Source organism: Panthera tigris, chromosome D3 (assembly GCF_018350195.1).
Source record: "Panthera tigris isolate Pti1 chromosome D3, P.tigris_Pti1_mat1.1, whole genome shotgun sequence".
Taxonomy (NCBI): domain Eukaryota; kingdom Metazoa; phylum Chordata; class Mammalia; order Carnivora; family Felidae; genus Panthera; species Panthera tigris.
In genome coordinates, this window is record NC_056671.1 from 63,964,054 (window position 1) to 64,036,142 (window position 72,089).

General features: G+C 37.1%; 1 long non-coding RNA gene across 1 annotated transcript; it reads left to right on the plus strand.

The window, feature by feature from the left end:
* The first annotated feature begins 4,656 nt into the window (after window positions 1–4,656).
* LOC122232772 lies at window positions 4,657–59,394 on the plus strand. The gene is made up of 4 exons (XR_006210165.1): window positions 4,657–4,954; window positions 39,575–39,625; window positions 52,438–52,527; window positions 59,342–59,394. It is a non-coding gene; the product is annotated as an uncharacterized LOC122232772 (long non-coding RNA).
* Window positions 59,395–72,089: the final 12,695 nt, after the last annotated feature.

Below are 72,089 nucleotides of genomic sequence, written 5' to 3' on the forward strand. Positions count from 1 at the left end.
TCATCTGGGAGGCCTAGTTCCTGGCAGAACTGGAACTACAGAATAGTGACAACAAGGAGAAGAGGATAGACATTCACAGAAAAAACACCATTTGAATTTCACAGATCACTAAGTCTCTCTTATTTTCAGCTTCTCTTTTACTTTCATCTTCTTCTTTTTTTTTTTTAATGCTTATTTATTTATTCTTGAAAGTGAGAGAGAACAAACAGGGATGGGGCAGACTGAAAGAGGTAAACAGAATCTGAAGCAGGCTCCAAACTCTGGGCTGTCAATATAGAGCCGGACACAGGTCTCCAACCCATGAACTATGAGATCATGACCTGAGCTGAAGTCAGACATTTAGCCAACTGAGCCACCCAGGCACCCCATCTTTTACCTTCTTTAAACTATATTGAAATTATTCTAAATAGGGAATTAGGCTACATGGGATTTATGATGAATAATACTTACACTAAGGAAAACCATACTTGATTTGGTACAAAACTAAATATTTGGAAATGGAGAATATGCCAAAGGTAGGACAACTTATAATAGCTACAATAAATATTTAGGAGGAGTTTAAAGGAGGATGGCAGGGAAGATTGGGCTTGGGTAAGAGTGCAAGGTTTACTGGTAGTTAGAAGTCTGGTAGTAGGCTTCATTAATCTATTCATTCATTTCAAAAATATTGAATTACCACATATTATGTGCCAGGACTTGTACTAGCTGCAGAAATTTTAAAATTGAGTAGGTCACCATTCCTGGCAAATTCAGATGTACCCAAAAAAGAAAAAACAAAGGCACAAAGAATTATTTACACTACCTTCAAAGAACATCAAATAACTCTGAAATAGTTGCAAGATTTCTCCAAAAAAAATCTAGAAATCACTATCGAAAAATATTAAGGGGCGCCTGCGTGGCACAGTTGGTTAAGCGTCCTACTTCAGCTCAGGTCCGTGAGCTCAAGCCCTGTGTTGGGCTCTGTGCTGACAGCTCAGAGCCTAGAGCTTGTTTAGGATTCTCCTTCTCTCTCTGCCCCTCCCCCACTCACACTCTCTCTCCCTCTCTCTCTCAAAAATAAATAAACATTTAAAAAAAATTTAAAAATTATTGAAAAATATTAAGGTCTAAACAAATGAAAAGATATACATTGCAAAGACTCTGAAATGGAAGACTCAGAAATATAAAGACATTTTTTTACAAAGTAATCTATATATTGCAATTCTAATCAAACTTGTAGCCATTTTTTTTTTTTTAGTTTTTATTTAAATTCCAGTTAGTTAACATACGTGTAATATCAATTTTGGGTGTACAATATAGTGATTCAACACTTACCATACAATACCCAGTGCTCATCACAAGTGCACTCCTTAATCCACATCACCTATTTAACAAAATTGACAAGCTGACCCAAAATACTCATATGGAGGTGTAAAGGACAAAGAAGTCTATGCAATCTTAAGAAGGAAAAAAGTGAAAGATTTGTGCTATGAGAGACTTATTGCCCTATAGTAATTAAGACACTGTGGACTTGGTGCAAGCAGAGTCAGATACACAAATAGAACAGAATACAGAATCCAGACTCATACATATACAATGACCTGATGCATGATAACAAACAAACACCTTTATTTAGTGAGGGAAATGGCCTTTTCAATAAATAGTACCCTGTCAATTCGGTATCCACAAGAAAAAAATGAATACTGAATTTATGTTTTATATTACCACCTAATTCTATTCTAGATGAGTGGTAAATATAAAAATAAAAGGTAGGGGCGCCTGGGTGGCTCAGTCGGTTAAGCGGCCGACTTCGGCTCAGGTCATGATCTCGCGGTCCGTGAGTTCAAGCCCCGCGTCGGGCTCTGTGCTGACAGCTCAGAGCCTGGAGCCTGTCTCAGTTCCGTGTCTCCCTCTCTCTGACCCTCCCCCGTTCATGCTCTCTCTCTCTCTCTGTCTCAAAAATAAATAAATGTTAAAAAAAAAATTAAAAAAAAATAAAAGGTAAAATGAAAAAGTAAAAACTTCTAAATGTCCACCAAATGACTGAATGGATAAACAAAAAATATATAATCAAACATTATTCTGTCATAAAAAGTATGATAATGAGGGGCGCCTGGGTGGCTCAGTCGGTTAAACGTCCGACTTCAGCTCAGGTCACGATCTCGCGGTCCGTGAGTTCGAGCCCGGCGTCAGGCTCTGGGCTGATGGCTCAGAGCCTGGAGCCTGCTTCCGATTCTGTGTCTCCCTCTCTCTCTGCCCCTCCCCCATTCATGCTCTGTCTCTCTCTGTCTCAAAAATAAATAAACGTTAAAAAAAAAAAAGTATGATAATGAACCTTAAAGACTTTATGCTAAACAAGCCAGTAACAAATTACGTATATTATTTCATTCCATTTTTATTAAATGTCCATAAAGGGCATATCTATAAAGTCAGAAAGTAAATTAGTAGTTACTTAGGGCTTGGGGATATTAGGAGTTAGAAGAGCAATAGCTCAAGTGAAGGGGATTCCTTTTTGAAGTGGTAAAAATGTTCTAAAATGGACCATGGTGATGGTTGCCTATATCTCTTAATATACTAAAAAACAGTAAATGTAAATGAACCTTTAAATTAAAAAACAAAAACAAAAACAAAAACTTAATCATACCATTACACCATTAAATGGGTGGATTGCATGGTATGTGAATTTTATTTGAGTAAAGCTGCTATTAAAAAAGAAAAGTAAAAACTTCTAAAGAGCAGTAAACAAAGAAAAAATTCATGGCCTAGGGCTGTAGCAGATTATTAAACCATACAAAAAACACAGTAGACATAAAGGAAAAAAATTCATAAATTTAACAACTTAAAAATTAAACTTAAAAATTTTTTTTTTAATTTTTTAATTTATTTTTGAGAGAGAGAGAGAGACAGAGCATGAATGGGGAAGGAGTAGAGAAAGAAGGAGACACAGAATCTGAAGCAGGCTCCAGGCTCTGAGCAAGCTGTCAGCACAGAGCCTGATGCAGGGCTCAAACTCACAAACTGTGAGATCATGACCTGAGACAAAGTCGGACGCTTGACCAACTGAGCCACCCAGGCGCCCCTAAAATTAAACTTTTTTTTAAATTAACATATGCCATTTATAGTGTATAAATTCAATGTGCAAAGTAAGAGAAGGCATTTGGAATGCATATATACATAAAGGAATCATATTCATAATATATAAAGAACTCTCAAAACCAGTAACAGACAACCTATTGGTAAAATGAGCAAAAGTGTTGAATTTTACAAGAGGATATCCAAATAGTAAATAAACCCATGAAAGGACCCTTATCATCCTTACTGATAAAAGAAATTCAAATCAAGGTACCCTGCCAATACCACTCAATACTTACCAGAATGGATAAAATTTTAAAAATTAACAAAATGCCAAGTGTTTGGGGGGCCTGGGTGGCTCGGTTCACTAAATGTCTGACGCTCAATTTCAGGTCAGATCATGCATGATCTCATGGTGCCTGAGATCAAGCCCTGCCTCAAGCTCCATGCTGGCAGTGTGGGGCCTGTGTGGGATTTTCTCTCTCCCTCTCTCTCTGCCCCTCCAGTGCACACACGGCGTGCTCTCTCTCTCAAAATAAATAAACATTAAAAAATAGAAAAGAAAATATCAAGTATTTGTAAGTATATGGAACATTCAGAACTCATGTACTGCATCTACCTGTCAATATTTACTGAACTTGTTTAGACTCATAATTCAACAATTCCTCACTCCTGAGTATATACCTAACAAATACATACATATTTATCAAATGACAAATGCAATAATTTTCATAACAGCACCATGTATACTATTTCAATACAGGAAACTACCTAATACCTATTAAGCGTCAGACCTGAGAAACAGTCGTGGTACCCTTACAAAACAGACGGTATGAAGCCATGAGAATGGGTGGTCTACAACTACACCCATTAACATGGATTATCATAAACATAATAAAATATAATACTGAGAGAAAAACCGAAGCACAAAAGCACATGGATTGTATGCTTATATTTATATACATTTCAAAACCAGCTGAAATGAAACAATGACGATGAAAGGCTAGTGATTATCCTTGGGAGGAGGCAGGGAAAGGGGTTGCTAGCAATTGGAAGAGCAGGAAGGGGGTCAGAATGTGCCATTTTGACAGAAGCCTTATTTTGAGCTAAAGGCAACTGAGAAACAGCAGACACCGGAAGAACGCTCTGCCCTCCTTTATGCTTAAAAACCTTTGTACAGGTTACAGAAATTTGCATTTATAAAGGTATTTCTTCTCCCCTATCAGGGAAAGGAAAACAACTCTTATCTGCATTACCTTAGCAATCAACCCTTATTTACCACACAGTTCCCACCCACCTTCTCACAAGTAACCACCCCTAGTGGACCGACCCTCTTACTACTGGTTCTGGCCCGATACCTTGAGGGCAAGGAGGGCTTGGAGAGAGGATGAGCCCGCAGACCAGGAGCGGGTGGCGGGTTTCCGGAGCCCGGTCCTCACCCAGGAGACTCGCTCCTCCAGGCACCGCAGGACACGCACCTCCTCACCGCAGCGTCTGGGCGCTCACACGAGGCAGGACTGGGTAACTGCGCGCATGCGTCCAGAGGATCTGAGCACCACGCGCTCGCTCCCTTGGCGCTGGAAATGGCTCCGCGGAGGGCCGGCGGGCAGAACGTACATTCCGACCTCCGGGAGGGGGTGAGGAGGTGAGGAGCCTCTGCTTGCAAGGGTCCAGATCCCGGGTCAGCCAGTCGCGTCCCCTCCGGGACCTCCTCCGGCTCTCCAGCCCCCGTGACCCTCTCGTAGTCCATTCACGCCCTGCTCCTCATGCCCTGGGCTGAGCAAGGTTCCCCCCGGATGGAGGTGGTTCCTTCGGCTGCTACACAGCTGCACCTGAGGCGTCCGCCAGGGCAGCAATCGAGGCTCACGCAGGAGAAAACGGGATCCGGAGAATGATTCCCAAAGTAAGTAACAGTTTTCTTCACCAAGAGCCTCATGATTAAAACCACTGATTCATTAAGCCCCCTGGGCTGGGGTAGGATTACTCAGGGTGGTCACCTGAATCCTCATGGGATTTTATGAGGTACGTTAGCCGACTGCTGGAGTGTGAACACAGTTTCCTGCCGCCAGTGGCACAGGTGCCTCCTTGTGAGGCAGTGATAGAGTCCAAGGCCATCCCATTTCGGACGACAGCTTTCTCTGTTAGAGACATCCCAGGATTTGATGAGGACAGGCTTTGTCAGCTGTCATTGAAGGCTTGTGGGGGTTACCTTAGTAAGGGCTTTGAAGTGTACTGTGACAGCCTCCGGGCTGATAGAACAAAGATGGCGGCCAAATGATCACAGTGGAAAACAGAGCTACCGGCTAGCTTTGAGGAGAGGGAGGTTGGCAACTTTCCTTACTGTGGGCCAATTCTCTCCTGTGCCCAGAAAAAATCAGGGTGCAGTGGTCAAGCCACCCAGGTGGAAGCCACAGTCAAATGTTTGTGACACACAACCACCTGGTCCTATTTGGGGGCTACCCAGTAAATGCCTAGGTGGTGTGACCAGTCAGTGTCAAACCGGTCTGCCCCCCTTAACGTGGACAGAAAGACCGTACAGTTACAGTGATATCCATCCCATATCCCAGGTACAATGGGTTTGTTTAGAGTGGTTTTTCTGTTGCAAACATAGGAGTGCGTGAGTGCTAACCAGGGGTAAGCTGCATGAATGTATTACCTGAAACTGGATTTGCCTCTTGCTGGGTGTGGAGCCAAAAGATATAACCAAGCCAAAAATAGGAAAAGGAAGGGTTTTGTTTGCAACAAGAGAACGCTGTATTTCCCAAAGCAGTGTCTCCTTGAACAACAAAACGGGAAGTTTTAAGCTAAGGGTGCATACATATTCATGATCATTCAAATGTGTTAAATCCTGAGACGGTACCTTAGTCCACCTGGCCAAAATGGTTTTGCCTGTAGTAATTTAATACACTGCTGTAATATTCCTTCCTTCCCTTCAACCAACCCTGTTGCCTATAGGTTAAAGGGGGGGATGGAACCTTCATTTAAGGCTATGTTCTTTTGCCCCGCCTTACACATCATGACCCTTAAAATGTGACCCTGATGACTATTCAACTAAGGTATGTCTACATGGTACTAAGTTTCTCTAATCCTCTAAATGGTGGTGGCCTGGTTTATGTGGCAACAAGGAAAAGCTTGTGTTAAGCCAGATGCAGTGTCCTCACAAACCAAGGCATGTTTAGAACCCTCACGTGGAGGGAGGGGGATATATAATCAATTAGCCAGTTTCTCACCATTTGGAAACTCCAGTGGATGGCCCCAGATTCATTTGGCAATAGCCTTGGGTGTTGTTTAGAACACACAGGAGGGAAAATGGTCAATCTTTCTTTTGTAAATTTAATTTGCAGTCTCCAATAATATAAACTAAGAGGGTAAAGGAAAAGTTCTTTTTGTATTCCATATAAGAACACCAGAGAAGTTTCTAGAGTACTTTAATGATCTACTTTTTTAATCTTGGAAGTGGTTACATAGGTGTGATCCTTTAGTGAAAATTTATGGAGCCGTATACTTACGAAATTATGGGTAGTTTACTTTAATAAAAGCATAGTTGAAACATGAAAGAAAGAAATATCGAGGGCCGTCCAGGTAGGAAATAGCATTAGTAAAGACAAAGAGGCAAAAAAGTACCAGCCTTATTCAGAACCAGTGAGGACAATCTGACTGAAGCCAAATATTTACAACTTCCATTATTACCAGAGATGAAAAAATGAAAAGGACTATTTAACCAAACATTTCATGTACCTGCTAAGAAATTGCCTCTTCTATTGAAGAGGCTCTTAAACTATTTGGGGGTTGTTCTCTGAATACCAGATACAGTATGAAAACAAGGAAGTAGATATATACTTACAATTTGAATTTCTGTATTCTTTATCCATCAGTTTCAAGTACTTTAGCTCTTCCTTTGATACTTGAGATGTAAATACAGGGCAAGATTTCTGTGTTCTCTTAAGAGAAACCTTTGTATAACAAAGGTAAAAATGTCCTATTGAGTTTAAGCTAAAACAATATCTTTCTAATGGTGAAATTTCAGGCTTCCCCAAACCAAAAAGGATAGATATGAAGGACAGGATTGAGGGATTGGGCGAGAATTCTGTAGTAAACAGATGTTCCTAGATTTCAGCAAAAATTCTAATCATAGAATCAAATCAGACCAAGGATGAGAGCAGGTCATCTTTGGGGAAAAGGCACCAGAGGGATGCTGCACTGTGTTTGACTTATAAGGGCCAGGTGGGTGTATGCATTCCAAGGATTCAATAACTATTATTGAATCCCTGATTGTATTTGAATTTGTAAATCTTTCTGGGTGAATGGTATGTATACCTGATAAACAGTATGACCTAGATAGTCTCTCTATTGCCCTCTTCCATATTAGATATGTGAGGCAATTGCTAAGACATCTTCATCATTCCCAAACTTTTTTTCTTTTCCAAAATTATGTAGAGACACTTGAAAAGTAGTTTCAACATAGAACCAAGAACATTCAGGACACAGAAGTCAATATATTTGAGGATTCTGTTTAGGTATTCTATTGAGACACTATTCAAGGTAAGTGCCTTCCATGAAAACCTGTCTCCCCAAGGGAGCTCCTTTAGAAACACTTGTTCCACCTCTTCAAATCTAAATATTCACCTGCAGTGATTCTTTTTGCACTTAATCTCATTTCTTTCTATGCCCGAGATTTAGGTACATCTTACATGCCCCATAAATGTTTCTGAAAATTGCCTGTGAATTTAGCATCTTTAAACTGGGTTCTTTCTATGTGCACTAGGGAAGTTCACTATTTATAGAAACCCTGAGGTAAACCTTTTTATGGGGCACCTGGGTGGCTCAGTTGGTTGAGCATCCCGACTGCAGCTCAGGTCATGATCTGGCAGTTCGTTGAGTTCCAGCCCCACATCAAGCTCCCTGCTGTAATCCTGTCAGCACAGAGCCCACTTCAGATCCTCTGTCCCCCTCTCTCTGCCTCTCCCCCACTTGCATTCTCTCAAAAAATAAATATTAAAACTTTTTATGATTTGAATAAACATTTGATAAGGAAATGATCACCTTTTCATTATGCCTGGCTTATGAGTAGTCTGTCCTTAAAATGAGAGTTAAACTGAATTGATGTTTTAACTTATACCTAGTTCTAATTCCTCTCCAGATTTCTCCATACTTCTCTTCAGAAGAATTGTTTGCATGATGTGCACCAAATTCTTATCAGGAATATTAATAGTCTAGTGTGTTCTACTACTATTATGCCTCGATACCCATCCAATCAATGGATTCATGATGATAATGATGGTAGATCTCAGACCTATCCTAGTCAGCATGCTTCTTGGACTCGTTTTCTCCAGCTTCCATTTAATGCTGAGCTACCCCAGAAATACAACTGATACCTTCAGTTAGGTTTTCTGAACTTTGCATTTTGTTGTAGTTGATCCCTGTAGTAGAGACTGTCAGTTTTATTTCAGTATCTATCCTCTAATACTTACTCACCATTGGAAACTCCAATTTTTATGTGGGCAATAGCTTCTCAAGAAAAAAAAATGTGTATATATATATGTATGTATATATATATGTATGTGTGTATACATATATATACATGATGCATTTCTCTGCTTTCCATGCACCTAGGCATGTCATGTGACTGAAGTACTGCCAATGGGTTGGAAGCAGAAGTGTTGTGTCCAACTTGTGGAGAGTGTCTTTAAAGCAGGGTGGCATACATTAGTTCCTTCTTTCATCTTTTCTGCTGGTTAGAATACAGACATGATGGATTTGATAAGGGAGCCAAATGCTAAGTATTACAGGGAAATAAATTAGAAGGAAACTCAGTCCCTCTATATTTATTTGAAAGGAAAAGGAAATACATTCTCTTTATTTAACCCAGTAGTATGTTGAGGAATCTGTCACAAGAATCTAATAGTAATTGATGCATTTCTATTCCCCACTTGTTAGGTGTGTGACTTTGGCAAGTTACTTGTACTTTTAAAGACACGTCCCTTATGTGTTGTTGAATGGAAAACATACAGCACTTGTCTTGGCTTGTGTATGAAATGTAGGATTATCCATGCAAAGAGATTACTTTATGTCCTAGCTTATAATAAGTACTCAGTAAATTCTAGTTTTATTATTTCATATTTTCTATAGCTTAACTATACTTGAGCTCAGGATTACTAATTCTGTTGAATAGATATTCAACCCCTGACATCTGTTTATAGCTGTCCACCTTGATAGCCCATAAGTACCTCAGGCCCATCATGTCTGAAAACCAACTAATCATATTGTTTTCAAGTTGGTCTTTTCCTGAATTTTCTTTTTTGATGAATGTCATTACCATCCACATAGTTCTGCAAACAAAAGAATACCACTTATTTTAGGCTATTTATTATGCAAACTATAGTCCCTAGATGATCTAGGTCGTCTTTATAATCTTTTATATCTATTCACACTCCTCTTTCCCTTTCCTTGTCTCTAGTTTAAGTATTCATCTGACTTGCATTACTGCAGGGCTCTCATAATTGGTCTTTCTACCTATTTATCCCCATCAAGAAACCTTTCTATAGATGGGTATTTAATCAGGCCATCATCCTACTTAAAAGCATTTCCAAGGCATGCTTTTGGATACAAATAAAATCCAAACTTCATACCACAGTCTGAAAAGTTTATGTTCTATTTCTTCCTAACTTTCAGTTTCATTCCCTGTCTCTTTACCAATCAGACCCTTAATTTCAGCCATAAAAATAGCTAGCATTTATGGAGTCATGCACTTTTCTGAGCACTTGACATGAACTATCTTTTTTAATCTGCTAAACAACCTTATGAGGGAGATATCATTATTATTGCCAGATGTTATTGCCAGATGAGGAAAGTGATACATAGAGACATCAGAGGCTTATTTAAGTTTGCACAGCAAGCAAGTTGTAGACCAGGGATCAGCCTAAATGGAGCTTGAACTCCACCTTGGGGCTTTGCCCCTTGCCATACTAAACCCCGTATGCACTGTGCAATTTATTTTTCCATTTCTTTTTCTAGAATGCACCCCGTTTGGGGAACATGTCTCTCAACCTGGGAAATTCCTTAAATTTTTTTTTCAGTGGATTCTCCTAGAAACGAGGACTCTTGCAGGAAGAGTTAGGTACACCTCCTTTATGTTCCCATAACATTGGGCATTGTGCTTCCGTCACCCTTACCCTCTATTGTTACTATTTCTTTGTCTCCGATCAGTGTATAAGTATAGATGAAATTTGTGTTATTCAATTGAGTGTCCTAAAGTATAAAAGAGTGCATAGGACATATTAGATATTTTATAATCATTTTCTGAGCAAATTACAAGAATAAGTAAATTGGTGAATGAAAGAAACACGCAGATGCAACAAAATAAAACTATATTATGCCATAGGAAAAGCAATTTACTGAGAATATAATTTTTTAAATGTTTATTTAGAGAGAGAGGGGGGGGGCAGAGAGAGAGGAGGACAGAGGATATAAAGTGGTCTTTGTACTGACAGCAGTGAGCCCGATGTAGGGTTCAAACTCACAAACTGTGAGATTATAACCTGAGCCAAAATTGGATGCTCAACTGACTGAGCCTCCCAGGCACCCAGGCAATCTAATTTTTAGATTTAGCTTTGGAGTTAAAGATCTGTATGGATTTTATGAGATGTCTTTTAATGTCCTAATTTGGTTTTTGAAGCAACTTATTATGAAGAAAAGCAGGTCACATGAAGAGGTTAAAAAATCAAATATGAAAAGTTATGTCAAGACAGAAATACACCCTCCAAACCCTCTCAGCTGCGTGGAGCAGATGCTCTTCTTGGTGGAAACAGACACTGAATGATGTTGTATATGAGAAGACTTGGATCCTTTCCTCAAAAATCAGCTTTTAATAAAAAGGACAGTCTCTTTCAGGGCCATTGAGCATAGGTTCACATCTTCACCACAGCAGAGAGGCAGTAGGGATTTATTGATTACACAGCTGTTAAGTTCCACCTACCCAACCCCAGTCCACTGTCTCCCCGCGCCTGCCTTGTCTACTAGGAAATTACCAGCCAGTTCCCTGCCTGACTTCCTGAACTGTATTCATTCTAGGCTTGGTCTATCACAGTAGCCACACCTCCATGTCTTTTGACTGTCACAGTCCATCTCTGCTTTGAATCACCATGCCTAAATAAAGCTCTTCTCAGGGCTCTCTATCCCCTGGACCACTCAACCATGTACTTTTTAAAACAGAGTATACTCAAGTAGATTTTTTTTTTAAGTTTATTTATTTTGAGAGAGAGGGAGGGAGAGAGAGAGAAAGAGAGATTGAGAGTGTGAGCAGGCAAGGGGCAGAGAGAGAGGAGGAGAGACAGAATCCCAAGCAGGCTCCATATGGTCAGCACAGAGCCCAAAGCAGGGCTCAATTTCATGAACTGACCTGAAATCAAGAGTCTGACACTTAACAAACTGTGCCACTCAGGTGCCCCTCAAGGAGATCATTTTTAAAGTGTCTTACATATCTAAGTGATGTGATTTACTTAGCCACCTTAGGATATGATATCTAGGGACACTTTGAATTCCATTAATAGATGACTTCCAGAAAGGATTTATTATCTCTCCCTATAGGTCACATTTTTATATTTTAATAAGAAAAGCAATCTTAGAATTACAGTGAGATCTTGCCCAAAATAATATCTAGAAATGGCAGTTTAAGAAGCTGGGGAAAATATCCTGTGCTTTTGGCCTTAGCTTATTGTAGCACTAATGTGTTTGTGCTACTAACCGAATTACCACTGGCATTTAATCAAAGAAGGAAAAGATCAAATACATACAAATTGAACTAAACAAGTGAAATTATCAGACATGCTTAGAAGGCGGCTGAGAAATGAGAACACAGATAGCAAGCTGTGAGCAGCCACATCAAAACCATAGAAGAATAGGTAGGGAGTGGAAGAAGCATAACTTCATGTATAATAACCAATGGCCTAAATACAATAGTACTTAGCCCTGCATTTCAGAAACTCCTAGTTTGAATTTTCATGGCACACCTGCAGAAGACTTGAAAGGAATTTGGAAGATAAAGGTGCAAATAGAGAAACTCACAGATAATTTACTGGCTCAGGAGTTATTATTTTGGTCAATGCTATGTTTATTTTTATCTTCTTCATGAAAAATGAAATGAAGCATAAAATATGGAAAATGGAATTCTTGGCCTCTTGGTTGAGTTTCAAATGCTCTTCAGGCCATTACTCCCCATCTCCTGATAGGCCTTCATTGCTACTGTGGTGGGTTCAAGGAGGAAGTGCTTCTCCCAGGAGTTACGGTGGAACCTAGAGACTGAAGATACGCAGCATGAATCTGTGACACATGGATTTAGAAGAACAAAACCAAAAATTTCATAAAGAAGATAATTTCTTCCTATGCTAAGTGAGAAAGTGGTCTTCATTGGAGTGAAGGCATAGCGTCTCAATCAAGGGAGAAGTATGACTAGTGCAGGCTCCATAAATGCCATATGCTGATGTATCAATACCCGAGAATAGTCTCTGCTTAGTTCTTAGATAGTAAGAACTCTTTGAGTAGCATTGGTATGTCCCCTTCAGTTGCATTATTGTTTTGGTTTATTTCTATGCAACAAGCCACCTCAAAATTTAGCAGCTTAGAATAACTGTTTATTATCTCTTTGGTTCTGTGGGTTGTCTGAGCTCAGTTGTACAGTTCTTGCTCAGGGCCTTATATGTGGTTGCAGTCACACAATAGCTGGGGCTGGAGTTATTAGAAGGATGGACTAGTCTAGAATATCAAGATCTATCACTTACATGGCTGGACTTGCTGCTGACTTTTAGCTGGGAGCCAGGGATGTCTACAGGAGTACCTATACATGCACATTGGGCTCCTCAACATGATCACTAGGTTCTCACTGTTACTACCACAATATTCTATTGGACAACGGTCACTGGCCCCACCTCACCCAGATTCAAGGGGATGAAGAAGTAAACTCTGTCTCTTCATGGAGGAGCAACAGTATCATACTGCAGAATAAAGTGAGTAATGGGAGATATTATTGTGGTCATCTTTGGAAAATATAACCATCAGCAATTATTGACATACAATCGTGGGGTTGTTAAGCTTTCAGATAGCATGTACCCAGACTCCCCAGTTCCTCCATATGTTAGAGCCTCTCCATTTGTCTTCGGAGCCCTTTCTGCATTAAGTGCCCTATTCCATAAATATTCTGGGCTGTCATGTTCTTTTGGACATCAGTCTTTCAGCCTCTTCCCCTGTCAAAGCTCTCCTATCTTGCATTCTATTTCCTCAGGGTAAACATGAGTGATGTGGGACACTTGATTTTCTTCTATATTAGAGCCTCTGTCCAGATATCTACTGAAAAAAAACTATGCTTCCAGAAGATTTAGTACAATGTGACTGTTAAAAGGTAAACTGAGGTACATTAAAATTTTGGAGAGTTTTTAAGCAAACATCTATTCCAGTCAGGCAGTGCCAAACCAAATATGATTAGGAGTGCTCCACCTGCAGGAGCTAAAGAAAAGGCTTTTATCGAACAGGTGTAGAAGCCAAACAAAGAAGTTATTTGATTGGCTATAGCTTAAGCTGTTGCTTTATTTGGGAAAGTCTAGTTGTCTGTTTATCATTAATTTAGATTTCTTAACTTTAAGGCATTTATAGGAATTGAGTCTGGCTTCTATTTTGGTTTATTTATGTAAGCTACCAGGGTATTGGAGACACCTCAGTCTAATGGTCTCCTTGTTTAATTACTTTCACAGGGAGCATGTTTTTCATTGCTGGCAAAGATTTAGGCTATAGAGGGCTGCAGAGAGCTCAGATGTATAGTGTAAAAACTTCAAGAAAATACCCTTTGCCGTTTAGTTTTTAAAGTTTGGAACAATGCCATGCATAAGAAGCCAACTTCTTTAATTTCCCATGATGAGACTATAGCCTTGACAGCCTTACAAAGCCCTTCAGAGGCGAAGCTGCCAGGGCATAGCAGCTCCCATCCCGAAAGTGGGAGGAGGTGGAGGTGCCATACATGTACACAACCAAAACCTTTTACTATAGATGCAAAAAAATTCTGTCATCAGACCTACTTGTATTTCCCTCATGTCCCCCTAAAAAGTCCCATTATTAACCATGGAATAGGAAATAACAACCATTATACAAAGCAAGACAGTGTAGTACAATGGTTAAGCATCACCCTTGGAGCTGAAAGGCCTGAGTTCAAATCCCAGCCCTGTGACCTACTCTTTGGAAGTTAAGCATCTCTCTCTCCTCCTTGGTTTCTTCAACTGTAAAGTGAGGGTAATGATAGTAACTGTTTCCAAAAACTAGCTTGAGAATTTCATTTACCTGACATATAGAAAGTACTACAGATATTTGCTATTATGCTTATTTTGATCCTTGCCACTTTTGAAGTATCTCCATGATATTAAAGGAGAATAGTAGATAGTGTGACCAATATGAGATTAGATGATATGCATGCACCCTTTTGGTGTGCTGGCTGGTTAATGCGTTACCCCTCCCAGGGAATATAATGCAGTGGAAGCCATCATTGTATCAATATGTTCCTGCTGGGTCCATGGCTCTTTAAGGAAAAGAGCATATGGTAGAATTTCAGGCACCATAGGAGGTCAATGAGAGGAATATTTCTGTTGAAGGGGAAGAAACTCTTTTAAAGTTGCTGATTTTATCTACTCATCAAATTCTCTGTTCTCTTTAAGTATAAAAATAAAATTATTTGTGTTTCTTTCCTTTATTCATTATAAAGTTTTATTCTATGGCTTTTAGTTTCTAAAAACACCACAAAGGCAGTGACAGAGGTACCTCCCAAAATGTGAAGAAGATCTGACTAGAGATAAATGGAAATTCAAAGCCTGTGATTCCATAATCAGGAAGAATATGTTGGCTCCAAAAACTAATAGAGCAATGAGAATAGGTAGAAAAAGATATATTGTTTTAAGGAGTATTCTGACTTGGATAATTACTAAGAGCTAAGAAGAAAAGTAATTATGCATCAACATGACTGCTATTTGAAAACAAACAAAAATAAAACCAATACTAAAAACCCAACAGCCAAAAAAAATAAATAAACAAATAAAAGTTGTTTTCAGCCACCTATTCTGTTATAGGAACTATTTAACTTGCATAATAGACTTAGGAGATTTTATTAATTCAGTTTTACTTTGGAGGAAATCAAGACACAGAGAAATCAAGTAACTTGCCCAGGTCCTGCAGGTGGTGGCTTTATATGCCAAAAGTCAGACTCAAATGTTTCTGACTCTGTGTTCCATCTCTGAAACCCTATCCCTTGCTCACACATCAGTGCTAACAACACAAGTCCTGGTTTCTCATCTTGGCAGGAATGGTGGTCCATAGTCTATCGTAAAATATTCTTCTGCCTTATCTTTCGTTACCTCCCAAGACCAACTCTCTATTCCAGCCAGAACAGTCTTCTTACAGATCTTGTTAATCTGATTTGCCTAGCTCTGTCCTCTGTCCCCTTGTGTTTCCCACCAATGATATTGTCCTCTCCTCCACTCTGCTGATTTAAACCTTGACATTCCTCAGAACATCTTCAACATTATCAGCTCTGTGCACCTTCTGAACTCCCAAATTCAGTCCATTATCCCTCCACTGAACTCAGTGTGTCATTACTGGGGTTCAGCTTGCCCCAGGTCCTAGCATTTTCTGAAGTATAGACCTTGCCTCCATGAATAGGGCAGAGTCTTAAGTTTCCTCTTGGATCTTTATGTAACACATAGTAAGTCCTTAATAAATGCTGAGTAATTGACTATTGGTCAGTTCTTGAGCAGTTCTGTGACAAAAAAAAAAACAAAAAAACAAAAAAAACCAAACAAACACAAAAAACAAAAAACCCACCACAACAAGAAAACCCAAGGCTTGGGATTAGTCTGTCACTGATAAAGAATTTCATGAGAGTAAGTTTTTGGGAACAAAGATGATTGGAGGAGTTTGTAGGAAAAGCTCCATCTTTAGAGGAGAGCACATTTTCTTACAGAAAATGCCACAGTAGTACCTAGGTGGGAGAAAGCAAAAAAACTTTATAAAAAACTTTATAAGTGCAAAGTGCAACATAAATGGATGTGACCTAGATGTGCTGTTGGTGTTATTTAGTGTTCAGATTAGGCAAAAGTGTTGAATCAGCATTGGAAACCAAGAGGTAAATTGACAGGTCTTTGCCAGATGGCCTTCAAATTTTCTATGACAAGAATAAAAACTATGGCTAAAGTAACCAATACAGAAGAAAAAAAAAAAAGATAAGGCCCAATGACTTGAAAATCTTCACATGCTTCAGCCACAGATATATGAGTGTTACTGTCTTTTATGCACTGAAACAGGCTTGTACTTAATCTTTCTGCTACTTAATCTTATTGTCTAGAAAACAAAGAGCCTCAACTGTACAATTATAAAGTTTGGTTCAGTCATTTTGAATAATCTGTATCTTCCAACAGGCTTAATCTCAGACAAAGATCTGAAGTAGAGAATCTTTGTAACTGAAAACCCCTGCCTACTTTTCTAGAATCTACATCCCCCAACCTACCTCCCATCTTCCCAAGGTAGCAAATGCTGTCATGCTGCCCATGGTGTATTGCTAACAAATCCGTATCTGTATTTTGAAGTTTGCAACAACTTTCTTGGGTATTGTCTTTTGTGGCCTTCACAGATATGTGTGAGACAGAAACAAACCCCATTTCCAGATGTGAAAATTGAGGGCTTTTTAAAAAATTTTTTTTAGATGTTTATTTATTTTTGAGAGAGAGAGGCAGAGCATGAACAGGGGAGAGGCAGAGAGGGAAGGAGAGACAGAATCCGAAGCAGGCTCCAGATCTGCACTGTCAGCATAGAGCCCAATGTGGGTCTCAAACTCCCAAGCCATGAGATCATGACCTGAGCTGAATTCAGGTGCTTAACAGACTGAGCCACCCAGGTGCCCCTGAAAATCGAGTTTTAAGGAGGTTAAGAAACTTAGTCATTGGGATTTGAAGTCTTGGAGCAGGTAGTTGAACCCCCAAATCCTTCTTTCTTTCTCGAGACCATGTTCTCTCATAGGATCCAGCACTGTGGGTGATGTTGCAAACTGATCTAATTGTGCAGGTCTATGCCCTCTGTCCCACAGCTGTGCTGTCTTGCTCTTCCTCTCCAGTTCTTCACTCTACTTTCCTAAAATCTCAAGCATAGCACAATAGGGTCTGTGTTCATTCAATAATGAAACAAAATTATCCCAGTAAATATTCAAAAGGGTAATTTCAGAGTCAACACATGAGGCCTAAGAAGTGTAATGGTAAATTTGGAGGTTTTAGGGCCTGATTCAGAAAGGAAGTAAGGCAGGCAGAGGGCTTCTAAGTTTTATTTTGAATCTCCAACATAATTGTTTTGCCTTCAACCAACGTACAGTGGCAAGAGTTGAAGATGGGTAAGAGTGGAGATTCAATGGATGTAAAAGGAAAAGTGCTGTCTTTAGGATTAGATAGGTATAAACATATAAATATGTAGATTTTTTTAATTGGGCAAGATTGTATATTCCAAGTACAACATACAGTACAGCAGCATGTGGTGAAGTTCTAAACTCTGAGATGTCCAGCTAAAGTGTTCAGTGAGAAGTTGAGAGAAGGGATCAGGGTGACTATCAGAATGAGTTTCAGGAGGTGGATTTGCACTGAGTTCGAAAAGATATGTACACTCTGGAGGTGGTGGTAATGCTGGCACTGGGACTGACAGAGTGCTGGAAGACGAATTCACAGTTTCTGTTGAAGAAGGTACATATGATCTTCACCTCATCTGCCTCCTCCTACACTAGTATGGAAGAGAGAGTCGAGGTACAGAGAAAGGAAGGGGAAGGTATGCCCCTGACATCTTGACACAGGGATTCTGAAAGCAATATGGAAGAAATCTGAGGAGACAGGGAGGGAGTGCCTGTCACATGTGTTAAACTACAATTTCCCAATAACACTGCTTTTCCATTTGTACTTTATCTCCTCCCTTGTGTCCCAGGCCCTGTGCCAGGCCCTGGGATGCTCCAGTCTTGAAACACTTCAGAACAACCCTTTACTGCTCCCCAGGGAGACAGCTGAATTCTCGCACATCTGTGCATTTTATAGAAACTGAAGCATAGGCAAATTGGTTTGTTTTGAGTGGGGAGGGAGATGTAGGAGTGTCCAATCTTCTTTACCTTTACAAGATTCCTTGAATACAGTTCACTTCATAGCCCAAATGGCTGGTTTATATGGGTGGACATAACAATCCAAACACTCTTAGAAATAGGCAGAAGAATAACTAAGGGGACTTGGAGGGGCCCAACCCCCTTACCTTCAACTGCTGACACGTCCATTTTCCACTTCATTTGGGGTAACACCTTCTCTCTCTCTCAATCTCTCTCTCTCTCTCTCTCTCTCTCTCTCTCTCTTTCTCTCTCCCACCTCTCCTTTTTAGTTTTAATTAATAGACTTTATTTTTATAGAAGTTTTAGATATACAGAAAGTTGATCAGAAAGTACAGTTCTGTATGTCCCCCTTATCCCCAGTCTTCCCAATTACTAACATCTTACCTTAGTGTGGTGCATTTGTTATAACTGTTGAACAAAGATTTATATATCAATATCATATATCCAATATTATAGTATGACACAGAATAGTTTCACTGCTTAGAAACAAAGTATTTTTGCTAAAGAACCTCTTCCTGTTATAATTAAAATATAAACTCTGTAGCCAAACAGACATGAGTTCAAATTGGGGCTCCTGGATCTGTGTGCCCTTTCTACACCCAGCTTCTCCTTCAGACACCTGAGGAGTGGAACCATTCTTTTAGTTGGTAATCATGAAGAAAAAAAAGAGATGACATTTGCCAAAATTCTCATTTAGCTACTCACCAGTATGATAATGAGAAACCATAATTGTGAGTGGCTGAATGAGATGTTATAGTAAAAGAAAGAAGAACCTCTGTCAAGAGTTAGGGCATGGCAGAACTGGAGAAAAGGCCAGTGTGTCTGTTTATGTGTGTGTGTGTGTCAAAACAGTATTTGAGCAATTACAGAGAAATAGGAGGACCCTGGGGACTGGTGGTTAATAAGGTAAATGTGATGGGTGAAGTTCTCAGAAATAGAACTAGTACATCAATAGACACAAACATATGCTGTAAGACTAAAAAGATACAAAATCTGAGAGTAGGCAATAGTATAAAAAAATCTCAGTTGTATTTCTTATTCAGTGTTTACCTTTGACATATTTAGATCTTATTAAAGAGAAAATTCTGTTTTATGTTGTAAAGGTATGCTATTTTTTTAAGTTTATTTATTTACTTTTGAGAGAGAGAGAGAAAGAGAGTATGCATGTGGGGGAGAGGCAGAGCAAGAGACAGAGGGAGACAGAGAATCCCAAGCAGGTTCTGCGCTGTCAGCATGGACCCCGATGCAGGGCTCAAACTCATGAACTCTAAGTCCATGACCTGAGATGAAATGAAAAATTGGATGCTTAACCAACTGAGCCACCCAGGTGCCCCTAAAAGTAGGCTATGTTTTATTTATTATTATTACTACTGTTTAATTTTAGGATTCTTATAGTAACATACTTTTTTTTTTTTTGGTTTTAGTAATTTACATAGACAAATCATAACAAATACCCCATACCAACCAGTAGTGTGTTGATTAATGTTCTTAAAAGAGAAATCACTTTAATGTTGGTCTATTCTGTTCACCCTACCATCCCCGGACCCTTCTTTGGAGGACATGAATTGATAAGCTACATCAAACCCTATGGCACTATATTCTTAGTGTTGGCCTATCAGACAAATATCTAAATAAAAGGTTAAAACAGAAGAAAATATTAACAGGAAGTTTAAGTGTGTTTGAGGGATTGAAAACTGGCTTCCTATATTATTGTGTTAAAGTCCCCCTTTCAATAGAGCTAGGCACTTGAGGATCAGGGAATCTGAGGGAGGTCAGCAAAGTTCTTTCACTAGTGTTGAAAATAATGAGCAAGAACATCAGGATTCTACTAGTTCTCAGGAACCATTACTAAGTTCAAAAAAGTAGTTCTTGGTATTTCAGGCTTTGATGACCCTTCTGCTCTCTCCTGAAAGATTTACCATGTGCAGCTCGGTAATCTACTTTATTTGTCTATTATTTTGTACCAAGAAAGAATCTCTAATTTGTGCACACCAGTGGCCATAAATAACTGATAATATCTTCAAGCTTTTAGAATTTTGTTTATTGTGTGACCCATCGGAATATTTTTTTAAAGTAGTAGAGTGAGAGGAAAGGTGTTGGTATTGTAATTGTAGACTTCAGTTGTTGGATCGCAGAGAGGACATTTGAAGAGATAGGTGGAAGAGACAGGAAATGAGAAATGAGGAATATCTGGGGTCCCTGAAATCAGACCACCCATCAGCATGTCCTCCACAGTTCAGAGAAGTGAATCCTACATAGATTCTACCTATCTACATTACACCTGTTCTCCTTCCAATGATGGTTTACTTTCACAGAACCCCACATTTAAGAAATGGGGTTTAAGGTGTCTGACTTCAACGTTTACAAAAGAATGTTTTGAAGGAATTCTCTTTCCAACATATAAAATGGCAGGCTGCCTTAGAGAGGATTTGGGAAGAAAAAAACAATTTTCCTTATTCTGTTAATGCATTGCTAGTGTGCTATTGCTGCCAAGTGTCCCCAGGGGTGTGAGGCTTTCTCTCACTCTCAGGGCCATTTTTTTGATGCTGTTGCACAGAGACCTTCTAGCATAGAAGGCCCTGTCTTATGAATGTGTACCTACCTACCAAGACATTCCCACATACATAAGAAAGGATTATTTAGGACTGGTTCCCATTTTTCCGTTTCAAATCTGGGCTGTGGGGTTTTTTAGTTGCTGTTCTTTGATTTTATGCAAGGACAGCAGCATAAGGGAAGCTGGGAAGCTGCTCCACCAGGCTTCAAGCATATGCCTGAATTTGTTTACCACAAACAAAATCCTCTCAGCTACTTGTTACTGTCACCATGGCAACAAGATTGGGGTTACTTCTATCAACAAAGCACCACATAAGGCAAAGGCGGGCAGTTAATAAAGAAGAGCAATGATAATTATATAGCAGCCAGTTGCCGGCTCAAACACAGAGTCCTTTTTCCAAATTGTAGTTCCATTTTCTATGTAGAAATGGAAATTATAACTTAATACGCTTTGGAAAGCCATTCCTGTATTTGTCTAGGAGATGGAAAAATAAACAGCTGGAAATTCTCCACAGATCTTAACTCAGCTCCACAGCATAACCCTATTAGTAGGTTTATTTGCCTCAGTAGCATAAAACTGCCTCATTAATGAGTAAGAATATAAACCAGGAATAGCTATGGAAAAATTGATTTCTGATTTTAAATACAAAATATTGAAATGAGGACCCAGAGAACAGGAATGTACTTACTGAGGAAAGTGAGATTAAGTAGACAATTTCCTGTCCTTTTCATTGAGATAAGTAAGTTTAGGCAGACTGAATTCATAGCTGATAAATTTTATCTACTATTAATCAACCATCACACACTCTATCCATTTCATAGTTCCATACTTTAATTGCAATTGGGTAGAACTCTACTGGAGAAATATAATGAAGGATACACAGATGTAAATATACAGATTGATTAATTCACTAAACTTTAATTGGCTACTGACAATGTATACAGCAGGCTAGGCATTATATTAGTCCCAGAAGACATTAAAATGAATAAAATAGAGGTCCCATTCTCAAAGACCTTGATAATATCACTGGATATGCAAACAGCAATAATTTAGGCAGGATGATATGGGTAAACCAAAGTACTAGGAGTGATATTGAGAAAATGCAGAAAAGCGAATGCTAAATATTATTAGGAAATTTTGATGTAATTTTTGATGTATATTCATCTTGGCCTTAAAAGATCAGAATAATACCTACAAGTGGAGAATGTGATCTCAAAGGTAAAATTGACAAAATATACTCATAAGTCTCAGCTCTAACTTTTATATCTTCACTTCCCCCTCACCATAAATATCGTTGTTAACTACCTGACCTTTCCTCTTGGACTGAGGCATTTATCCAGGCATAGCAAGATGTATTAGCAATTGTGCAGACTCTACCTTGGTCCATGTATTAGTTTCCCAGGGCTGCTGTAAAAAATTGCCATAAAGTGGGTGGCTTAAAACAACAGAAATTTATTCTCACAGTTCTAGAAGTTAAAATCTAAAATCAAGGTATCCACGAATATATGCTTTCTCTGCAAATTCTGGGGAGGAACCTTTCCCTACCTCTTGTGTCTTCTGGTGGTTATTGCTAGTTCTTGGTATTATACCACTGTAATCTCCATCTCCATCATCATTCAGCCTTCTTCACCTGTCTCTCTTTTTGCCTCTGTATCTCCTTATAAGTACACCAGTCATTGGGTTTGAGACCCATTCTAATCCATCTGCAAAGACTGTTTCCAAATAAGGTTACATTTATAGGTACTGGGGATTAGGATTTCAGTGTATCTTTTTTGGAAACACAATTCAACCATAGCATCCATGAGAAAGCATAGGGAAACTCTATCTATAACAGCCTTGGCCAGTGAGACCTGAATGCCTTCTGGGGGCAAGATGATGTTTAAACATTTGAAGTTCTCTTTGACCACTCCTAAGGAGCAAATCACCATATTTGGGAAAAGGAGGTGGTCCCACACAAGAAGTAGCATACCAGGAGCACACATGGTGCCTCTAGAAGGAAAGTGTTTTTTTGCAATTGTTGGAGACCCCAAATGAGACCTTATCAGTTGAGGGGGGGAGGTGCAGATTGACAGTGTCTCCAAAGTGGGTTTTCAGACAGCTGGTAGGCTTATGTTATCCCAGTTCAGTTGTAATAATTGAGTCTAATTCTGGTTTCTGGAGGGCTGCCTAAGGACAGTCAGTCCATTCTTTTCGGTTCATCTATGCTGTCAGCTGAGTGGCATTTGTATGCTCCCATGGAATGACTGAGAATGGGGTTAGAGGATATATCCTGAGGTGTTGGTAGGTGATCTACATGGGAGGTTCAGGATCCAGGGCCATCCTCAGCTATTTTTGACAGATGACTGATTAAAGTTAAAGGGAATGACAATCAGATTGCGTTCAGAGCTCTACTGAATATATGGGGTATAGTGGACTCAATAGTTGCTTGCAATGGTTTAAGAGAATGGCACTGGGATGTTTTTCCTTGTAAGGAATGCTCTAAGGGCAACACTGAAATACAAAAGATTGTTAATGGCTCTCCTTCACCTCTTTCTCCTGAGATCTAATCTGTTTCATCCCTAGGTTTCTGTGTTGCTGCTTGCCACTGCCACAAACTGTTATATCATGTTCCAGTGGCTATAATTTCATGACACCCCCTCCCCCACCCTGCTCTGAATCATTCGCTTCTCACATCTCGACTTCTCAACAAGAAGGGCCAGGTGCAAGAGGAAGTGGGCATTTTTTATGATTATTACTATACTCATTACTATAGTGGTTCTTATTCATATAATCGAGAGCCATGCTGATCCAAGAAAAGAATCCAGGTGGCTGAATTGAAATTAGTTTTTGATACCTTAGGGCCCCTTTTGGCCAGTTTGCCAGTCAGAGGATTAACCAACAGTTCAGCCTAGGGTTGCTGTTAGGGAAAGGAAAGAGGCATCATGACAAGAATGGTATAGATAGAATATCACATTTTCAAAATAAGTCTTTTATTCTTAGATGAAAAGAGAAAATTCCTTTTTTAGGGACAGCCATACTCAGTGACCAGAAAATTTACTAAAGTGTGTAGACCAGGAGAAGCTAAAGGAGGTACAGTCAAAAATATTTTTGTGTCAATATTTTAGAAAGCTGTTCCGATGCTCAATAATACCAAATGCCTCTGGGTGGCAGAGAGTATGGAATTTACATCAAATGCCATGATTATCAGCCCACTGTCAGACTGCAAATGGTTTGGAAAGCTTAAAATGCTAGTTTCAAAAGTCTCAAAGGCGTCAGATGTTTCGGTTACTCAAGCTGAAACAACAAAACAGTAACCAGAAAAAAGTGTCCTCAGAAGTGAGCTATCATTGAAAACCTCAGCAGCAGTCAGAAGTCTGATATAGTTAAGTTGCCAGGAGTAAATGCAGAAGGCTCCCTCTACCACAAGACAACTGTGTCAGATGTTTGCAAGAGTCACAAGACTAGCATACAGTGGACGGTCTCTTCTGGGCTGGTAGAAACATAGGACTTTTACTGTGTTCCAGTTTATGATGGCAGATGTGTTGCCATATGTTGTACCATGATGAATCTAGGCAACAATGATGCCAATCTGGGTGGTAGAGAGTCTCAATCAGCATCTTATTTTTGGCTAGCCTCATCAGAAAACAGGACTTTACTGTAAGTATTTACTTGAGTGACCCAAATAGTTCAGTTGGCAACCACTATTTGTTTTCATATTTTGTGGCCCCAAAGAGAGACGTCTTTAATCTGCCAGTCTGTGGTTATCCAAGTGAAAGACCAGACCATGAGGCCATTGGTAGTCACCTAAGAATCAGTAAAACTAAACAAGGTTCACCAAGGAGAGTGTTGCCCAGAGTCATGAGAAATGTCTTGAGTTCTGCCCATTAAGTAGGCCAACCATGTCTGCTTTTGTTTCCACCTACTTGGAGTTGGGCTGAACAGCCACAGAAGCCCAGTGGACACCATTGGATTTCAATAAGCAAAACTATCAGGGAGAGAAGCCCAGGCATTTAGGGAAGTCTCTGTAAATGCAGGGCCTCATAAGCCAGTAAATCTGCCTGAGGTGGCCGAATGGTGATTTAAAGTTTTCTCCTAAGAAATAGCCTCCACTTTTCTACATAAAGCTGAAATGTCACTAAGATCAGGCCATTTGCTTTCTTGAATGTTCCATTTCCTTTTGACAAGCTAGTTTTTTTGGGTCCTTCCCATCCTGTTAGTTGCATTTGAATTGGTCCTCCCCGATGGAAAGATCTCGCAAGATACTCACAAGCCTCCCATGGGTCAGGCATTTAGTTTTGACAAGAACCTGAGCACAGTAATAGTCACTTTTCAAAAAGGTTGTACCCTAGAGGCCATATTAGGAAGGCTACAAAGCCAAATGCTCAGGGGGTGCCTCTGAGTAGAGATTGCCTCCCTTTGTTGGAGAATCTAGTCAGCAAGATCATCCTTCACAAAGACTTTTGGCTCAAGGGTTCATTAGGCTTGCTGGGTGCCAAAGGTACTAACACTTCTCTTTATACGGTTCTTCCTGGCCATAATCCCCTGTGGCATTTATGGAAGGGGGATTACAAGCATGTAACATGTCAAATGAGCCAACTTTAATGGTGACAGAGAAGCTGCCAGTCCTCATGGCCTGCCCTGCCCTGCATCAACAAAGCTGCAGAGATGGAGTTGCCCAGGCCAGAATGCCAGATTCCCAGTTCTATATACCCAAAGTTCAGCAGTTTTTCAAGTATAAATGCTTGTCATCTTATTACCTGTTTTTGATCACTTTCTAGAGCACCAGCATAGTCTTTTTGTCCATTTTTACCCTGTTTCATAGTTGCTTTCTAGAGAGATTTGCCAATATACTTACTCAGCCATTACTAGAAGTTAAAATGCTTTAATTTTGTAGTCAAATCATCCTTTCAGCTTAACAGAGTCTTTTGAGGCTAATAAGGTAATTATCTATGTCCCCAAATGTCTAGAAACCAGGGCATCCTCAGAGACTCTCCTGTAAGCTACTATACACTTGTCTGTACTCAAATATCTGAGAAATCTTGGTCAACTTCATTCCCCACCCTGCTGCTCATATTGTACAGAATAAAGATAAACCAAGCCATGGGCCTAATAGAATGAAAGATGTTTTCTAGAGCTGCCTTGGGATACTCTTCCCCTCACTTTTTTCCCCCCGGTTCAGTCTTCTGTGAAGACTTTACCATTAATTAAATCTTGAGTGTAACTCTTAGATATGCAATGGATGTGCTTCCCAGCATCCCAGGGCACTTCTTTAGGTGATGTATAGAATTCATGTTGCAAGGCCAGTAAACATGACAATAATGGAAGAGGCCCAGGGATCAAAAGTAAATCAGGGCCTGAAATAATGAACATGTGGGCAGTTTTTTAACATTCTGATTTGTAATCTTTCATATATATTTTTAATATAATGAAGAGACAAAAACAGCTATCTCAATTATTCCCAGCGGTGCCCTTGGTCTGGAGAACTCATCCCACCCACAAACTCAGTTCTATCACTTTCTCCTGACCCTCTAGCTGGCATGATCACACCATGTCCCCAAAGTGCTGTGCTTACCCCAACTCCTCTAATAACAGGCAGTCAGAATTTTTTTTCTTCTTGTCCACAAATTTCCCAGATTAACCATTAGCCAATTGAAGAAAATTTTCTTCTTTTCTTCCTTCCTCCCTACTTTCCTTTCCTTTCCTTTCCTTTCCTTTCCTTTCCTTTCCTTTCCTTTCCTTTCCTTTCCTTTCCTTTCCTTTCCTTTCTTTTCTTTCCCTTTCCTTTCCCTTCCTTCTTTTTTTCTTTCTACACTTCTTCTTTACTTCCTACCTTCCTCCCTTTCTCCTTCGCTTTTCCTTCATTCCTTTCTTTCTCCCTCCCTCTTCCTTTCTTCCTCTTTCTCCTTTATTTTTCTTTCTCTGTCTCCCTCCACCCGCCCCCCTTTTTAAAGCAAAAGCATTGAAAACAAAACTTTGCTGAGATGTTATGGGAAAACAAAGAAATAGGCAACAGGAATAACAAAGCCAAATACAATTGTCTGATTCTGTGATGACTGATAACATAAATTATATGGCATTCAGACTCCTAGTTCAATTCTTACTCTGGAAGAGTTAGGTCCTGGTACATTCTATCTAGGGAAAGTCCCATAGAAATACCGTCTACCTAAAGGAATCTTCCCTTTCTTTACTCCCTGTCCTGAACAACAGCTAAGGATTGACCACATGTTACTTAAGTTTTGGCTTCCATGGGCATCTGTAGGCTTCTCTAATTTCCAGCCTCTGGTTTGTCGAAAGACTTTGTCCCAAACACCCCATCACTTCCAGCTTCAAGCAAGTGCCCACTACTGACATCACCAGATACTCCTTTCTCTGGAACTCTCTAGTCCTGTGTCCTTAAACTCTAATGTAGCTCTTTGCCCACTTTTTTCTTTTTCATCATCTGCTTTGCCTGAAATTTATTTATCTATTGATCATATACTAAATTTGTTGGTTTCCTAATTCTTTTTTTTCTCTTTAGCAAAATTTTTCTTCTCCTCCTCCTCCTCCTCCTCCTCCTCCTCCTCCTCCTTCTTCTTCTATTAGGCTAGAGTCCTGTTATATGTCATATTTCCACTCACAAGGCTCAGGCTACTAATTTTCTTAAGGCACACTGAAGTTACTTTTTATCTAAGAAACTCTGATGCACTTAAAGAAATATTCTCATAATTGTAAGTTTAAGTATTACTAATATTTTCTCCCATTTTTGTGGCTTTTACATCATTTAATGATCTTTTGATCAATAAGTCAATAAAGTCTATTCTAATAAAGTCAATTTTATCAGTTTCTTCATTCTAATAAAGTCCATTTTATCAGTTTTTCCTTTGTGATTATATTTGTGCCCTGTATAAGAAATGTTTTGCTGTGATAAAAGTAATGACTATATACACACACATATATATTTAATATTATCTTCTAGACGTTTGTTTTGTCTTTTCCTTTAGACTGAAAATAACCCTAGTTTTGGTGTTTGTTGATACTGTGACATAGAGGTCAGTTTTCATTATTTTTCATATGGATAGCTGATTGTCCAAGCATATTTATTGAAAAGAGAGTCCATTTTGCACTGCTCTGTAGTGTCAAGACTGTCATGTCCAGATACACATTGGTCTGTTTCTAGATACTCTTTCATTGGCCTTCTGTCTATTCTTAGCCTAGTAACACCTTGATCTAATTACTATAGCTTTGTAGTAAATATCAATATATGATATAACATGAACTCAGTCAGTTTCTCTTCAAAATTTTTCAACCCTCTAGGTTCTTTGCATTGTTATGTACATTTTAGAATTAGTTCAAGTTACACACACACACACACAAACACACATACACATACATACCAAAAGCATGGAGAAACCTTCTAGGATTTATACTGAATCGAGACTGGTTTAGAGACAATTGGCATCTTCCATTTCATGAATATAATGTATCCCCACTTATTAAGGTATTTCTTTTGTATCAATATTATTTTATAGTATTCTGTTTAGATATCTGCATATCTTCTATTAATATTTTTTCTAAGCCATTTGATTTTCTTCCAGTTAGAAATATTTTAAAAATTATATTTTCTTACTATTTGTTGTTTGAATGTAAAAATACAACTGTTTTTTTAGTATGTTGACCTGTAGCTAACAGCTTTGCTCTTCTCCATTCAACAACTTCATGTGTTAATTCTGATAATTTATCTGTAGATCCTTACATGTGATTATATCACCTGCAAATAATGACATTTTTATTTTGTTTTCCCATACTTACAAATTTATTTATTGTTTTTATATATTTATTCTAGCTAGGATTTCCAGTTCAATATTGAGTACAAGGAAAGTAGTATAATTCTTGTCACTCAGCATTGATCATTACATATGATGGTTGTAGATTTTTTTTGCAGCGGTGTTTCGTCAGATTAATGTAGTTTTCTTCTAAACCTAAGATACTAAGAGTATTTCTTATAACTAATGAATAAAAATTATAAATTTTTTTAATCATTGAGATGATTATATGATTTTTATCAGTTTATATGTAAACATAGGCCACATAAATGATTAACATTTTGAATCAAATGTGTGGACTAACTTTAAATCAGTCATGACAATGTTATCACATACATATATGTATACACACATAAAGATGTAGTTTAGTAACATTTTATTTAGATTGGCTGTAATTTTCCTCTTTGCTAATATGCTTATCAAATTTATATATAAAAATGCTTCATAAAGTGAATTTGAAATGCTTTCCTTGTTTTTAAAATTTTATGGAAGAATTTGGGCAATATTACCATTATTTCTTTCCTAAATGTTTGACAGAACTCACTGGTGGTGAATTTCTAATTTTCCATTCTTTATGCAGGTGTTTTGGAAATAGTATTTTTCTATAAATTTGATCATTTTAAAGTTGATCACCAAACATTTTGAATTATTTTGCATCAAGTTTTTCATAGTATCCTTTTATTGGCTGTTAATTGTACAATTGGTATTACACTCTTTTATTCTTGACGTTGATATTTTGTCATGATTAATCTTGTCTGAGATTATATCTTAAATGTTTCATTTTAAGCTTGTATTTATGAATTTCACTTAAATATTTGCCTTCATATTTGTCATTTTCTTCCTCACATTTTACTAGGATTAATTTTATTTCTAACTTCATTGATTTTCAATTTGTTCCATTTTTAAAAATGTGTTGTTTGATTCTACATGTTTCCCTTTAATTGTGGATTTAGTTGCATTACCATGCTGTGATATTATTCAACTTTTTCTGTTGCCCCAGATTTATTTTTTGATCTGTGGTTTATTATAGAAGTTTACTTGTTAATTTCCAAACATAGTATTATTTTCCAGTTAACTTTTCATTATTGATTTCTAGCTTAATTGCACTGTGGTCAGAGTACACACTTTATATGATTTTAATGCTCTGACATTTGTTGAGACTCATTTATGGCACAATCTAAGGTTCAATTTTTGGAAATGTTTTCATGTATGTTTGATAGTTATGTATTCTGGAGTTGTTAGTTACAATGTCCAATATATGCCAGTTAGGTCACGTTTTCTAATCATTGTGCTCAAATATTCTACATGTTTGCTCTTTATTTTATAAATGTATTGACTGGTATTGCTCAGATCTCATACCATTCATCATGTCTCTTCTTATCTTCTGTGTATTCAATATATTTATTTATTCATGTTCTTCATAATGCTTATTGTATTTTGACCTTTCTTCCAGTTTACTATTAACTCCCTTCAGTTGTGTCATATCTGCAATAAACCCAACCACTGCATTCTAAACTTTTGTTGCTGTATTTTTCAATTTTTGAGTTTTTATTTAATTTTTTGAATTTTCAGTTTTCTGCCAATAATATCCCTTTTGTCTCCTATTTATATGAACACATTAAGCATAGTATTTTAACATTTGAATCTGATAATTCCAATATTTGGAGTCCTTCACTGTCTCTTTCTACTTTCTGTCGCTTCTGCTCTTTTTCCTGCCCACTGCTCCCTCTCATCCCAATACAAAACTCATGTTTCCTGTCATTTAGTGTTCCTGGTTATTTTGGAGTGTGCACTTGATACTCCATTTGCAGATTTGTTTTAAGAAAGAATTTGAGGCCTAGAATGTTGTGTAATTTTTTTTAATGTTTGTTTATTTTTGAGAGGTAGAGAGAGGGCAAGCAGGGGAGGGGCAGAGAGAGAGAGAGAGAGGGAGACACAGAATCCAAAGTTTCCAGCTGGCAACACAGAACTGTGAGATCATAACCTGAGCCAAAGTTAGACTCTTCTACCCAGGTGCCCCTGTAATTGTGTGTGTGTGTGTGTGTGTGTGTGTGCGCCAGATGTGCACTTATGCACTAGGGTGTACTAGAATTCCTGCATTACCCCCATCTAATTTGAACGAATGAGATAATTCAGCATTGAACTGAAATGCCTATGAGGGTCTTTTTAAATTCTAGAGCACCTTTTCTTCTGTGGTGCAATCTGTCACAATCAAACTCACAACCTAGAGGCTTACCACTACTGCCTCCCCTTTGGAGGGGCCTGCACTCTACCACCTGCATTTTTAGTTGATTGGGGCTGCTAAGAGTACATCCTACACTCTTAGTTTCCTGGCTTTTCCCTTTTTTGGCTAAAGGAAAATGTCCACAAATGTTAGGATTAATTCCCTGTTTATCTTTCTTCCCCCAAATCCTCATGTGATAATCCTTTACTATCATATTAGCTCAATAATGCTCACAAGCATTCTTTTTTAACATTTTGTACAGTTTTTTTATAGCTGTGCTTTGTGAAACTATTAGTCTTAATTATTTAGTCCAGCATGCATGGAACAGAAGTGGTAAATTTATTTACCTATTTACTTATTATCTATTTCACACATAAAACATCTCAAATTTTCTGTTGCTACAATACTGAAGTCTAACTATCACAGCTCCAATCATATCAAGTAGTGTTCAATAAATATTTTTGAATGAATAAATCATAATCATATAACATTAGTTAAACATTAAACAAGTAAGGTTGGCATCCTTTCAAATTACTATTCTTCATACATTTGCAGTCTTAATAAATATACTAACTTGACTAGCATATGCAAACCTCAGCTTAATATGAAATTAGAAATTCCTGATTATCCACTGTGAATAAGTCACTTAATTTTCCAAGTTTTCAGTTTCTTTATCAGTAATAACACCCATTTCACAGGCTTACTCTGAGTGACAAAAGAGAGTTTGTGGAAACATCTCACATGATGGCCGGAATTATTAATTAATTTATTTCACAGTTGAGTTAATACACACAAGACTGAAGAAATAGGAGCCAAGTGTTAGGGCTGTGGAGGATTCACTCTTTTATTGAGGACTGTTACGTGGTTGTGAATTTCATATATGCTAGTCTTCCTGCCAGGTGGGGAATGGGGTGTGAGGCCAACCTGAAAGGGAAACTTAAGACGGTTTTAGTAGTGATGGAATATTCCAGTGAGTTAATTTGAAACCATGTAGGGAATAAATTTAATGGGACATGATGATTGCACAGGTGTAGAGGGTGATGTGGAGAAAAAGAAAAAACAAAACAACTCCCAATTATTTTTCTTGAGATACCTTTTTATAAATACACTTAGGATTTTTGAATCAACTTTGATTTTACTATTGTTTTCTTCTGGTCCTCTATTCATGCTTTCTCAATTTGATTGTTTTACTGCTTATTTTTCACCATCCTCTTTCTGTTTCTTTTGAGTCTTGGTTTTTAAAAATCATTACCCATTTCATTTATTCATGTAATGAAACCCATCCTGCAGCCCAGACGCCATTCCAAAGACCTGCCACGTTTCTAATTCATTATTATTTTCTTAATCCTAAAATCCAAGTTTCCTCATGTCAGCCCTTTGCTCCCTCCTGCCACTATAGGCATTACAAATCAACTGTAATTGTTCCCACTGCCTTAAAGTCCTACCCAGCTAATCTGTCAAAGGAAGGCTGCCAGAGTCCCCCACCCCAGCTTCAGACATTGCAGTTCTCTTTTACTCACTCTGAGTGGCTGCCATTTCTTTCTCTCCTCTCACCTGGGGATTTATTCAAACCCAGTTTTACTGGACACTACAACCTTCAGTTTCAGAGTAATTACTCCAGTGAATCAGAGGAGAGTGACTGAGCATCCTTATTTATACTGCAGTGATGAGGATATTTACCTTCATGGGAGGATTTGCATTTTGAAAGAGAAAGTCTAGAAAGAAAATCAATGAAACACTAAAGGCAGCTTTTCCAGTGATGTGAGACTTTCTTAGAGGTGATAGTTTGGAAATTCTTTCTAGGGAGTCATTTAACCTGGGTGATGATCCACTCCATCTAGAAATAGGTAGAGGTGCCACAAGATCATTGGTCATCTTTTTCTACCCTACTGGGTAGAAAATAGGTTATCACCCTGACAATGATTTTCTTAAACTCAGCGAACCTGAGATTCCATAAACTAGCCTAGAGGAGTCATTCTCAAACTTTTCTGCACATTAGAAACCCCTGGGGAGTTTAAAAAAAAAAAAGATGCTAATGCTCAGGCCAAGTTAAATCAGAATCTCTGATGGTGGACTCAGGAATTGGTCTTTTAAAAATGTGCTTCTCAAATGTGTTGTTGACATGAATTACCCAGGGATCTCTTTAAACGGAAGATTCTGAATCAATATTTGGGATGAGTGTTGAGATTTTACATTGAGGGAGCTGGAAACCCATTTTTAAACTTGGCTGTACATTATAATCACTCTGGGGAATCAATGAATGAGGAATGAATGAATACATATATACATACATACACACATAGAAATTAGAAAAAGATGCCCAGATTCCAGCCCTAGAGAATAACAGCAAATTACACTAATATTGTTCATATTAACCTCACCTCACCACTTATAGCTGATTGCCTAACCCAGAAAAGAGAAAAGAAATTCTCTGATGGGTACAATAGAGTAAGGTATGATCAGAGGCAGGGTTTTTCCTTTCTGTATTTGCAGCTCTTCCTGAGGATGAAGAGAATTTCACCAAAAGCCTATCAAATATTTGTGGGTATGGAAACATCAGCCTCAGTCAAAACAAATGCTCTCCCTTCATGTGCTTTGATAATCAGCTATGTGATATCAGGGAAAACAAACCCAACCTAGCATTCACCAGGTAATTTTCCACAAGTAAAACTGAAGCAATGAAGGATTGGGGAACATGTTTTGCCAACTTAAATTCTGTGCTTCTTTTTTATCTTCAGCATTTCAAATGGAATTTAAATTTTGGAGGGTTAGAGTTCATTTACTTTTTGGCAGAACAGCACTTCCTGTTTCTAAGAAAAAGGCCCCAGAATGCTTCTTTCACGTCAAACGCTATTACAAAACAGTGCTTGATGAATTGATGCAAGTGAATGAAAAACACATGGATTAAGTTCCATTAGCAGCCACATGGGTTTAATAATTAAGGGAAAATGGTTGACAAAAAAGAATGTTTTGAGTTTTGCCAAATTGAAATTTTGTTTAAAAAAAAAAATGTGCTTAAAGTCACTCATCCCAAACCTGATGTATGCCTGTGAATACTCATCCCTAACCAAAACAACCCAAATCAAGTTCATAATTTGAGACCCAAGCAATAAATTCCATCCTCTCAAAAACCAGTTCAACACTCAATGGATTTTGGGAATTGTGAAATCAATGAGCCATCCTCCTGTGAAAGTAAATAAAGGAAATGTCATTTAAAATAGAGTTGGGAAGTCCTGAAGGGGGTGCTCTAACCCAGGTATCATTCCTTGCAGAAAGAGGAAGGTAAGAGCTATTCTTGATGAGAAAGGACACTTTTGACATAAGAATTTATCTCATGCCTTGAAGAAAAGTAAGATCTATCCATGTCCCAGCAACAAGGCACTTGAGAAACCGCAACAACCCCAAACTCTTGTACTCTCCAATAAACTTTTATTCAGGAACAGTCCTCCCTAATTTCCTCCTAAAACCTGATAAAAGCCGACCTTCCCTTCATCTCTTTGGACTTGCCTGTGGTTTGCCCTACCTTGCTCTTTCTGAATCGCATTCCTCTATTTTTGAATAAACTCATTTTTTATTTAAATAAAACTGCTCTTTGCTCGGTTTAAAGTTAACACTCTTGTCATTGAACTGTCTTAAGTAATTTGTTATTTTGTTCACATCAGGTAACTCATAGTTTCTGACAATTGTGGATTTGGCTTCTCTTCATTAAGTACATTAAAAAAATTTTTTTTAATGTTTTTATTTATTTTTGAAGGAGAGAGAGAGACAGAGCATGAACAGGGGAAGAACAGAGGGAGAGGGAGACACAGAATTTGAAGCAGGCTCCAGGCTCTCAGCTGTCAGCACAGAGCCCGATGTGGGGCTTGAACCCACAAACTGAGATCATGACCTGAGCTGAAGCCAGATGCTCAACCGACTGAGCCACCCAGGCACCCCTCATTAAGTACATTTTAAAATCAATCTCATGTACCTGAAATCAAAGTAAAAAATGCCTCACAAGTAATGGCTGTAGAACTCTTACCCTATAAGTACAGATGCTATCCCTTGATAGATAAGTAAAAGGCAAGTTATTTAAAACTGATTTATTTCCCTCATAATTATAAACAAGAAGGTGAGACTTGATTAGTGGTTTCCAATTATAAATACTTTGGACTATTCAACCAGTAAAATTCTCTGTATTGTATCCCAACAGTAAAAGAAGATAGAAAAAGTAGCAGATAGTGAAATGAAATCCACAATTATGTCAATAATTACAAGATTGGGAAAGATGTACCTTTGGAGAAGTGTACTATTTTATCTCATTTCTATAGGTAATTATATAAACACTGAATTTAATGTCAACAAGAGGTAGTCTTCAATTTTCTATTATCCTTTCCACCTATTGTTTAGAAATTTCTGCCTCAGCAAATTATAAGCATATCAAATAGAAGAGATCCAAAATTGTCTCAATATCTGTTCAACAAGGCTGTTCTTATGCCTTTAAAACAAACCAAAAAAACTATTGATTGCCCCACCAGTTGCCCAACTTAAACTAGAAACTCTAGGCGCACCTGGGTGGCTCAGTCAGTTAAGCATCCAACTCTTGATTTTGGCTTAGGTCATGAACTCACGGTTGGTGAGTTTGAGCCCCACGTTGGGCTCTGGGCTGACAGTGCGTAGCCTGTTTGGGATTCTTTCTCTCTCCCTCCCTTGCTTTCTGCCCTTTTCCTCCTCTCTGTCTCTCAAAATAAATAAATAAAGTTAAAAAAAAAGAAGGTACTAAATAAATATATATTGAATGGGTAGGTGAATGATTTCCCTATGAACATCTAGGATGTTACAAATTTAGTTATACAGAAACTTCTGCAGTAAATATTCTTATGCATGAATTCTTAATGTGTTTATTTCAGTGTCTTTATGAGTTCAATTCCTAAAAATAGAATTGCTTGGACCAAGAACACACATTTCACATTTTGATAGACATTCCAAATTATCATATAATAATGTTGCATCAATTTGTACTTCACACCAAATGTGAAGGAGAGAGCTTATTTTCCATACTCCTACCAATTCTTTTTATATACTTAGAAGTTATTCATATTTCCTTCATAAATACCTGCTCAAAATTTTCTTTATTTCAGAATTTTATTTGTATGAAGTTTAAGATACGTGTAAATAAGTATGTAATTATAGATCTTTTAAAATACTGATTTTTTAAATGTTTACTCATTTTCTGAGAGAGAGAGACCTACTGAAGGTGAGCAGAGGAAGGGCAGAGAGAGAGGGTTACACAGAATCCAAAGCAAGCTCCAGGCTCTGAGCTGTCATGTCAGCACAGAGCCCGATGTGGGGCTTGGACTCACAGGCTCTAAGATCATGACCTGAGCCAAAGTCAGACACTTAACTGACTGAGCCACCCAGTGCCCCTTAAATATTGATTTTTAAGTGATATTTAATATAAGTCATTTACAGAAATTGCAAAGATATTTTCTCAGGTGATATTTGTACTTGTCAATGATTATCTTTGCTCAGAAATTATTTTATCTGTTAAAAAACTTTTATGGTTTGTTTATGTTTTTTAAATCTTGTATCAAAAATCTTTTCCCCTGAAACACTTAAAAGTTTGTTCATTTGTAGTATATTTTTTGTATTCTTTTGTTATGTTTTTCTTTGATTTATCAATAGTTTTCATGAAAAAAGTTAAGGGTAAAGCTATTTATAATAATGACTTCATATAGTGAAATCTTATGTATACTCATGACTATTTATAGACCCCCTCCTGCTGTTCTCTTCTATTGATCTGTTAGTTTTCTTATGCCAGGGACAAACTGTTTTGATTACAGCAGTTTTATGATATATTTTAATGTTTTATACATTTCCTTCTTTTAATACAAAAGTACAGATATTTTTAAAAAAGAGTATTTTCCACTTCATTTGAAACATAGAGGTAGCTTCTATAGTTAAAAACCAACAAACGGAAATTATATCAATTGAGGTTACATTGAATTTATCAAATTATAAGGGAAGAGCTAGCATCTTTGCAAAGTATACCTTTCATATATTTTGGTTTCCCTTTACGTACTTTGAGACAATCTGGTATTGGTATTAATTTTACTTCTTGCTTTGCAGATGTATGCCAAATTTATATTTGCATTTCTAGAGTTGCATTATACAATATTGCCCCTATTTTGGTAACATTATCAATAGTATCTTTTTGCCTGTATGAACAAATGCAAATTTTTAAGCATGCTAAACCAGGACCATTCTAAAATAGCCCTAGCTTTCTTTTCTTACTGAATGTCATAGTCTGTCAAGAACACTTTTCTCTAATCTCTCCAAACTGTTCCCTAATATTTTACTACTTTCTACATATCCCTCGTACTAGCCTGGAAAACATGTTGATTTCTGTCCTGTAAGACTAATTCATGATTGTGTGAATCTTAGAACAAAACAATGTGATACTGCCTTTAAGTACAATAAGAATCCATAGACTGTGTAGATAGTATTACTTTTCCAATAGCTGGACACATAATAGTTTCTTGTCCAATAAATATTTGTTAATTTAATAATAGATTTAATTATATATGTAAGATATATAGCTATATATCTTAGATTATTATAGTCATGGTTTTTATTTCCTTTTTTGCCACGCATAAATAGTTAAATCAAAATAAGTGAATTTATAGATGACCTGTATCTATAGTTAAACAAAAAAGATTTTAAATAATGAACTAGAACCAAAGTAATAGTATTTTAGCAGTTACAAATCTTACTGCTTAGAAACATCTTGCTATCTTTTCTCAAAATATAGAACAGAAAAACTTGTTAAATCTTAGCCAAGAACCAGAAATGTTCATGGTATTTGAACTTTTGGTATTAAAAGATAAGGTTAAAAAGTACCACATAAGCCAAAATACATCTGATTATGCTTTAAGTAACTGTCTCTGTATAGTGGTATATTACCCTCCCCCCAAAAAAGTGTTATCTTTATTTAAATTTAAGTATAAAATGGTTTATACTACTAACAAGAAAGAAAATAGAATGAAAGACTGGGTAACCAATATTTTAGTGGTGCACAACTGCAATGCATATAGAGATAGCTCTCCTAAAGATATGTCCGTGCCATATTCCCCAGAAACTGTGAATGTGATCTTATTTGGAAAATGGGCCTTGGCAGATGCAATTAAGTTAGGGACCTTGAGATGAGGAGATAATCCTGGATCATTCGGGTGTGTCCTAAACCCAATGGCAAGTGTCTTTATGAAAGACAGAGGAAGATTTAACACAGATAGAAGAGGAGAAGAAACAGAAAGAGGATATGGCCATATGAAGATGGAGGCAGAGACTATAGTTGCTATAGGCTAAATTGTGACCCCCCCCCCCAAATTGGTATGTTGAAGCCATAATGTCCAGCATTCAGAATATGACAGCATTTGGAGTTAAGGCCTTTAAAGGGATAATTAAAGTTAAATGAGATCGTTATGGTGAGCCCTAATCCAATGACTGGAGTCCTTACAAAAAGAGGAGATTAGGATATAGGCACACATAGAGGGAAGACCATGTGAAGACAGAGGGAAAAGACCACCATCCGCTAGCCAAAAAGGGCTCCAAACGAAACCAACTGCTGACACCTTCATCTTAGATTTCTAGCCTCCAGAACTATAAGGAAATAAATTTCTGTTATTTAAGCCACCCTGTCTGCAGTACTTTGTTATGGCAGCCTTAGCAAACAAATAGAATAGTGATGCCAAGAAACATCTGGAGCCACCAAATACCAAATGCTGAAAGAAGCAAGGCTGGATTTTCTCCTAGAGACTTCAGAGGGAGTGTAGTTCTTCATTTTGGACTTCTGGCCTCCAGAACTGTGAGAGGATAAATGTTGCTGTTGTTTTAAATGACCAAGTTTGTTGCAATTTATTACTGTGGCCCTAGGAACCTAATACAACATTTCTTTTAGCAAGAAAATTCAGATGGTTTTAAGTGCCTATGTTTATTATTTTGAGGCATAGTCCATAGAAGATGATGAGCAAAAAGCCTCTGAGCAAAGCTGAAGCTAGAGAGGAAGATTAGAAGTCTTATTCAGGGCTTCTGCCCTCAACCTCTTTCTGTCCCCAGCTTCACAGTGCTTACAAACAAATGAAACAGTAACAACAAAAACAAAACACTAAGTGCCCATGTAGTTTCCTCTGGAGATTTATGATATTGAAATGAAAATGTCCTCAAAGTAGACTCCACTGGGTCTGTAATAGTGGTGATCATTTTTCATTAGCATTGCATGTTTGGTTATACAAAGCACTTTCTAAAATATTTCATTTGATTCAGTCTGTTTGCTTCTCCATTTCAAACCATTATTTCTTTCAAACCATTATTTCAAACCATTATTTCTAGAGCAGTTCTGAAAGAGTTCTGCTCCAGTTATTCCAGTTATGATACAGTCCACCCCACTGTGTTCTAGGCTCATCTCCAATGTCATTTTCTCCATGGAGGCTTCCATGGAGATACCATTGTGCCCTTACAAGCATTTTATTCAATTATTTCATTCTACATTTTATGTTCTCTAGAACATGAGATTTGAGAGCAGGAAATACATCTTACACATCAAAGTTCCAAAAACACTGTTTCTGTTTGTTTGTTCTTTGTAGCAGGAACTCAACAAATATTTTTGAATGAATGTATTTATTTTTTCTATATTCTTGTGATTTCAGTGAGACAGATATTCAAATTTTAGAAATCGAGCCAGAAAAATTACATGATTAGCCCAGAGAAATTAAGTTAGTGCAGTAGTTAGAATTATGCCATCATCATCTTTATTCTTTTTTTTTTTTCTACAGACTGCTTATCTGTGGGTCATAGAAAGACAAGATGGATTTTACTGCAAAAAGGTAATGGCTCTATAAGCATTAAAGCTATTGGCATAATATTTTCATGGCAGTCTCTGCTTCCTGGCAGCAGGGACCTTTAAAAAAGTACAGTTAAAAGAAAAGGCAATTTGTAAGTAGATATAACAGATGACAAAATAAACAAAGACAGCACTATAAAAGATGAAAGGGGGATATTTCTGGGAGATAATAAACTGTTTCTGCTCTTCATTTTAAGAGCAATTCTTAATTAGAAACTTTTGCCAAATTTAGTAATCGTATGAAGGGTATAAGGGGAGGAAAAATAATTTTCCCTCTACCCTTCTGAGTTCTTGCTGAGACCCCTGTAATAAAAAGAGAAATTAACAAGAAAAAAAAAGAAACAAAAGTTTATTAACATGTATGTATAGCTCACATATACCTGAGGGACACTCAGAAAAAATGAATTAAACTTCCTAAGATGGCCCCACCTACCACCTTATATGCCATATTAAACTAAAGACAAAAGAAAAATGATGTGTGTGGAGGGGGGCAGAATTCTGGGAGGTTACTAGGAAAAGCAAATTAAATAAAGGCAAAGATTGTTATGCAGATTTAAGTCTGTGCTTTTCCACTGATAAGATTTTTTTATGATTTAGAGTCATCCTCCTCATACTGGTGCTTAAAGGGAGGCACTTACAAACGGAGCTTTCCTTTATAAATGTAAATTTCTCTTACAAACCTGTAACTTCTAGTCTGTTTTCAGAACTTCTCCTGTCTTCAGTTTCTTGAAATAATCAGGTCAAAATAGGGGCGCCTGGATGGCTCAGTTGGTTGAGCATCATCTGACTCTTGATTTCAGCTCAGGTCATGATCTCATGGTTTGTGAGTTCTAACCCTGCATCAGGCTCCATGCTGACAGCACAGAGCCTGCTTGGGATTCTCTCTCCCACTCTCTCTGCCCCTCCTCTGCTCACTCTCTCTCTTTCTTTTAAAACAAATAAGTAAACTTAAAAAAATAATGATCTGCTCAAAATAATTCTTATGCTAAAGAGGCATATTTTGGGGTGGCATTTTCTGCTCTTCTTCAGGGCAAATGTATTTCATTCAAACAAGAGAACTCTTTTTCTCTTATTTTGTCAGTGAAGTAATTTGTAAACTAGCAACTTCTTTCTCAAGTCAGTACTTATAATTTCAGTGCACAGAAGCCAACCACACTCATGAATGTGCACATATACACAATGCACACTATAAACTTACACTGACGCAGTTGGAGAGTATCTCAGAGAAGTGCGGTTCCCATACTGCAGGTAAGAAGGAAGGAGAGTAAAGGCATTGCTTTTAGAATTAAACTTTAAACTTCATGGTTTTCTGAATTGATTGAATACGGTTATTCATAAAGCATAAAGACATGGGAAAGATTTTTTTTTAAGCTCTGGGATGGGAAAAGATTAGGAAAAAAATCAATGAATTACTATTCCAATAGCAGTAGCCTCAGGCAAGATTAAGTCACAGGTAACAGTTTATTTACTATATAACCACACCTACTCTTCAGCCAGGTTGGATCCTAAGTTTCTTCTAGAGGTCAAAGATGTCTAGCCTATCTGCCTCATTGGGCTTTCAGAGTGTTTGAAATGTCCAATATACAGCATGTATGCTTGCATTCATGACAAATATGTGTCTCCCGCACAGGCACCTTACTCTGTTTTCTCTACACAGACTTTCAGAGCAGCCCAGGGAGACTGCAGGCAAGATGAGATGGTGCAACTCATTAACAGACATCTAATAACAAAGTCACACACACACATAAACACACACACACAAAATCTAATTAGCAAGGTTACCTCTGGAGCAGCAGCCCCATGGAAGTAAACACAAGGTTGCATTTGTTTTCTGCCTAGAACCATGTTTTTTCCATTTCCCTTAGAATTAAAAAAAAATGCACTCTTCCTTCCAAATTATGTCCTCACTACATCACTGTTCCTTATGTTTCCCAGACCCTGGGATTCTTCTCAGTGCATGGAGGGAGTAACCAGAGACATATATACTTTGACTTCAGGGCTGCCCCCATTAAAGCACCCTCCTGGGAATCCACAGGCTGGGACTGCACACAGAAGCCACTTTGGGAGTGGGGTGGCCTGATGGTTGTTTCATAGCACAGAGCAATAGATCCCAACTGTTGAAGAAGGCAGTGAGGGCTGGGTTTGGGAACCGCTCACCCCATCCCAACTGAACCAGCAGGGGAGGCAGGAGCTGTGGAATGCAATTACATGGATTGGAATTTGGCCAGCCCACCGGGGTGAAATGGCACAGCAGCGCCTGCATCTCTCTGTTTGCTGGGCTGAAGGAGTTTACACGTCATTTACAATATACAAGAGAAGCTTCCACAGGCAGCTGTGTTTGGCCCTTAAGAGTCCGCAATAGAGGAAACTGGATTTTGCTTACTTATGAAATTCAAACTGCAGGAAACATGAAGGCTTTCCATTCTAACTCCTCAGTTAAGAATGAAGTTACCCACACAAGGTCACACAGCTGAGATGTAGAGTGTTTGAGGTTAGATTTCAAGAATTTCAATTTTAGGTCCTATCATTTTTCCACTGTCCCTTACTATAAACTGTAATTTGAGCACTTAAAAAATATATAACTCATTAGGAAGTTGGGCAGTCCTGGCATTAATATGAGTGGGTTTTTACTACCCTGCCTGTCTTTTCCATAATTTTGAAATGAGGGTAATGTCTACCTCGCTAGAAGCCTGGTTTAACTATTACACTTCTACCAGAAGACCAGGGAAAATCATTACGATCTGGGGGTAAACAGAGATTTCTGAGGTCACAGCACAAACTATAAAGGAAAACAATTAATAAATTGCACTTCTTCAGAATTAAAACTCTTTGCTCTTTTCATTACAAAAATGAAAAGGCTAATCACAGCCCAGGAGAAAAGATTTGTAATGCATATAACTGACAGAGAACTTGCATTCAGAATTTATAAATAACTCTTAACAATTCGATTATACAAAAACAAAGAGCCTGACAAAAATAAATGGACAAAGGACTTTAACTGACACTTCAGAAAAGATGTACTTCTGGCCAATAAGTACATGAAAAGATGCTCAACATGACTGGTCATGGGCAAATGAAAATTAAACCCAGAATGAGATACCTATTTTATACGAATTAGAATGTCTGAAATTAAGGTTTATAATACCCAATGTTGGTGAGGGTATGGAGTTCGCAGAACCCATAATATTTCAGGTAGGAGTGAGATGTTAAAAAGCAAGCAAACTAACAACTTTAGAAAATAGTTTGGCATTTTCTTACAAAGTTAAATATTTGTCTATCCTAGAGCTTTCACTCATAGGTATTTAGCTGTTATGTTTCCATAACATACACACAAAAAAATCTTATACATGAATGTTCAAAGCAGGTTCATTTATAATAACCAAAACATAAGGCAACCCAAATGTCATGAATTGTGGCATATTCTATGTGGTGCAGCTTTCTTAGCAATAAAAATGAACAAACTGTAGCTACACATAATATGGCTGAATCTAAATATTGGTTTGAGTGAAAGAAGCCAGGTACAACAAGTGATTCCATTTACATAAAGTTTTAAAGTAGACAAAATAAATGTATGAAAAATAAATCAGTGGTTGCCTGGGACAAACTGGAGTAGTTGGGATTAACTGTAAAGGGGTAAAAGGAAATGTTTTAGCATGATATAATTATTTCATATCTTTGTTAGAGGAGTAGTCACACTTGTCACATTTGGTATTGAGACTTTACATATATCTATCTATCTATCTATCTATATATATATATATATATATATATATATATATATATATAGAATCATGGAACTACATAGGAAAACTGGACAGTTATGTGCAAAAGAATGAACCTGGATCTCTTCCTTACATCATACACAGAAACAAACTCAAAATGGATCAAAGACCTAACGGTGAGGCCCTAAACCATAAAAATCTTAGAAGAGAGCACTAGCAGGGGCACCTGGGTGGTTCAGTCAGTTAAGCATCCGACTTTGTCTCAGGTCATGATCTCACAGTTCATGGGTTCAAGCCCCCTATCGGACTCTGCACTGGTGGTGCAGAGTCTGCTTGGGATTCTCTTTCTCTACCCCCTCCCCATTTGTGTGCATGCTCTCTCTCTTAAAATGAATAAAAAAAAAAAAAAAAAAAAGAGGAAGAGAGCCCTGGCAATGGCCATAGCAACATTTTGCTAGATGTGTCTCCTGAGGCAAGAGAAATAAAAGCAAAAATAAACTATTGGGACTACATCAAAATTAAAAGCTTCTGTACAGCAAAGGAAGCAATCAACAAAATTCAAATACAACCTACTTAATGGGAGAAGATATTTGAATGTATCATATCTGATTAAGGCTTAGTATCCAAAATATATAAAGAACTGATACAACTCGATCCAATAAAATATAGACAGAACACATGAACAGACATTTCTCCAAAGAAGATATCCAGGTGGCCAACAGACAGATTAAAAGATGTACAGCATCACTCATTATCAGGGAAATGCAAATTAATTAGCCATTCTCACACGTGTCAGAATGGCTAAAATTTAAAAAAAATGCAAGAAACAACAAGTGTTGGTGAGGATGTGGAGAAAAGGAACCATTGTGCACTGTTGATGGGAATGTAAACTGGTGAAGCCACTGTGGAAAACAGTATGGAGTTTCCTCAAAAAAATTAAGAAGAGAGTTACCACCGTATCATCCAGTAATTCCACTACTGGGCATTTACCCAAAGAATATAAAAACATTAATGTGAAAAGATATATGCACCCCCATGTTTATTTCAGCATTATTTACAATAGCCAAATTATGGAAGCAATCCAAGTGACCATCAATAAATGAATAGATAAAGAAGAGGTGGTATACATATACACAATGGAATATTTTATTCAGCCATACAAAAGAGTGAACTCTTGCCATTTGCAGCAAGGATGGATCTAGAAGGTATAATGTTAAATGAATTAAGTCAATCAGAGAAAGACAAATACCATATGATTCCACTCATGTGAAATTTAAGAAACAAACAAAAAGAGTCAAACAAACAAAAAGACTCTTAAAGAATAGACTGAGGGCTACCAGAGGGGAGGTGGGTGGAGGGATGACTGAAATAGGTGAAGGGCGTTAAAAGTACACTTACTGTGGTGTGAGCACTGAGTAATGTATAGAATTGTCGAATGACTCTGTTGTACACTTGAAACTACTGTAACACTATTAATAATACTGGAATAAAAAAAATTGGGGAGATTTTGGCAACCAAAAAAAAATAAAGAAAAAAAGAAAAATGTTAAATCAATTCTAGGAGTCTATAAATTGGCTTTCATTTAAAAGGAACTTCATGTTGATGCAAACATGAATGAAGCTGGAAGATATACTAAGTGAAATAAGCAAGGCACAGAAAGGAAAATACCTGCATGATCTCATAGGTAGAATCTAAAAAACCACAGAAGCAGTAGAATGGTGGTTATCAGGGGCTAAGAGATGGAGGACAAATGGAAAGATACTGGTCAAGCGTTCAAAGTTGAAGTTATTTGGGATAAATAAGTCTAGAGATCTAACGAACAGCACAAGTACTACAGTTAATAATACTGTATTGAATATTAGACATAAGCTAAGAGATTTCAGATTTCATTACACACAAAACAATAACTGTATGACATACACAAAAATAACTATAGGAAAAGACATGCTAATTAGCTCAACTGTAGTAGTAATAATTTTACTATATATATATCAAATTATGTTGTATAACTTAAATACATTTAATTTCATTTTATAAATAATTAAAAATATTTTTAAAATTCATGGAACTATACCCTTAAGGTGCCTGCACTTTATTGTATGTGAATTAGGACTCAAATAATCATTTAAAAAGTCAATGTGGGGTACCTGGGTGACTCAGTCAGTTAAGTGTCCAACTTTGGGCTCAGGTCATGATCTCGTGTTTGTGGGTTTGAGCCCTATATCAGGCTCTGTGCTGACAGTGCAGAGTCTGCTTTGGATCCTTTGTCTCCTTCTCTCTGTGGCCCTCCCCTACTTGCTCTCTCTCTCTCTCTCTCTCTCTCTCTGTCTCTCTCTCTCTCAAAAACAAATAAACATTAAAAATAAAAATAAAAAATAATTATAACTAAATGAATGAATGAAGTCAATGTAATGGTTTCATCCGTGACCATGACTGTGACACATGGGGTTTTAATGACATTGGTTCTGTTATAGTCTTTAAAATGGATGGTCAGCTCATGACTGCAAGTTTATTATCATGCTTCATAAAATATACAGAGCATTTATAATTTGTTATGTACTGAATATTACATAATAAAATTTTTAAAGAAACTAAAAAATAAATTAGCCAAGTTACCATATATAAAGTGCTGATCAAAGTTGCCAGACTTTATAGAATGATTACTATGTGTTAATCTTTTATAAGCTTTATTTTATTCAATCTTTGTACAAATGTGTAGGATAGTTTTAGTATTCTAATTATAAATATAAACACTGATCATCAAAATGTTGAGCCAGTTCCCCAATATAGCACAGTTAGTCAAAAGTGGATCCAGGTCTAACATGTTCTTCCTTTTACCCCAGCATGCTCTTGCTGCTTCTATTGCTTGACTCAACACATGTCAGTTCAGCCCTCTCTATAATACATTCTCTGGGGATTTTTTATTTAGTTTATTTAAACAATCTCTACACCAAACGTGGGCTCGGACTCATGACACCAAGATCAAGATGAAGCTCCACCAACTGAGCCAGTCAAGCACCCCCTGCATTCCCTGCTTTTTTCAGGGCCAAAAGTCTATAACACCTCTCCCCACTTTTGTGCAGTACCCACTGTGTAGCCGCACTCATTTACTTGTGTTCTCTTGGTCATGGCTACCTTCTGCTTCAGACACTTTTATTTCATGCTCAGACTGTTCCGATCGTAATCTTCCTGTTTTCACATTTCCCTTTCTCAAATTTATTCCACATTTTATTCATATATAATTCTTATGCGCAGCAAGCTGATCACAAATATAAACTGGCTTTCAAATTCCTGAAAGATAAAATGCTCTTCTAATTCAAGCTTTCATAGGCCCTGCAATGGAATCTAAGCCAGTATTGCCTTATGATATATACACATTATGCCCAAGTCCATGTCTGCAAGGATACTCCAGACAGATCTCATGCTGTCCCTTTTGTATGCCTTTTCTCTTGTTGCCCTTCTGGAGAACTCTGCCTTTCTTTTTTCTGGATCCTTCTGTCATTCAGTTCTGAAGTTACCTCCTCATTGAAGCTTCTCTGACCACCCAAAACAAACCCATCCTCTTTAGTTTTTGTGTTTTACTACATTTAAACCATCCTCTCATTCTTTTATCTGTTTATAACATCTCTTAAGTTTCTACTCTGGGCCATCTCAGATGTGCAGTGTGGGACTTGAGTAGTGAATGACGTCTTGCTATCATGAAGTAATATTGTATTCTTGCATCTGTGCTGGTCTTATTCCTCAAAGTCAATTATAAGCATTTTGATGACTGGGATCTTATTTCAAGTCTGCATCACTTAATAGATATAATTCATGTTCACAATACATAGTTAAAGAGGGCAATCCAAAATGAATTATCATTTATCCTATTTTTAATACTCAAGTTTTACATGTATTTATCTGATACACTATAAATGAAGAGAACTACTTGAAGGCTATTGTGAAAATTTAAATAGTGGTTTTCCCTGGATTTGGGGGTCTTAAGAGATTTAACGTATAGTAAATATTTAAAAGAATGAAGTAAAAAGAAAAAGAAAAGAAAAAGAGGAATCTCATAGTATTTGAGATCCTTATATTGTGCTTTTTAAGTTCCCCTGAACTTAAGAAAATGGCCACTTATCTAAAGGAAAATTTAATCTACTTAATAGCATAGGACTTGCCATTTGCCCTATTATCTAGTTTTCCTTGCTGTAAAGTCACAGGGCTAAGATAATACTTTACTCTCCCTACCTCATGAAGCCATAGTTAGTGATTGGTAAAATGCCATGATTTAATATACAGTAAAATGACATTGGGCAGGGGACATTATTAGGATATATAATAAATCTTATTGTCATTAATGAACAAGTAAGCTGAAATATAATAAAATCTTGTATAAAAGGGTAGATACTGATTATTTTATAAAAATTATTGTGATGCCTGAGTGGCTCAGTTGGTTAAGTGTTTGACTCTTGATTTCAGCTCAGGTCTTGATCTTATAGTTAGTGAGATTGAACTTTGCATGAGGCTCTGCACTGAGAATGCGGGGCCTGCTTGGGATTCACTCTCTCCCTCTCTCTGCATCCCCTCTGTATGCACTCTGAATGAATGAATGAATAAACAAATTAAAAATATTCTTTCTATATGATTCAGTTGTCCTATTTTTGACAAGATAGAACAATTCTTAGGCTTTATTCTATATATAATGTAACAAATAGGTATGACTTTTGACAGAGAATCATTATTATCAGTAATGTAGGCTAAAGTGAAACAATGTTGTTGCAGAAATGACAATGCTCTTATAATGAGATGATACCATATTTATCTGAAGTACAAAATAAGTTATAATTGTCATTACTATTGTAGGCAATGTTAATCAATGACATTATTATTAAACAGAATGACATACAGAAAACTCATGGAGATTGATTATTACACCAGTGTACTTTGAAAACTTGGTCTTAAAAGAGATTTTCATCTTTCAATTTGCTACTTATATGAGGGGAATTAATTGAATGGAGCAGCAGAACAGAGAATATAACTGACTGCAGGAGAGGTGGGAAGAGGTAGAGAGGGAGAGAGAAGATAAGTTCTGCAATCTAGGAAGTCTCCTAAATGAGGATTTAGGAGCCAGATCAAGATTCTGAACCACTTCTTTAAATGTTTTTGTTTGTTTTGTTTTGTTTTGTTTTGTTTTGTTTTGTTTTGTTTTTCTGTAGTATCCACTTTCTACTTTTCCCTTTGGTTAAACTAGCCCAATACCTTATAGCAAAATATTTCTATATTTTAGGTTCATCCCTTAGGACTGGAATATCCGCTGTATATCAAGTCATATCAAAGAAGCTGTATTTATACAAAGACACAGCATCTTCCATAATGTCTTATCTGAATAAGCAGATTAAGTAATGCTGTTCACACTTGAGACCAAGAATTGGCTGCTTAAAAGGTCAGGTCAAATCAGATAAGTACAGCCAATGGGATAGTTAATAGTAAGATATTGGGAATATAGTTCAAAATCAAGTGAGTTCTAGAAATGACAGAAGCTGAACTTTCTATGTTGATTTTAAGTGTCTAAAATATATTTGCTAAGCAAAAGATTTAGATTGGAATAGAACAGTGCAAAATATTAAGAAAACAGGAGGGTGGAGATAGGAAGAGGCAGAGGAGAAGGAAAAAGAGAAGAAAAAGACAAAGAGGAACAAATGGAATAGATAGGAAAGTCATTTCCTAAGTCATAAATATCCAACATTTCTCAAAATATATTTTTATCTTTCCATGTATGTGGCCAACCCAAATTTCATATATTTTTTTCTGTAAACATCTAGGTAATGAAGTATTGGAAATATGAAACTTTAGGTTGCAGACCAAAAGACCACAAATTATCTGAATTGAGAAATAAATTTTCAGTCACAAATGATACAGGTGCCCAAAACTAACATTTTAATTACATAAAATTAAAATTACGTAAAATTAATTTTGCATCAATTAAATTAATTATGTATTACATAATTATTATATATGTATTACTATATATGGCATAAATTAATTTTATGTAATTAAGTTATTACTTAAATTTAAAATTAAAACTGTTCAATTATTTATTTTTTTGCATATATGTACTATTGGTGCTGGAAAGAGCCTAGTTAATTAATTGCCAGATAGATTATGCTCTTTTTCTTTTCAATTTTTTTTAATCTTTATTTATTTTTGAGAGAGAGACAGAGTGTGAGTAGGGAAGGAGCAGAGAGAGAGGGAGACACAGAATCCGAAGCAGGCTCCAGGACCTGAGCTGTCAGCACAGAGCCTGTGGGGCTTGAACTCACGAACCGTGAGATCATGACCTGAGCCGAAGTTGGCTCAACTGACTGAGCCACCCAGGCGACCCAGATTATGCTCTTTTTGAAAGTACAGCCATGCTCTGATAACAGTCTCTATTTAAGAAACTATCAGATAAAAATAATTTTCCCAGTAGTTGTGATGAAAAAAAGATGAATGAGAAATAATTTCTCAAAGAGCTTACACTTCAGTTTAACAATTTTTCATTCATTCATTCACAGATTCATTCAAACATTCATTCACTTGCTCAATAACATTTTTTGAGCCCCCACTATGAGGCATGCCAGGGTTTACATACTGAACCAAACACGATCCATTCTGTCATAGAACTATATTCTCACAATATTATATATCCTTTTCTTGGCACTCTAGTAGATGGGCTACTCTTTGACTATAGGATTCAATGGGAACTCATAGGAGGGAACCAAATCAAATGTGAGGAGTCCGGAAGTCTCCTTGAATAAGAGGTTTCTGAAATGAAACCTATAGACAAAACATGGAAAAAATATTAATTCAACACAATTAGTGACTACTTCTGGGATAAGATAGTACAGATTCACTTTTCTCTGCTGTTCCACTTTAATTATAACTAATGCCCTAGAAATTATCAATAGACAAAAGGATGGAAAGCTAGAAAGAAGAAGACTTGAGAAACAACATGATGAAGTCCCTGAGTTTTCTCTTTACTTTCTATATACCCCCTGACCCAGTACCAATGAAGCCTGCAGCCCAGTGACTGACAACAGGTTTAAACAACAACAAACATGTCCAAGGAAAACCTGCTCTCTCTAGCCAAAGAACTGGGAAAGGCAGTGTCCAAAAGAGACCTAGAGTGGAGTCCTGGTTCCTGTTTCACCAACGAGGCTCTGCAGGCATTCTTACACATTGGCAGCAGCAGAGACCCTGCCATGCAGCCCCAGCTCCACACCTGGCCTGCTGGGCAAACTGATCTACTACTGGTGGCAGTGGCGATGGCAGCAGTAGCAACGAAACCCCAGACTTTCCAAGCCTCCACGCCACTGATCCACAAAGGGTACGGCTAGGTGGTCCCATCTGCCTGTAGCAATGACAGCAGCAGAGAAAAGAAGGATAATGTCTTGTATTTACTTAAATTTTTATTTCTGTTTTTATTTTTCCTTCTTGGCATTTTAAGGTTTGTTCTCTTATCATTTCCTTTCAGGTTAAAGAACTGTCTTTAGCCATGTATTTATGATAGGTCTGCTTATGACAGATTCTCTTTTCCTTCTTTATTTCTGCTTTATTATTGAAGGATTGTTTTCATTGGATTAGGAATTCAGGGTTGGCAGGTGCTGGGTGTATTTTAGCATTGAAAAATGTTGTGCCACTTCTTTCTGGCCTCTTTGGTTTCTGATGAGAAACCCTCTATCATTCCACTTGCTTTTCCTTTATATAGAAGTTATTATTTCTCTCTTTTGTCTCTCTCTGCCTCTGTCTCTCTATCTCTCATTGGGTGTCTCTCTGTCTCTGTCTCCCTCTCTGTCTCTCTCTCTGCTTTTTAAATTTGTCTTTAGTTTTCAGAAGCTTATGTATGTGTCTTGACATGGGTTTCTTTGAGTTTATCTTGTTTGAGATCACAGCTTCTTGAACCTGTAGGTTTACAGTTTTTGCTAAATTTACGAAGTTTTCTGTTCTTATTTCTTCAAGTAATTTTTTAGCCCTACACTCCTTCCCTCTTCTTCTGAGACTCTTGAGTACATGAATAGTGGAATTTTATTAAGGGCCTACCAATCTGTGTTCATTTTTTTTTCTTTTACTCTATATTCTCTTTGTTGTTCAGAATGATTAATTTGTATTGTTTTATCTTCAAGTTCCTGCATTCTTTCCTTTGTCACATCCACTCTATTATTGAAAGTATATAATGAGTTATACTGCTCAGTTATTGTGCTTTTGCATTCTAAACTTTTTATTATTTTCTGTTTCATGAGACTTTCTATTTTTTAAGTGTTTTTATGTTTTTAATTTTAGTGTGTGGGTTTTTTAGTCTTTGTAAGATAATTCTAACATCTGTGTCATCTCAGTGTTGCCTGTTGATTTTTTTCATTCATGTTGAGATTTTTCTGGTTCTCAGTATGACAAGTGATTTTCAATGGAAACCTGTACATGAGAGTACTGTGTTATGAGACTCTGGATCCTATTTAAACTTCTGTTTGAGCAAGATTTCTCTGAAACTTATGTAGTGGGGAAAGAAGTGGGGAAGTGTTACTTCACTATTGCCAGGTAAGGGTAAGATGAGAGAGAGCCTTCTAGTTACTGTGGGGTGAGAATACCCAGTAGCTCTTCCAAATTCTTCTCTGGCTTGGAAGAGGCATAGTGCTTTGTTACTTTCCTCTCCACGGTCTTGGCACCACAGGGGCAGAGGAAGGAGGTCATAACCACCTGATGGGGAAAGAATGCCTTGGCCTCCCTAACCCTTTATTGGCCTTCTCTGACACCACCCAATAAGGTGGAGGTTGGGGCGACTCCCTATAGCCTGGTGAGTGTGCAGATCCAGGCTCACCATGTGTCTTTTGTAGGAGTGAGTAGGGGTGGGGACCACGGATTTTGTTTTTTTGTTTTTTTGTTTTTTGTTTTTTAATTTTTCCTGTGGTGTTTGACTGGAATAGAGTGATTTTTGTCTAAATATTTTATCTGCCTCTTTGCTGATCCCTAGCCTAGAGTGAGCAGACATTGACTAGAGTTGTTTGTTTGTTTGATTGTTTGCTTGTTTGTTTTAATCTGCTTACTTTGCCTTTTCCAGGTTGCTGCTTGGTTCAGTTCCAAGTCTGGAATGCATGAAGGAAAAAGAAACCAGGGGAATTCACCACCATGTTGATCCTTGTATCCCAAGGTCACTATCTAGTCTTTCTCTTTCTACCTTTCAGAGTCCTCTTATGTTTATTTTAATGGGAAAAACACATCTACTCCATCTTCCCTGAAAATTTTGTTCACCCACATGTATAATTTTAAATGTACCATCTATTGAGTGATCTGAAAGCATTCAAACAAAACAAAATTGTTCCAAAAATATTTTAAATGGCCATCTATTTAAAACATGTATGAGCATGGGGCGCCTGGGTGGCTCAGTTGGTTAAGCATCTGACTTCGGCTCAAGTCATGATCTTGCAGTTCATGAGCATGAGCCCTGAGTCAGGCTCTGTGCTGACAGCTCAGAGCCTGGAGCCTGCTTCAGATTCTTGGTGTCCCCCTCTCTGTCTGCCTCACCGTTGTTTGTGCTCTGTCTCTGTCTTTCAAAAATGAATAAATGTTTAAAATATTTTTAATATATGAGCATTGTATTAGATTGAAGCATATGAAATTGTTGATATTCAATAGTTTTATAAAATGTAATTTTCATAGGAAAATTATTTGCTGCATTGCATTAAAATTTTTGATGTTACTAGTAATGTCATAGCAACCCACATCAGAGAAAGAAGGAAGAGGGGGGAGATAATCATGGATAACTTCAGTGATATAATAATCTTGCCAGGAACTCACAAATTAAGACATCCTTGGCTATTTTTATGTTTTAATGAGTTAAAACTACTTAAGAGGTTTGAGTTGGAAATGTCAGGCATTTCTGTCAAGAAAAGCTATGTAGACTTTGCTTTGCAAACATCTAGGCAGCATTCATGCAACATAGACATCATCACATTGTTTATTATTAAGAAAATTTAATAATAAATGATAGTAAAATGCTCTGCCCTAATGAAATGAAGTTATTACAATAGCTTTCCAAACCATGGAAATAAAATGTCTTAAAAGGATAACACCTTTTTCCAATGTGAACAAATGTATCTATAGGCTAGTAGTAACATATATATATTTTCTTAAATCAACTGGACTCTTGAGGTGCTAAGTTAACTAAACATTGAATATATTTTTATTTGGTGTAAGTGAGGTTCCTGGTAATGTTTCAAAGGCAGCACTCTACTTATAGAGGTAGAGAAAGGGGGCTTATTCAGTTTTCTGGTTTGCACAGACCATATCTCTAAGCCGTATCTGAGAGCCAGATATGAAACAAAGAACAGCATTCTTCCTCCTGAAATGGATGACACTCTTTTCACAGGGAAAAGCATTACTTGTTTCTGATAATTCATATCCATCAGGTTCATAATAGTTAATATTTCCTAGATTTGAAAAATATCTGTGTTTAGTGTTTAAGGAGCACCTTTACTCATTTTTGAGTTTCAACTTTTTTATATTTTCCTAGATAATTTAAATAAGTTATATAGGGCTGTATCAGATTTCATTTAAAATAAATGGCTGCATACTCATACAATTTTATTTTTTAAATAAATAAATTATCTAACCAGTATCTCAAAGGTCAATAAGTATTTTCTGTATTTTTGGTTTAAACAAAGCTCACTTAAGAAAATTGCCAGGGTCAAGAGCTAAATGGTGTAAACATCAGGGAGGAGGTCAGAGGATAGATTCTGGACACATACACAGTTTCGACTGGCATTCTTCCTAGAGTGGGACAAATTGTTCCCAACTCTTGCCTGGTGGTTACTGTCCGCAGTACAAAGCCATTAAATGCAGTAGTGACCTCAGCATCAAACCTCACCCAAATAGCCTCCAGTTTCACAGCTTGAATCTCCAATTGCATTGATTCATCTCCATCTCCTGTCTAGATGGTCTTCATAATGAGAGCTTTCTCCCCATGGACTAAACTTGATTTTGACAATCCCACTCTTGGTAATCACAGTGCTTTGAACTCATTCCCAGGCATGAATTTCCACTGACTATTGTCAGTCAATCTGTTCACTTCCAGCTGTTAAAGTTCAGAGTCATTGGACACAATTAAGAAGTAAAGAAAGAATCTTCTTCCATCATATAAATGGTGATGATGTAATTGGAAAAAATCACTCATCTGATTACAGAGTCCTCCAGTTTCATTTATAAAAATCTATCTCTCCAACTACTTTATAAAAGCTATAAGGGGAGCAATCAAGTGTTTTTCTTCCTTAAAACTCACAAAGCCTATGCATGTGGCTGGGGATAGTGTTAACAGTTAATTGATGCTTATTGGCTTCACTTAATAAGCCTTAGCTATTCAATTATATTTTTTGAGATTAATTATTTAAGGAGAATTTATTACTAGCCATATGTGTATTATTATCCTCACTGTGTGCCTACTGTGAGAAAAACTTCCAGGTACAAGGGATACCAAAGAGGTAAGAAAGGGAACCCTGTCTTCAAGCATCTTACAGACAAATAGAAGTAATCAGATGCAAGATATAAAGAGATACATTATGGAAAAGATACAGACCCAGCTAAAGTAGTTCAGAGAAAAAAATATAAAGATTCTTGTAACTGCATGTTTTTGGAAATATTTATGGAAGGGATGATCTTTGAATTGGATTTTTTTTATAGCTGGATATGCAGAAACAGAAGAGAAGTGATTTAAGAAGAAATATTTATTGACAATAATTTATGTCATGCACTTATTTAATATCTACCTTGTTAATTAGGCAATGTTTGTGCTTACCTCCATCAATTATTTCTGACATGGCAGAAATTATGTGGGGTGGAGTTCAGAGATTATAGCAATATTTCCTAAAGGCCTTGATTAGCTATAGATACCAACAAGAAATGAATAAGGATCACACGTCAATTCTAAAAGTGTTATTTTTAAAATGTAGTTTTGGAGACATATTCATTTATTTTGCACATTCAAGGAATGATTACCAAGGCCATTCTATGTCCAAGGCGTATTGATTTTTATCCTACAGAGTAAGGCATTCATAAATTAATATATTTACCATATATTTATTTGGAAAAAAAATATATATCAAATGAACTACAATGCTAAGTGTTAAGTAATACAATGGGGATATTTTCAGTAAATTTTTTATAGCATGCAGATGTGGGAGAAATGAATTTTGTATGTGAAAGTCAGGGGAAACTAGAAATAAGAGAACATATTTGAGTTAGATCTTAAAGAATGAGGACTCATTTAAGAGTGTACCTTGTGGGCAACATATACAGATTAGGACTTTGTATGGCAGAGATTAAGGCAGAAGCGAGGCATGGAGTCATGATCATCAGATTACCATTATGATTTGGGAAGAGCCCTGTGTGGCCAAAGATAAAGTTGGGTGGGACTCAAGATTTAAAATGCATGTAGAAACACATGTCGAGGGTATAGACAGGTCAGGATCGGAGGTAATGTATTTTGGAATCAGAAACATAAAGACAATACTTAGAATCATTGGTATGGATAAAAATGCTCTTGAAAAAACTTTTGACCATCCTGTAGAATCAGCATGCTTAGACACTAATACTGCCTCTGCTACTTATTAGCTCTGTGGGCAAGTTACATACCTTCTAAATTTCAGGCTTCGCTTTCATAAATGAGCATGAGAGAATTATCCACTTCTCTGATGGAATAATCCTGACTACCTGTGAGATAACCCATAAACCATAGCATGGGCACTAGTATAGAATAGAACTAAAAAATTCCTATTATTGTTAATATTGAAAAAGGCTAAATGTGGAATCCTAGAGAGAATTAACACTTACACAATAATTAATAAAAGAGCAAAAGAGAGGAAGGATTCAAAAAGGTAGAAAGAGCCAACGGGTGGGTAATTTCATAAAGCCTCATGGAAAGAAGAGTTCCAAAATGTGGAAGGAGAAGAGGATCACATTCTAACCCACAAGTCCAGAAAGAGGAGCCCTGAAAAGAAAGACACAGGATTTGACAGGTAGCTGGTCTTTGGTGACCCTTGGCTAGAATAGTTCCATCTGCATTCTTAGGATAGAAGTTTAATGTATAGTCTTGGAGGTAAGCAAGAGATGAAGTGAAATTATAATAGTTTGTTATTTAAGGTAAATGGACTGTAGGTTAAGTAGAGAGTAGGATGGAGGAGATAGTTTTGTTAGAATGTCAACGTCTTCTGAGCACCTGGGTGGCTCAAGTCAGTTAAGCTTCTGACTGTGGCTCAGGTCATGATCTAATGGCTCCTGAGTTCAGGCCCCATGTTGGGCTCTGTGCCGACAGCTCAGAGCCTGGAGCCTGCTTCAGATTCTCTGTCTCCCTCTCTCTCCTCCCTCCCCACCCAAATAAATAAATATTAAAGACAATTTTTTTCTAATATTAAAAAAAAGAATGTAGATGTCTTAAATGCACTCTCAAGCAAAAGAAATGACATCCATGGAGGAAGAGAAATTAATGTGTAAGATAAGGTATTTGATAGGAAATGTCCCAAAGAAAATTTAAAAAATAAGACCAAAGGCACACTTAGAGATATTCTTTATGAAAAACAAAATAGTAGAGAACCTTCTTGATTCAGACAAGAAAAATTGATTAAAATATGGATTTGAGAGAGTGGAGGAGATGTAAATGACTTACTCCTAATAGCTCCTATTTCCTGGGATATTGAAGTCCAGGTGACTGAAAGTGAGAGATTTATTAACAGAAGAATCTAGAAGGGAGTGGAAAGGCTTGGAACTACTTACAAAGAAAAGGTTGTGAGTTCAGTTGTGAGCCAGTGTTTTGCATAGCACTTATGAAGGACTACATGATATTGGAACATATAAATAAAAAAGCAAGTCTATCAGAATGGATAAGTGGTTTTCTCTGGAAGTTCTAGGAAATTCACTCATATGAAGATAGAAAAATAACAATTGACTTGACCCAAGTGAGGAAAGATTTGAGGAACCCCCTGAGTGTTATCAAGGTATATGAGTTTCAGCCTAGGGAAAGGAAATGTAAGCAGCTTGAGAGGATGGAAGAGTGTAAGATATAGCCTGTGCCCTCAAGGAGAAGGTTTTGCTCTAGACAAAAAAAAAAAAAAAAAAAAAAAAAAAAAAAAAAAAAAAAAAAAAAAAAAAAAAAAACTATGATAGAAGTAAAGGCAATATAATATAAAGAATATATAAAAAGTACTGTAAGGGTGATGAAACAAGTGTTGTAAGGGCTTAGAAAAAAAGTGAAATAAACTAGGGTAAGTAGAAAAGTTTATTTGATGAAAGTTACATTGATAGACTTTTAGGAAAGCTTAAGAGAACAGCCATGCTCTCCTATTAGCTGAAAGTGTTTCTTGTTATTTTAAACTTATATTATTTTTTATTCTTTACCTGTATTGTTAGGGTTTTGGGAAAATCAGTATCATAAAATCCGGCACTCAATGGGTTGCTAGAGAGAACTTGACTATTAGGCATCATGATGAATCTTCCCAAGAATGATTGGTCATAGCGTAGTTACCTCTGTTCCATGACAACTGAAAGCCAAAATCAATCTTAAGACTGGAAACAAGCATTTGAGTGTTAATGAGTCTATAGGATCAGAGCTTTGAAAATGGAAAGAGAACATCATCTACTCTTGAATACCAGAGAGGAATGATAGGATATGGTCAAGGTGCCAGGAAAATATCCCCTCCTCTGAAAGCCACATGGCCTTCAACAAAACTAAGTAGAGATTTTTGAAGCTAACTTTTCACCAGTCAGCCTTACATAACAGGACATGTGCTTCAGATGAAAGCCAAGTGGAAAGAAATGAGTAAGAGCAAAGAAGACAGTTTTCAGTACTCAGAGAGAGAGAGATCCAGCATGGGAAAGAACTAGAGGTCATTGCAGCATAGTAAGAAGCTAATGGGAGGAAGAAATGTGCCTTTTTAATTCCTAAATTAAAGGATCAAAGTAAGACAAATATTAGGGTAACCATAGAAAAGAATTACCAAGCAGTCAAAGCACATAGGAATTCATCTGGGATGTCAATATCAGAAATAGTCTTAAAAGACACTCTGGAAGGAAGTGAGAATGGATCTTACCAGTCTTACATTGATGCCTAGTAAAACATATCTTCATCATCATCTGGGTACCTTAGCCTAGCATTCTATATAGATAAGTTGAATAAGCACTAAACTTGGGAAACTTGCATGAGGATATTTAAGAAAGGGAACAGAGAAGGGGACTAGAGGGAAAAATGCAGCACTGCTATGTTTTAGTAAATATTTAATATTTATAGTAACTTCCAGCAGATGTTCTATCTTTATGTATGAAAGAAACATGTACATATGCTTTCAGGAACATCTCTCACAAAAACTTCTTTCAAAATTATGGAGATTTATCCCTCTTCAAGATAAGCACACAAATGGACACACTGAGGTTGCAGTAGTGGATTGATAAGCTGTAAACACATAGTGGGATAATTCAGGGAAAAACTAAAACCAGTTAGATTAAAGCTAAGAGTGGAGGAGAGAAGGTGCAGAAAGATCATGCAAAAGTCATTGGACCCATTTGAAAAAAGTATTAAATTATGCCATTTCTTAAGGGAATTAGAGATTACTCATGAAATACCAACACACCTATGTAGAATTGGTGGAATCCATTGCCTTCTTGAGAAGAGATGTATGGCTCAGTCCTTTCATGTAGCATTCGAAAATTCAATTAAAAATGTTAAACTAACTCTAAGCCACTAAGAGTAATAGCCATAAAAATAAATCCTTCCCAATTCCCTTGGATCTCCTGTAAAGGCACTAAATGCTAAAAAAGTTCAACTCAAATGTATGCAGGATTTTCTCAATCACAGCTCATTCTTTCCAGTTTCCCAAATCTAAGCTGATGTTGTGACCCTGAAGGTCACTCAGGACACCTTTTTGTCACAATGTCACTACAGAGGAAAACAACATTGAGGGCAGCTTCTTTATGTTTTTCAGGTCTCTGCTGTGTTTGCCCCATACAAGAAAGGCAATGAAAATCTTTTGAGAGGTAAGATATAAAGGGAAATGGTTTATTAATAATTAAAACCACTTGGTAAACTACCCACTCAGACTGCCTCCTATGGATGTGAATGACATTCAGATTTTCTTAAGTCCAAATGCTGTTGATGCAGTAGTGTTCCGAAAGATCCTCCCATGGGTACTTCCTGTTTTCATCTTTATACTGAATCCATCACTATTCCTTGCACATACTATAGTCACTCTCAACAATGACTCTTTGGTCCTGTGGAGTAAGACTTAGTAGTTAAAATTTTACTCTTTGGAAGCTAGCCAGTCTGCATACAAAGCCAGACTGCATCATTCACTAAGCCTCACTTTCTTCACTGTGAATTGGGGCTGTTGTTAGCGGGAAGGAAGGTTGAGAAGATTAAATGAAATGAGGCCAGTACAGTGTTTGGGAAATAGTAAGTTGTGGTGGTTGTGGTTACATTAATTATTATTATAATTATACTTTCCACCAAGTGGGATTTTCCTTCTATTCTAACCTATCTGCATCTTACTAGTCCTTCAGCATATTGCTTAGTCCCACTTTCCCCAATTATTTCACTACTTTTTATATTCATTCTCTAACTTACACATTTTGTGAATCTACATAATTTTAGCATCTGATAATATAATGTTATCTATAAATTATTTTATTAAAATATTTCTTTCTTATAGCTAGATAATTAATGAATTTCAGGCAAGGCTTACAACTTTGTATTACATATATTTGGATTCCTCTTAACAACTTGCCATGAGTAAGGTACATCATACCTATTTAATAAATATGGGCTGATTTAATATATTATTCTTTCATCTATGCAATGATTACTCTTTATTAGCATTGCTAAGAATAATGAATTAAAAGGATTTTGTCAACTCTCATAAATTCAGGATATGCCAGGGCATCTTCCTGTTGGAATTATTGAAAAGTTTGATGTTTGTTTCCTTTTTAAGAAATGCAGTTTTCTAACTCTTAATTGATTGTAGACTTCTGTATATCTAAGTAACATTAACAAAGGCAACTAAATCATTGTTTTTTATAAATTTTATGGAAGGAACCAGAAATATGAGGAAAATGGCATGGGGTACTATATGAGCCCTGGAAGGTAATGTCATTCAGGTGGAAAAATTGTTAAGGACTTTCTTCCTAATAAAGTGCCAAAGAAACACCTATTTCTCCTCTATTAGAGAGCATTGTACTTAGGAAGTAATTAGGGGAAAGTATGTCAAACTTCACTGACACCCCTAATTTGGAGTTAAACGAAATGATGCCAGTAAAGTGCTTGGGGAAGCAGACAAGAGGATTATCCCAATCAGAAAACTAGCTAGGAAATTAGACTTCCTTTGAAATGATGCTTGCAATGAACAGAAAGTTTTACCTTTGGGGAAGTGCTTTTTTTTGGAGGGAATACTCATCGAAGGGATGACAGAAAACCAGATCAGCAAGGCAAGGCCTCTTCTGCCATGAGCTGATGTCTGCATTGGCTAAGAAACTAGGGCTGGAATGCATGTCTCTTAGGAATCCACTCTATTGAGCATATGGGTGCACCAACGAGTTGGCCGGCGTAGTGGTGGGACTTTGTTGGAACAATAACTCCTCCCAGAAAAACATAAAAATAAAAATGCCTATGAAAAAATATAATCTAAGGAAAAACTCCTATAAAGATTTGGAAAATCATCACTCTGACAAGTATTTTCTAAAGAAACCAGAATTAAATTATAGAATATTTTATATGTTTATAAAATTAATTCAAGAGGGTAAAGAAAGTAAGAAAGAATAAGCAATCATAAAGGAGGGACAATCTGAAATCATGAAAGACTGCAAAAAAATAAAATCTTATTTTCCAAATTAAGAATCAATGAAGGGCAGGTAATGAAGAACAACTTACAGTTCTGTCATAAGAAGCACCTAAATATGATTAGAGAGAAAATGAGATACATGAAGGGTAGATGCAGGATCTCCTGTAACTTAGAAGAACCTCAGAATGGCACACTTAAACAGACAAAGTTGAAGCAATGATGAAAGACTTGAACAAGCAAGACTTTTTAGGTGGAAGAAATGCCTGTCTGAGTCTGCAAATGACTATGCACCAAGAAATATTAAATAAGAGAGAAATACCAGAATGCAAGCTTAATTTTTTTAATTTTAAAATGAAAAGAAAATTATATAAAACCAGGAGTGAAATACTTAAAGCAAATGATAATCATTGTCGTCGTCGTCATCATCATCATCGTCATCGTCATCATCATCATCATCATCAATAATGACCATTAACAAAAGCTGGATTCAGATATTTTCTTGTACACTGACTATCAAAAGATAAGTAATATATGGTCACAGGTTTTGAAAGGAAGTGATTATGATCAAAACACTCCGTAGTCGACAGTGTTGTTCAAGTATGAGAAAAACAAGATGTTCTTAAGCATTCAAAATTATAAAAGATGTCATATACATGCTCCCTAATGAAAAGAGTCATGACAGTCATGAGAAGGTATACTTTAGCACTCTGTGCAATGAAGAAAAACAAAGAACTCATGAAAGGAGTATCATTATCTATCAAATGCAGAATTGATGGTAAATAGTAGCCCTGAATTCAGTGAATATGCCAAAACTTATTCTAGAATTCAAATACCTGCTATATAATAGTTTAATATTTTTAATTTAGCTCTTAAACCCCAGATAATATGAACAAGAATTGGTAGTGGAATGATAGGAAGAAAAAGGGGAATATAAATAATCCTGAGCTGGCTAAGGAGTTGGACACCAGAATGTCTAACTGTGGTGGAACATATTGGAAATATGTCTGTTATTCCCCAGTTGTATAGCATATTTCAGCAACTCAAATCAAAATAACCTACAAAGAGTATAAGAAACCAGTTTTTGAAACATAAATTCATTGAGGAGGATCTTGTCTTATGAAGTGTTATAAGAAAATACAAAGCTATGATAATTAAAACTGATGGGCACTGGCACATATAAATGAGAAAGAATATTTTAAAAGTGCAGAAACACAGTAATAATTTAGTATAGCATATTTCCCTTATTCAGAAAAATAATGGATCATTAAAAATTAAATACTGGGTCAACTGTCAGCATTTGTGGTTAAAAAATAAATTCTAAAACAAAAGCCCCTTCTAGAAAGCATTATAGTATTATCTTAAAATATAAAATGCAATCTACATGAAGACTTGAATATGAAAACCATAAACATGATTGGAGAAAATGTTGGTAAGGATTTCTGCTATTTAGTTGTAAAGATCTTTCTGAGTCTGACCAACAACAAAATTATGAGGAAATTAATTGCTAAATCTGGCAAGAGAAAAACTAAAAGCAAAATTAAAATACAAATAATGGCAAATTAAGAGTACTTTCTATGTATGTCCCTAAGGAAATAATAATATTCTTAATAGATAAATAGTACTTAATCAAAAGTAACAATGAAACAAAAGTGTAAATCAACCACTCTTCATCAGTGGGCCCTTCTCTGTCACCCTAGATAAATTGTGTGTAGCATTCTAAGCATTCACATCTTCTAATACACTGTAATTGTGTAAATGTGTACATCCTAAATGCTTAGCACAGAGTCTGATGCATATATTAATTAATACATGTTGGTATTACTGTTGAAGACCATGGATAAGAACACACCAATCAGTACATAAGGCTGATGATTAAATAAATGAAAACTTATATTTCAGTAGAAATCAAAATGCATGTTAAAACTACAATTGAGATTATAAGTGACAGTGCTCACCATTGACAAAGATACAGTAAATAAATGAGCATTTTCTTACCATTAATAGGAATAAAAATTCATGCAGCTTTTCTAAATGTTAACCGTAAATATGTATTGAAAGATTTATATGCGTACTTTGACCCAGTAATTGTACTTGTAGGAACATTTCTAAAGAAACTAATCATAATAATATTTTGAGATTTTTTCCTACTAGGATGCTTATATCATCACAGCATTGTTTTTAATGAAGAAAAAGTGATAATAATTTAAATGTTCAACCTTAGGTTATTGGTTAAATCAAATGAGATATATTACTGTAACAGAATAATTCAGTTTACAGTGTGAGTTTGTAGAAGACTATTTAATGACATGTAATGTTTTTCATGAAATTTTTTTTAAAATGTGGATGATACCATATAATGGGCTAAATCTCATTATCCAACAAAAATGTGTAAGGAGCAACTTTAATGTAATGATGAAAATGTCTGCAAATAGCCTGGTGTGATAATAAAAGTAAGGTACCAAAAAGACCCTTAGGCCCCCAATTGAAACATATGGTACTGAACTGGCATGTCCTCTGTCTTTTTTTAAAGCATATTTTATATCCTTTAGGATGGTTGTTTCTGTTAGGTAAGTTAAGCATTGCCCTTGCATTTTTAATTTGAACGATTGATTTAGTTAGAAGGAAAAAACAACTCATGTTTAAATAATGAATTCTGGGTAAATCTTTTCCAAGAGGAGGCTCATCACCAGGCCAGGGCTGGAAAGTTGTTTCTTTTTCAGCTGATGAGCAAGGGAGTGTTTCAGAATATTTGGTTTGGAGATCCAGCATTAATAGGACCTGAGTCCCCCACAAGAGAAACGCTTAGGGAAAGCCCAGGGAGAGGGAACAGGATTTATTTATTTGCTTTCTTTCCTACTTACTTACAGCCATCAATATTTCTGTTTGTGTTTTCTAGCCTCTGATCTAGGTTTTGTTTTTGGTTTTTTCAAGTGACAGTCTCTGTTTTCTTTAGTAAGGATATGAGGAAGTAACTTAAATCATTGTTTGTTAAAATGCACAGATTTCAGGGCGCCTGGGTGGCTCAGTTGGTTAGGCGGCCGACTTCGGCTCAGGTCACAATCTCGCGGTCCTTGAGTTCGAGCCCCGCGTCGGGCTCTGTGCTGACAGCTCGGAGCCTGGAGCCTGTTTCGGATTCTGTGTCTCCCTCTCTCTGACCCTCCCCCGTTCATGCTCTGTCTCTCTCTGTCTCAAAAATAAATAAACGTTAAAAAAAAAATTTTAAAAAAATGCACAGATTTCCCCAGCATACCCTTCCTCTCTCCCGTAGCAATTCCTATCCACCACCACCCAATAAAATAATCTCTCAAAGCTTGTGGTTGCTATAGTCTTCTTCTAAACACACATATCAGAGAAAAATCACTGGAGATTCACATTATTCTAAACAATTTATGAGAAAGTCTATCTGGCTGTATTTCCCAGTAGAAAGGATTAGGCCATTTTTATAAATGATTTATCATTGTTTTCTTCTGTAGGCACCAACAGATGAGACAGAAAAATCAAAGTTGACTATGAAAAAGTAATTATTATTTTTTTCTTTAAAGCATATATGTGTATTTTATATACTATTGAATTTCATGAATTTAATTTTAAGTTGTATTCTATGCACATATGTATGAATATGGACGGGTGACATTCACTTTAAAAAACTTTATTTTCAGTCATCTCATATTTGGAGATGTGACTATAGAAGGTACTAAATGGAAAATAGGAAAGCATGCCAACAACCAAGTTGATGGGAAACATCTGAAAGAAATTAGACACATTTTCAGGAGTACTTTTCCATTCCATCCCTGTGCCCCTGGCTAGTATGTTCTTTGTACACTGGATTCCAGCTTGGGAGAAGCTGCCAAACACGCAGGATCAGTGCAGGGACCTCACGTCTCCTTCATTGATCAGACACAGCCGAGGAGGGACTTGGGCCAAGCCCCCTGCCATGATTGCACGGGCCACTGATTCTAATGAGTGTGTACACACACACACACACACACACACACACACACACACGTGCACACACCTTATTTGACTGCTTTTTGTAAGGGGGGCAGGTGGGATAGAGAGAGAGGTTATTAAAATTTTCAAGAGATAAACACTCTTGAATCAATTACACGATGTAAGTACAGGACTTGCCAAATTAAATAATAGCAGCAGCAAATGCCTAGGACTCAAAGTCTGTCTTGGAAAAGGCTGTACATTTTGTTTCAGTGTCTTCTCACTCCACTGCCCACCTTCAGCACTCACTCCTGCCACTTTGTCAGGCCACCTAACGTGACTCCCATTAAAATGAGACATTGATTACGTAAGAATACCAGGAAAACTTGTTTCTCTGAGGTGTATGTAGTCTAGAAGGGGTCTATACCTGTCGTTTGTCGACATGCTCTCAGATCTCGGATTCCTAAATTTCTCCCACTCTGCACAGACCCTGCTTGCAAATTCTGTTTCCTAACCACCCATGCCAACTTGCTTCAGGTTGCTTTGGCCCTAGGTAACACCAGTGGGAGATTGTAGAGTAGGAAAAGGGGGAAACAAAGGTGTTTCTTCTCTCTTTTTGCCTTCTGATGGCCTCTCAGGGAGTTGCTGTATCTTCTTTGTGACTCTAACTCTAATGGCAGTGCCTTATAGCATCAACCTCTTGGAGGTGGCTCCAGTTTCCTCCTTCCATTGCCCCATCAGGTCTATTGGTAGCAGTGGTATCTTCCTCTTGCTAATCTCTGGGTCTGTCATCTCCTACTTACTCTTGTAGCTATTATCCTTGTAGCTAATCTTAATCTCTATATTTATAGAAATTATATATATATATATATATATATATATATATATATATATATATAGTATATCCTTGTAGCTAATCTTAATTTCTTATATTTAACTACCTGGGTAAATTCTTTTTCTTACTTGACCCTGACTGACACAGAGGAAAGAACGCCAAGTGTCAGGAATGCAAAGGAGTCAGCTTGCACTGGACAATTTGAGACTGCCTTCTTTACATAATCACAGTACTCCCTAACACCGCCAAGATTTGTCACCACTTGTTCCATCCCATATTCATCCCACATGGCCTCCTTGCTTAATATCTCAACTTTGATTAAGTATTTGAGAACATGAATTTTGAATCAGGCAATTTCCTAGCTGCATGACCTGAGTAAATTAATCCAGGACTCAGTTTTCTGCCTTCAAAATGGTACCTTGCCCATCCTGATGAACTCCACTGAGATATTAGATGTGGAATCACTTTGTGAAATCTATAACTCTATTTAATAATGAGGTACATAAGGTACTTAACAAATCTGTCAAAATGTGTACATTAGAGTATTTTGTACATTTAGCAGGGATATTTTTATAAGTACTATCTCTTTTAAATTTTTTTTAATGTTTTATTTATTTTTGAGACAGAGAGAGACAGAGCATGAATGGGTTGGGGCAGAGAGAGAGGGAGACACACAGAATCCGAAACAGGCTCCAGGCTCCAAGCTATCAGCACAGAGCCCGATACGGGGCCCAATGCGGGGCTCAAATGAGATCATGATCTAGGCTGAAGTCGGATTGTCAACCAACTGAGACACCCAGGCACCCCAGTACTATCTCCTTCTAAGGGGACTGACTCCTCAAGTATACTAAGGGTTAGGGTTATAATTGGGTTACCAAAATAGGAAAAAAAAGGTATTTGAAAAACATTTGGCGGGGGGAGGGGGGTTGGTGCCTGACTTGGACCTCAAGTAACTCAAACTATATAAGTGATCTACTCAGCCCATAAATAGACTGTTCTTGACTAAATAAATACCAAAAGTATTCATTTTTAGCTCAACAGAGGACTCAGGGTTATTCTCAGTATACTTTACACTTGGAAGGTTTTGTTTGTCTAGATAGTATATCAAGAACCCTGAGGTAAAATAAACAGGAACTTTATATGTCTTTAGAAAACTTACATGGTTAAGCCAAATTCACAAACATGACCATATGTGCAGTGAAAATAACCTTGGACTTTAAGGCAGAAAAGTGTGGGTACAGTGTATAAGTCAGCTAATGTTGCAATAATGGCTTAGAAGAAAGTACCCCCAAACTCAGTGGCTTGCAGCAAATATATATATTTTTCTCATTCTCAAGTCTGCAGTTGCCTGGAGCCCTGCTTGGCTTGTCTCCAGGCTAAAGATTGGGTTCAGCTCTCTTCTCAGATCTTCTCATCATTTTTCTTAGGCCAGTGGCTACTCTTGGTGGTATTCTTGGAAAATGGTGAAGTGCAAGAGGGAGAAGAGAAACATGTGATACCTACAGACATTTTGGCCCAGAATAGTCAGTCTGATGCTTCAGCTTGACATGGTCAAGCTTAACATGGATGAAGCAGGGAATTCACTTCGTTCACTCCAGTAGGTTGCATCATGCAGTCTCATGACAGAGAACAAAGACGTGTAATTCTAACAAAGGGAGAGCATGAAGACATACGGACAAAGATTCAAACTACCACACCTTATAGATTTAAATATATCACCAACTTTACAGTGGGATTTCAGTAAAGTTGGGCTTCCCTTTTTATTAAAAAGTAAGAGGAAATTATATTTGCTTAAATCTAAAGTCCTGTACAATTCTTCATCAATTTAGAATGTGTGACAAATTCATTCCTATGATTTTGAAACCTTCATGTTGTATAACAATGCAGGTTTTTACTCACGAAATGAATGAAATTAATATGATTGCACTGGAAGAATTAAAGAGAACAAGAGAACAGAAAACAAGCATTTTAAAGGATTTTTTTATCATAAGTTTATATGCTTTTGTGATATTAATTACACATGAATCATTTTCACGTGAATACTAATAGAGTCTTGAAAAAACATTTACTTGGAAACATTTGTTATCCGATTAATTTGTTTTATTACATATAGATGATATTTTGATTAATTAGACATGCCAGTATTTCAGATGGCCCACACTCCAATTTGCTTCCATTTTCAAGGGCTGATAGTACAAAAATTCCTGTTTGTTCTTCTCCTCAGGAGACAGCCAGGCCTGGCACAATACCCAGAGCCTTGTATGAGATCAGGGCATCTGGTTTCCAGTTCTGGCTCTGCCATCTAATAGCCACGTGACTCTGGACAAATTGATGGTTTTGTGCATTTCTTCCTTTGCAAAATTAGGAGGAGTCACAGCTGAACCACTTCACTTAGAGGATTAGAGACATGATCAAAGGAGATTCCACAGTACTTTGACAAACAGCCCTAAACACATTGAACAGTTTTATCATGAAGGCATGTTTTAATTGCTTTTATTATTATCATCTAGGTATAGTAAGGCCAATAGATCAGGATACAACTGCTGTTGAAAAAATAGTTGATTATACTCACAGATCCCAAGAGAGAGTACATGTCACGCTAGAAGTTGTTGTTGGTGTTGGGGGAGGGGGCACAGGAGGAGTCACTGGAGTTGGTCATGAAGCAGAGGGAAAGAGGTGAACTGTGGGCAAACTATTTCATTGTGGTTTCCATGAGAAGGACTGGCTAAGTAGAGCCAGTCTGGATTGGCTACTTTGAATACTTTCAGCGGGTTCCGGGGCATAGGGCTTTCCCTAGTTGTTTGCCATTTGGACTTGGGGTAATTAGGACAAGTATATAGTACTCCAAAATATGGGAATCCTGTAAAGGAGTAGTTGGGGGTATAGACTCTATATTGGATGGTTTATATTTAAAAGTCCACCTCAAGAGGACTCCCCCTGAGAAGTGGAGATGGTGAGGAAAGCAGTAGGCCAAAGCAAAGTGGACTCAGACATACTATTATGTTGTATAGAACAAGTTGTGTCCAGTGCAAGCATGCAGGGAAGATGTTACAGTATCAAGTTTACAGAAGTTAGAAACATGGTTAATATAGGGCATCATTGCTGTATCCTTCCTACAGTAATCTCCCAGATTGTTCAACTTGTTTGTGTGTTTGGGGACATGGTAATTATGTTACTTTAACCTATATCTTCATAGGGCTTCTCCATCTATCTAATATCCATTCTTTGAAAAAAAAAATTAAGTTTTATTTATTTATTTTGAGAGAGACAGAGAGAGAGAGACAGAGGGAGAGAGACAGAGAGAGAATATGAATGAGCAGAGGAGGGGCAGAGATAATATTAATAACAATAATAATAATAGTATCCTTCATAATAATATCTTTTCCACAAAGAAGCCCTTCTGTGGAAGTGGCACAAATAATCCACAACTGAAAAGCAAAGCTGTGGCAGTGAGCCCAAAGTATGAACTGGGGAGCAACAAGGGTCTAGATTCTAGCTCATGTATAGCCATAACAGGACAAAGTAATTTTGTAAATACTGATTGTATTACTCATCGCTTAAAAAACCTTTTGTAGTTTTTGTCTTTGCCCTCACAATGCAGTCCAAACAACATGAAATAATAGAGAAGTCATTTTGGAATATGCCCAGCCTTCATTCCAGTTTACCAATGCAGACCATTATTTGCCATACATTTCAGATTTCAGCCATGAAGAATTCTAACGTGACTTTGTAGTTCCCTGAAAATGCCATGTTCTCTCCTGACATTTGCTTCCTGAGAATTGGAATGAACTTTTACCTTTCCTGTTCTTCTCTCCCAACTCAACCTAGAATCCTACTGATTCCTGGGGCCTGAGCTTAGATGTCCTTTCTTCGATAAGCCAGTTTTGAACTTCAATTTTACACCTGGGCTTGATGTATGGTCTAATGGGCTACACATAAAACATCTATGAACTGAGGTTAATTGCCTGCTTACAAATCATTTTCCCCAAATAGTCTGCAAGTTCCATGAGAATCAGTTCTGTTTTTTTAATCACTGGTTAGTGTCAAATATCAAAACCTTGAATCTGGTACCGTGGGAGTACTGAATAGTGTCACTCACTCCAGAAAAACTTACTGGATCCTAGGGCTGCGCTAAATACCTCTGTTCAGTGTTCTTAAATTTCTTACTTATCTCTCTTTCATAAATACATTTGAGTGCAATGCAGATGTCCCCTACATTATACCTCAAGTTTTGTAAGGATAGAAACTATGAATCATTCATCTTTGTGTCTTTAATTTCAAACACAGTGGTACAATTTAGGTACTCAGAAATTGTACCTGTTATAACTGTTATTATCATTATTATAGTAAATGTTTTTGAATAGATGGATGAATGAATAAACAAATGTAAAATAGGACATGACAGAATCTGAAGCAGGAATAATAACAGGGACAGACTCCGAAATACATGTCATGCCTCATTCTCATAGGGCTTTTTTCCCCTAAGTATCAAGATAAAATGAAATTGTTCACAAAAATCACCAAAAGTGAATAAGATAAACAAGGCATATTATAAAAACCAGAAGAGTAAAGTGAAAGTGAGAGAATATAATTTCTTGCAATATTCCCTGTACCTTACAATTTAGATTGTGCCTATTCATAAAGTTATAGAAATTTAATCACTATCATTTTCTTGAAAGACATTTATGTTTACTGATTATCTTTCCTACAATGACCAGAAAACCAAGGTGTTGATGTCAAAGTAGTGATGTCTACAGCCATCATGAGGACAAGATGTCTGATATATAGAAGGGATCATGTATATTACTTGATGGCCAGAGGCTGGCTTCCATGATGGAATAAAAAAACATATTTCAAAAGGATAATGAGATTCCAGGAGGAATGTTTTCTACTGCTTCTCCAAAGGGCCAACTGAGCTGAAGTCTCATTTGTTGTAGGTCAGATATTCAGCTAAAAGTACAAATATGTGGGGAAATAACTCACATTAAAAATCACAGTGAGAAGTAAATGGCTTATTTTAAAACATTTTTCAAAGCAAATTTTGATAAAGAAGGGAGAGAGCCCTGCACACTTGTCAGGTGCTCTCCTAGGATCAAAAGCTTCACTCTTCGATGCTTGAGCTTCACTGTTGAATGAGAGCATACCCAATGGGAAGATCTTGCCATCAGCTCTTCCTCTTCTTACTGCTAAATCCTGCCACCTCCCTATTGTCAATGGTGTCCACCTGGCAGCCCTTTACTGTCCTACAGTCACCACTCAAGACAGAGCTATGGCTTATGGAAATCAGGTGTTTGGGCTTTCAGGACAGGATCAGGTGGTGGGTTGAGGGCATGGCAGAATAAGAAAGAATGAAGAAAAAGCAAGTTACCAGACCCAAATGAAACAGAATTTACAATATTTTTTAACACTGTTCTTTTGGCCACCTTAAATTTCAAGGCAGAAAAAAGAAGGCACATTTCAGTTTTTTCTCTCATTACTTCAGGGTATTAACCTACTTTGAACTCAGTCTATCAGTTGATCTGGTTCCACACCCAAGAGGCATTATTATCACCCAGTTCAAAAGTGTTCAACATATGGACATCATCAAAACCCAAACTGACTTTATGTTCCTCATTTCTAGTAAACGATTAAAGAAATCTAATCAAGACACATGCCTGTGTCAGGGGCTAGGCAATGCACCATTAAATGTACCATTGAGTTGTGTGCAGAGCTTGCAAGACTCCACAAACTTGTTTTAACTTTACACAGACAAATTGAAAGACCCAGTATCTTCATTAGGGTTCAGCTCCCATTTAAAAGCAGCAACAACAACCCTCGATGTCATGATGGAAAACAGAAGCTGCATCTTCAAATCACATCCATATTGGCATTTCACAACTGTAGCCTGATTGTATTGTTAATTAATTCTCGAAATGCACAGTAAGCCAAAGGGACAATTTGAGAAGAGTACTTGTCATTTAATTAGTAAATTAAATTTTTTTTTTTAATCTCAAATGTTTCTCTATTTAATTAGTATGTACTGTAGGCCAAAATCTCACACCAGCTGGATATTTTCAGGATAAATGGCTTTGCTTTTTATTTTCATTTATCAAGCCAGTAACTTTTCAGAAAGAGGTTGAGCTTGGGTGATAGGAA